The sequence below is a fragment of the Gymnogyps californianus genome, unplaced genomic scaffold (assembly GCF_018139145.2).
Source record: "Gymnogyps californianus isolate 813 unplaced genomic scaffold, ASM1813914v2 HiC_scaffold_33, whole genome shotgun sequence".
Classification (NCBI taxonomy): Eukaryota; Metazoa; Chordata; class Aves; order Accipitriformes; family Cathartidae; genus Gymnogyps; species Gymnogyps californianus.
Window position 1 is genome coordinate 333,506 of NW_026114213.1, and position 72,089 is coordinate 405,594.

General features: G+C 44.5%; 1 protein-coding gene across 1 annotated transcript; it reads left to right on the forward strand.

Moving 5' to 3' along the window:
• Positions 1–33,047: 33,047 nt before the first annotated feature.
• LOC127028491 (hsp90 co-chaperone Cdc37-like 1) lies at positions 33,048–58,519 on the forward strand. Its single transcript, XM_050914254.1, has 7 exons — positions 33,048–33,149; positions 41,913–42,194; positions 42,968–43,061; positions 44,400–44,515; positions 44,823–44,945; positions 57,357–57,515; positions 58,315–58,519. The coding sequence occupies exons 1-7, from the start codon at positions 33,048–33,050 to the stop codon at positions 58,411–58,413; spliced, it is 975 nt and encodes a 324-aa protein (XP_050770211.1). The 3' UTR covers positions 58,414–58,519.
• The last annotated feature ends 13,570 nt before the right edge of the window (positions 58,520–72,089 follow it).

A 72,089-nucleotide genomic window follows, 5' to 3' on the forward strand; every position in this document is an offset into this window, starting at 1 on the left:
GAGAATAAGATGAAAAAAAGCTCATGGGTCAAGATAAAGACAGGAAGATCGCTCACCAATTACCATCATGGGCAAAACAGACTCGACTTGGGGAAGATTAATTTAATTTATTGACAATTAAAAATAGAGTAGGATGGTGAGAAACAAAGACAAAACTGAAAACACCTCCCCCCACCCCTTCTTCCCAAGGTCAACTTCACTCCTTCGTTCCTGACTCTTCTGTCTCCTCCTCCCCATCTTCAAGAACTACTCCAGTGTGGTTACGTTCCATGGGGTGCAGTCTTTCAGGAACAGACTGCTCCAGTGTGGGTCCCCCACGGGCTGCAGTTCCTGCCAGAAAACCTGCTCCTGCGTGGGCTCCTCTCCATGGGCTGCAGTTCCTGCCAGGAGCCTACTCCAGCATGGGCTCTCCACAGGCTGCAGCTTCCTTCAGGGCACATGCACCTGCTCCAGCGTGGGGTCCTCCACGGGCTGCAGTGTGGATATCTGCTCTGAGGTGGTCCTCCAGAGGCTGCAGGGGGACAATCTGCTTCACCATGGTCTTCTCCATGGGCTGCAGGGGAATCTCTGCTCTGGCGCCTGGAGCACCTCCTCCCCCTCCTTCTCTGACCTTGATGTCTTCAGGGTTGTTTCTCTCACATTTTTCTCACTCCTCTCTCACAACTGCTGTGCAGCATTTTTTACCCTTTCTTAAATATGTTTTCACAGAGGCGCCACCAGCTGCACTGATTGGCTCATCTTTGGCCAGCGGTGGGTCTGTTTTGGAGCTGGCTGGAACTGGCTCTGTCCGATATGAGGGCAGCCCCTGGTCTCTTCTCACAGAGGCCGCCCCTGCAGCGCCCCCCCCCCGCTACCAAAACCTTGCCACGTAAACCCAATACACCAACGCTCACCTGAACTTTAGACTTGCAAGGGACATCAAGGGCAAAAAGAAGAGCTTCTACTGTAGGAAATATCGTAGCAACATTGTATCAACAATGTAGCAAATATCAATGTGAGACCTTACAGGAGGGGAAGGTGATTTTATTTAAAATAAAACCTGAAACAAAACAAGTGTCAATCACAGTCTCACACTCACGAGCAGCACAGTAAGTGTCCAAGAAGTCTGTCCAGTAGTCAGGCACCTGTCAGGGTCCTGAGTGCACTAGTAGGCCTTAATGGCCCTGATCAGCCTCAACTGAGGTTTCCACCCACACGCCCTACCCATGGGCCCAGGAGCCCCATTTAAGCTCAGCCATGAGCCATGGGTCTTCTGTCCCTGCCTGAGCTACGTTGTAGAAGTGCCTGTCTCCAGCTCAGCCACAGCCATGGCTGTGCCAGGCTATGGCCCCCCATTGAACTGGACCCTGAGCCGCGGACTGACTTCCTGGCTTGACCTCGGACCTGCCCCATCATCGTGAACTTGTCTGATGATCTAGACTCTTGGTTGACCCTGGCTACCCTTCTCGGGTCTGCCTTGGTTGAGTATTGTGGGACTGGGCCCTGGCTGGCAAGGCCTCTACCCTGCTGGCCTTGTTATCATGCCTAGCTCCTTGCTCCCCATCCCCTTAGGGAGCAGCTAGCCCTCCTTGCTCCCTGACAGCACCAGGGCTATGCATGTTCAAGCCATCCGTCCAGCAGTCAGGCAGCAAGATGTCAGATGTTAGGTGATGACATGGAGGACAAGGGATGCCAGCTGTCAAGTCCTTCTAATGTATCCTGGGTTATTCTTAGGTTAGTGACCATGTGCAGGTTTTGGAGATGCCTTTTTGTACCCTTTTGGAGCTGACAGTGATCAGTGTCTCCACCCTATCCCACCCCTGTGATTGTCACAGGTGAGCAAACAACAACCTGTACTGGATCTGGATGCTGGGGTTTATTTAAGAAACAACAAAATTAGAGCTTTTTACCCTACTTGGTTATCTTACACACTCACTCACTCTCCCCCCCACCCCAGCAGTACATTCACTATGTCTCTACTTCCCTTCCCATCGGGAAGATCACTGCTGGTCCAGGAGAGTTGAGCAGAAAGTCACATTGGTTTTGTGCTGTGCAGCTGCTCCCAGTTACCAGTCTCGGGCATTACTGGCCAAGGTTCCTGCATGTCCCCTTGCATTTGTCTCCACACATCTCCCTGATCTCCCCCACTTCCAGGATCTTTCCTCCAGCCAGGATCTTCACCTTCTTCTTTCCAGGCCCCCTTCTTCTTTTTGGTAACCCAAGCCCCCAGTTTTCCCAATTTAAATAGTCTATGTGCAGAAGCACAACACATGATCAGGCTCCTAATTGGTGGTTCTGTCTCTGAATTGGAGGATTCAGGACGTGACACTTTTGTTTAGTCCAGGTGTTAGTTATCAAAATTTACAACCAGCCTGTACTGGTTGCAGCTAGCAAGTGGCAGGCTTGTGCTTGAAAGTTCTAAAGTTCAGTTTTGGACACTCACCCCCACACAATTATCTGCAGCCTGTCAGCATTCACAATTTAAGCTCACAATTTTTTCTGCCTACTACGATGAGTCATCAGGATATGTTCACTGTTCTTTGTTTCCAGATCTGGATGTCTTCTGTAATGGCTGGTAGATGTGCTGGGGTCTTGATGACCTGCTAATCTGGGTGCCATTAACACATGCAATTCTGAGAGCCCTTGTCCTGCTGCGTGTTCCTTCTGGTGTCTCCACACACAGAGGTTCCCATTCATTCTCTATTCACGCTAATCTTAGCCTTTCTATCAAAACTCTCTATGCTACTCCTACAATAGTAGTAAAAGGCTGACCAAGGAAAAACTGGAACCATTGCTGAATAGGGCAGATGATTTAGTGACAGTGGACACAGATAAGGTTGAGGCACTCGGTGCCTTCTTTGCATCCGTCTTCACTAGCAAGGTCTCCCAGGCCTCTGTGCTTAGTGAAAGGGTTCAAGGAGGAGAACTACCCAGCAGTGGATGAGAATCGAGTCAGGGATTATTTGCGAGAACTCTACCCATACAAGTCCATGAGACATGACGGGATGCATCCAAGGGTGCTGAGAGAGCTGGCTGATGTCCTTGTAAGGCCATTCCATACCATCTCTGAAAAGTCATGGTTGTGTCATTGGAAAGGAGGAGGTTTCTGATGACTAGATGAAGGCAAATGTTGCATCCATCTTCAAAAATGGCCAAAAGGACAATCTGGGGAACTACAGACTGGTCAGCCTCACTTCAGTCCCTGAGAAAATCATGGAGCAAGTCCTCTTGGAAAACAGTTCTGGGCACATGAAGGAGAAGGCTACTGGAAACAGTCATCATGGATTTACCAAAGATAAATCATGACTGACCGACTTGATTGCCTACTTTGATTAAAATAGTTATGGTTGTGGACATTTACCTTGACTTTATCAAGGTTTTTGACACTGTCTCCCACCCTATTCTTGTACGAATTAGTATGTTATGGTCTGGATGGGGGGGAAGGGGGGCAGCTAGATTGGTGAAAAACTAGTTGGATGATCGAGCTCAAAGGATAGCGGTTGATGGGTCATATTCTACCTGGAGGCCAGTGACAAGTGGAGTACTGCCAGGGTCTATCCTGGAACCTGTCCTGTTGAACATCTTTATCAATGACCTGGAGGTGGCAACAGAGTGCACTCTTGTCAAGTTTGCAGATGATGTTCTTAAGGACAGGGCTGCCATTCAGAGAGACCTAGACAGGCTGGAGTCCTTGGCACGTAACACTCCTTACTGGGAACGCTCTGTCAGCTACATTTTCTACAGACTTAGAGCAATGCGAACAGTTCCTTTTGATTTGGAGGAACTACCTGTATTGGGTCTGGCTGGGATGGAGTTAACTTTCCCCATAGCAGCCCTCATAGTGCTGTGCTCTGTATTCGTAGCTAGAAAGGTGTTGAGAATACACCAGTGTTTTGGCTGCTGCTGAGCAGTGCTCCCACAGCATCAAGGCTGTCTCTCCAACCCCCAAAGGCCAGTAGGCTGGGGGTGGGCAAGAGGTTGGGAGGGGACATAGCCAGAACAGCTAACCCAAGCTAACCAAAGAGATATTCCATACCATATGACATCATGCTCAGCAATAAAAGCTAAGAGAAAGGAGGAGGGGAGGGGGCATTCATTATTAAGGCATTTGTCTTCCAGAGCAACCACTACACGTACTGAGGCCCTACTTCCCAGGAAGTGGCTGGACATTGCCTGCTGATGGGAAGTTGAGAATAAATCTTTTGTTTTCCTTTGCTTCAGCGCATGGCCTTTGCTTTTTCTTTATTAACCTGCCTTTATCTCGATTGACAAGTTTTTTTCATCTTATTTTTCTCCCCCTCTGTCCTGCTGAGGAGGGGGAGTGATAGAGTGGCTTGGTGGGCACCTGGCGGCCAGCCAAGGTCAACCCACCACACTACCATTGTGAAATTGTTCTTTAAACACACAATGCTTAAATTTCTGGGTACTCTCAAGAAACATATATGAGTAAGAAGGATGTATTTATACACTCACTTTTCAGAACAGAAAGGCACAGGCTCTCTCTTGATTGAATGGCTTTATTGCCATTTCCCTATATGCTTATTAGATTATGACTATTTTCCCTATGGCACAGAGCAGAACAGATGAAGTATGAGAGAGTGATATAACTTCATACTAAGAAAGGGATTCATCCAACCCACCCTTAAAGTAACAGAACTATCTCTATTCACTTGAATGGACTTTGGATGAGGACCTTTTGAAAAAAGAATTCTTGACTGAAATAATAAGTAATTTGACAAAGACATTTGCCTGTGAAGAACAAAGAAATCAAGAAACCCTTTTCTTCAAAGGAGTTTTCTACTCAAGGGAGTAATCACTTACTGTAAATTCTACATATGTGATCATGTACTGCCTCCCTTATCCAGACATTGCCACTTCTTCATTCTGAATAGTGCTTTCTTCTGTGAACAGTCCTTCTGTATTGGAAATAGCAGAATCTGACACATATTTTGTAAGAAGATTTCTTTGAGATAAATGGTAATATCAGTTGTGGTAGTAGCACCATTCTATTACTAGCAACAAATTATAAGTATCTTGTTTCACATGAAATTTAAGAGAATATCTTGCTGATCTCACATTTTGCTTCATGTTTGTGGTGGGTTGACCATGGCTGGCTGCCAGACCCCACCCAGCTGCTCTCTCACGCCCCCTCCTCAGCAGGACAGGGGAGAAAATACAATGGAAAAGCTCGTGGGTCAAGATAAAGACAGGGAAATCACTTACTATTTACTGTCATGGGCAAAACAGACTTGACTTGGGGAAGATTAATTTAATTTATTGCCAATTAAAATAGAGATGGATGGTGAGAAAGACAAAAACTAAATACACCTTCCCCCCACCTGAACCCCTTCTTCCCAGGCTCAACTTCAACTCCTTCATTCCTGACTCCTCTACCTCTTCCTCCCCCACCCACCCACCCCAAGCAGTGCAAGGGGAATAGGGAATGGGGGGTTGCAGTCAGTTCGTAACAGTTTGTCTCTGCTGCTCCTTCCTCCTCACACTTTTCCCCTGGGTCCTGTGCCCGGGGTTCAGTCCTTCAGAATAAACCTGCTCCAGCGTGGGTCCTCCACTGGCTGCAGTTCCTGTCAGGAAATATCCACATGCTCTGGCATGGGGTTCTCCACTGGCCACAGTGTGGATATCTGCTCCAGTGTGGTCCTCTCCACAGGCTGCAGGGGGAATACCTGCTCCACCGTGGTCTCTTCCACAGGCTGCAGGGGAATCTCTTGGCAAGGACAATGTGCTCATGAAGCTCAGGGAAGAATGTAGGGAGTGACTGACCACAGTTGTTACAAAGGAAGCTGAACTTATCTCAACACAAAGGGGACTGGAGGGTGGCCTTTGTTCTAGATGAACAACCACATCAGCTGAGTGAATCAACTGGCTGTGGAACTGTTTGTCCCTAAGTTAATCAGAAGAATGGAAATATGTCTTCCCTGAGTTAGCAAGACCAGCGGGGGGGGGAGGTATACATGGTTCAACCTAACACAGAGTATAAAAAATGAACAACAAACAAAAATAACTTTGAAGAGAACAGGCTTGAGCTGGTTTCAACCCACATATTTCTTTCCAGCAATTGGGGATGCCCAGCATTGTGACGGTGAGCATATTACAGAGACAAGTCCCAAACTAGAATCAATGGGGGAAAGGGATACCAACAGGATTGCAGTAGGTAAGCCAAGGGTTGGCATGGCATCACCTGAGGGTGGCAATGCTAGTGGGAACATTTACACTGCTCCTGGGAGCACGGAGGGCTTAGGACCGTATCTGAAATGCTTGTACACCAATGCATGCAGTATGAGAAACAAACAGGATGAACTGGAAGCGCTGGTCAGCTCCCAGAGCTACGATATCATTGGTATTAGTGAGACATGGTGGAATGAGTCCCACGATTGGAGTGCTGGGATGAAGGGCTGCAGGCTGTTCAGGAGGGATAGGCAGGGCAGGCGAGGTGGAGGTGTGGCACTATACGCAAGGGAGAGGTTTGATTGCACAGCCCTTACAGTTAGCGGTGATGTGGTTGAGAGCCTCTGGGTGAGGATTAGGGGGATGAAAAACAAAGGAGATGTTGTAGTGGGTGTCTACTATCAATCGCCCAGCCCTTACGGTTAGTGATGATGTGGTTGAGAGCCTCTGGGTGAGGATTAGGGGGATGAAAAACAAAGGAGATGTTGTAGTGGGTGTCTACTACCGATCGCCCAGCCAGGATGTAAGCACTGATGAGTTATTCTATAGGCAATTAGGAGAAATCTCTGGATCGGTAGCCCTTGCCCTTACGGGAGATTCCAACTTCTCAGACATCAACTGGGAATACCATACTGCTGTGATGAGCAGGTCTGGGAAATTCTTGAAGTTTGTGGGAGATGATAACTTCTTGTCACAGGTACTCTGTGAGCCAACTAAGAAAGATGCCCTCCTAGGCTTACTATTTGTGAATAGAGAAGGACTCGTGGGAGATGTGATGGTAGGTGGCTGTCTTGGCCACAGGGATCATGAAATGGTTGAGTTTAAAATTTTCAGTGTAATGAGAAAAAAGGTGAGCAGAGTTGCTACGCTGGACTTCAGGAGAGCAAACTTTAAGCTATTCAGGGAACTATTTAGCAGTGTCCCCTGGGAATCTGCTTTTGAGGGCTTAGGAGTCCACGAGTGCTGGTCAGCTTTTTAAGAACCACCTTTTAGAAGCACAGGAGCAGGCAATTCCAGTGTGTCGAAAGTCAAGCAAGCGGGGCAGAAGACCAGCTTGGCTGAACAGGGAACTCCTCTTGGAGCTCAGGAGGAAAAAGAAATTGCATGATCTCTGGAAGCAAGGTCAGGCTTCGCAGGAAGATTACAGAGCTGTGGTTCATATATGCAGGGAGAAGACACGAAAGGCCAAAGCTCAGCTAGAGTTGAAACTGGCCAGTGTTGTGTCAGACAACAAGAAGGGCTTTTTTAAGTACGTTAATAGCAAGAGGAGGTTTAAAGAAAACATTGGACGGATACTTGTTGAAGATGGTCACCTGACAAATAGGGATGAAGAAAAAGCGGAGGCATTCAATGCTTTTTTTGCCTCAGTCTTTAATAATACTGATAGACCTTGGGCTGCCCGGTCCCCTGAGTCGGAAGACCACGACTGCAGGAACAGTGACTTTCCATTTGTGGACACTGAAATTGTGAGGGACCAGCTGTATCAGCTGAATGTTCACAAGTCCATGGGGCCTGATGGGATTCATCCCAGAGTACTGAAGGAGCTAGAGGATGATACGGCAGGACCCTTCTCTATCATCTACCAAAGGTCTTGGGAGTCTGAGGAGGTCCCTGCTGACTGGAAGCTAGCCAATGTTATTCCAATTTACAAGAAGGGCGTGAGGGAAGACCCAGGGAACTACAGACCTGTTAGTCTAACCTCAGTTCCTGGAAAAATTATGGAGAAGATTATACTGGGTACTATTGAAAGGCATTTAAAGAACAATGCAATCATCAGGCAGGCACAGTCAACATGGATTCACAAAAGGAAAGTCCTGTTTAACTAATTTGATATCCTTCTATGATAAGGTCACCTGCCTAGTGGATGAAGGGAAGGCGGTGGATGTAGTCTTTCTGGATTTTAGTGAGGCTTTTGACACTGTCCCTCACAGTATCCTTCTGGACAAGTTGTCCAACTGTGGGATGAGCGGGTTCACGGTGCGCTGGGTGAAGAACTGGCTGAAGGGCAGAGCTCAAAGGGTTGTAGTGAATGGGGCTACATCTGGCTGGCGACCGGTCACCAGCAGTGTTCCTCAGGTCTCAATTCTAGGGCCAGTTCTGTTTGATATTTTTATCAATGATCTGGATGCAGGAGTTGAATGCACCATTAGCAAGTTTGCTGATGATACTAAACTGGGAGGTGCTGTTGACTCTCTTGAGGGACAAGAGGCCTTGCAGAGGGATCTGGATAGATTGGAGCATTGGGCAATGATTAATGGGATCAAATTTAACAAGTCCAAATGCCGGATTCTGCACCTAGGACAAAGTAATGACGGGCACAAGCATAAATTGGGAGAGGAGTGGCTGGAGAGCAGCCCCGCAGAAAGGGATCTGGGGGTGCTGGTTGACAGCAGGCTCAATATGAGTCAGCAGTGTGCCCTGGCAGCCAAGAGGGCAAACTGCATCCTGGGGTGCATCAAACACAGCATAACCAGCCGGTCAAAAGAGGAGATTATCCCGCTGTATTCAGCGTTGGTGCAGCCTCACCTTGAGTACTGTGTGCAGTTCTGGGCCCCACAATTTAAGAAGGATGTTCAGGTCCTTGAATGCGTCCAGAGGAGGGCAACAAAGCTGGTGACAGGGCTGGAAGGCATGTCCTTTGAGGAGCGACTAAGGACTCTGGGTTTGTCTAGTATGGAGAAAAGGAGGCTGAGGGGCGACCTCATTGCTCTCTACAGCTTCCTGAGGAGGGGAAGTGGAGAGGGAGGTGCTGATCTCTTCTCCCTGGTATCCAGTGACAGGACGCATGGGAATGGTTCAAAGCTGTGCCGGGGGGGTTTAGACTGGACATTAGGAAGCATTTCTTTACCAAGAGGGTGGTCAAACACTGGAACAGGCTTCCTAGAGAGGTGGTCGATGCCCCAAGCCTGTCAGTGTTTAAGAGGCATTTGGACAATGCCCTTAACAACATGCTTTAACTTTTGGTCAGCCCTGAATTGGTCAGGCAATTGGACTAGATGATCGCTGTAGGTCCCTTCCAATTGAAATAGTCTGTTCTAGTCTAAGTAATGAGAATCATGTTTGTATTGTGATTCAGTTGTATATTGCAATTGCTATACACTGCTAAGTGTAATTTTACTGGTATTGCAATTTAAGTATATAAAGTATTAATATATATTAAGATTTAAGTATATTGCTGTATCTCTCTGCTAGACATGAAACCCTCCATCTGTGCAATATCTAAAAGAATCTGATCAGAGAGTATTGGACTCTGACATAATCTGCTATAAGAATATATAGCAGAATATGTCCCAACTGAAGTGCATCTACACCAATGCACGCAGCATGGGCAACAAACAGGAGGAGCTGGAAGCCATTGTGCAGCTGGAAAACTATGATATAGTTGCCATCACAGAAACATGGTGGGATGACTCGCACAACTGGAGTGCTGCAATGGATGGCTATAAACTCTTCAGAAGGGATAGGCAAGGAAGGAGAGGCGGTGGGGTAGCCCTGTATGTTAGGGAGTGTTTTGACTGTCTAGAGCTTGACGATGGTGATGAAAGGGTCGAGTGTTTATGGGTAAGAATCAGAGGGAAGGCCAACAAGGCAGATATCATGGTGGGAGTCTGTTATAGACCACCCAACCAGGATGAAGAGGCAGATGAAATATTCTATAAGCAGCTGGGAGAAGTCTCACGATCGCTAGCCCTTGTTCTCATGGGGACTTCAACTTACCAGATGTCTGCTGGAAATACAATACAGCAGAAAGGAAACAGTCCAGGAGGTTCCTGGAGTGTGCGGAAGATGATAACTTCCTGACACAGCTGGTGAGCGAGCCAACTAGGGAAGGTGCCCCACTGGACCTGTTGTTTGCGAACAGAGAAGGACTTGTGGGTGATGTGATGGTTGGAGGCCGTCTTGGGCATAGCGATCATGAAATGATAGAGTTTTCGATTCTCAGAGAAGTAAGGAGAGGGGTTAGCAGAACTGCTACCTTGGACTTCCGGAGGGCAGACTTTGGCCTGTTTAGGGGCCTGGTTGACAGAGTCCCTTGGGAGGCAGTCCTGCAGGTCAAAGGAGTCCAGGAAGGCTGGACATTCTTCAAGAAGGAAATCTTAAAGGCGCAGGAGCAGGCCGTCCCCATGTGCCGAAAGAGGAGCCAGCGGGGAAGAAGACCGGCCTGGCTGAACAGAGACCTTTGGCTGGAACTCAGGAAAAACAAAAGAGAGTTTCTGACCTTTGGAAGAAGGGGCAGGCAACTCAGGAGGACTACAAGGATGTCGTGAGGTTATGCAGGGCGAAAATTACAAGGGCCAAAGCCCAGCTAGAACTTAATTTGGCTACTGCCGTAAAAGACAATAAAAAATGTTTCTATAAATACATTGACAACAAAAGGAGGGCTAAGGAGAATCTCCATCCTTTATTGGACGCGGGGGGAAACAGTGACAAAGGCTGAGGAAAAGGCTGAGGTACTTAATGCCTTCTTTGCCTCAGTCTTTAATAGTAAGACCAATTGTTCTCGGGGTACCCAGCCCCCTGAGCTGGAAGACAGGGACGGGGAGCAGAATGAAGCCCCCATAATCCAGGGGAAACATAGTGACAAAGGCTGAGGAAAAGGCTGAGGTACTTAATGCCTTCTTTGCCTCAGTCTTTAATAGTAAGACCAATTGTTCTCAGGGTACCCAGCCCCCTGAGCTGGAAGACAGGGACGGGGAGCAGAATGAAGCCCCCATAATCCAAGGGGAAACAGTTAGCGACCTGCTACACCACTTAGACATACACGAGTCTATGGGGCCGGATGGGACCCACCCAAGGGTACTGAGGGAGCTGGCGGAAGTGCTCACCAAGCCACTTTCCATCATTGATCAGCAGTCCTGGCTAACCGGGGAGGTCCCAGTTGACTGGAGGTTAGCAAATGTGATGCCCATCTACAAGAAGGGCCGGAAGGAAGATCCGGGGAACTACAGGCCTGTCAGTCTGACCTCGGTGCCGGGGAAGGTTATGGAGCAGATCATCTTGCGTGCCATCACACGGCATATACAGGACAACCAGGTGATCAGGCCCAGTCAGCATGGGTTTATGAAAGGCAGGTCCTGCTTGACTAACCTGATCTCCTTCTATGACAAGATGACCTGCTTTTAGTGGATGAGGGAGAGGCTGTGGATGTTGTTTACCTGGACTTTAGTAAAGCCTTTGACACTGTTTCCCACAGCATTCTCCTGGAGAAATTGGCTGCTCATGGCTTGGATGGGCATACTCTTCTCTGAGTAAAAAACTGGCTGGATGGCCAGGCCCAAAGAGTCATGGTGAATGGAGTTAAATCCGGTTGGCAGCCAGTCACAATTGGTGTTCCCCAGGGCTCAGTATTGGGGCCAGTTCTGTTTAATATCTTTATCAATGATCTGGACGAGGGGGTGGAGTGCACCCTCAGGAAGTTTGCAGATGACACCAAGTTGGGCGGGAGTGTTGATCTGCTTGAGGGTAGGAAGGCTCTACAGAGGGATCTGGACAGGCTGGATCAATGGGCCGAGGCCAACTGTATGAGATTCAACAAGGCTAAGTGCCGGGTCCTGCACTTGGGTCACAACAACCCCATGCAATGTTACAGGCTTGGGGAAGAGTGGCTGGAAAGCTGCCCGGCGGAAAGGGACCTGGGGGTGTTGGTCGACAGCTGGCTGAATATGAGCTGGCAGTGTGCCCAGGTGGCCAAGAAGGCCAATAGCATCCTGGCTTGTATCAGAAATAGTGCGGCCAGGACTAGGGAAGTGATCGTCCCCCTGTACTCGGCACTGGTGAGGCCGCACCTCGAATACTGTGTTCAGTTTTGGGCCCCTCACTACAAGAAAGACATTGAGTACTGGAGTGTGTCCCAAGAAGAGCAACGAAGCTGGTGAAGGGTCTAGAGAACAAGTCTTATGAGGAGCAGCTGAGGGAACTGGGGTTGTTTAGTCTGGAGAAAAGGAGGCTGAGGGGAGACCTTATCGCTCTCTACAACTACCTGAAAGGAGGTTGTAACGAGGTGGGTGTTGGTCTCTTTTCCCAAGTACCAAGTGATAGGACGAGAGGAAACGGCCTCAAGTTGCACCAGGGGAGGTTTAGATTGGATATTAGGAAAAATGTCTTCACTAAAAGGATTATCAAGCATTGGAACAGGCTGCCCAGGGAAGTGGTTGAGTCACCATCCCTGGAGGTATTTAAAAGATGTGTAGATGTGGCACTTAGGGACATGGTTTAGTGGTGGACTTGGCAGCGTCAGGTTTACGGTTGGACTTGATGATCTTAAGGGTCTTTTCCAACCTAAATCATTCTATGATTCTAAGAGATGCTAGAAACAACCAGAATTGTTACTGTGAGAGACAGGATCTTTCTTCCTCAGAGAAGCATGTCTTTGGCTCCCAGATCCTGTTGACCTCATCTCTACTTCTTAACTGAGAAGCACTGGTTAAAGCTCATAATACCAAACTGATTGTTCTCAGAATCAGTGAAGACTAAATCTAAAGGCACTACACTTTCTCTGCTTTCCCCCCTAAGATGATAAAATGTACTCGGATGATAGTTTCTGTTAGATTTCCATTGACTGTGTAGCAGTCTAACACCAGATATGGGCCAGAACTATTATGTGCCCCCAACAAGTATCCTTGTTCACTTCCTTCTTTAACACATCTAACAGAATGGTGGCAAAGAGTATGAAGATAAAACACAAATCAGCAAATCTAGGAGTCTGCTTCTATTGCTAAAAATGAGGTGGATGTGTCAATAAGGACATGGGATGTTGACATTACTGGTTAATTCAGAGAACGGTATGCAACAGTATGCTATAAAAGAGGCAGTGCAGAGGGAACCTGAAGGTTCAATTTTAACATTCAGGATTAGGATAGTCTTGAAAAATGTTGTTTTCATTCTCATGCAAGGACGTCTTTAATGAAATGTAAACTGCCACAAAGTAAAATATTTGTAGACACTTTTAAAACTATATGTGACGTTAAAAGTAATGTAGGCTTGATGAAAACTATGCATAGATATTGCATAGTGGATTAGGACTGGGGAACACAAACCAGGATCTAATCTAGGTTTCCGTACATAGCTATCACCTTAGCCTGGAAGTACTGATCGCCTGAAAAACTATTTTCCTCTCAACAATCAGTCAGACAAGCACCGTGATACAAAAGTTGTTAATGTCTGTAAAGTGCACCTATTCACCCAATGCAAATCTTGATGAAGCCTATGGAATGCTTTTAAATGACTTCAGTGGCCAATATAGAATTTTGATGACTAGAAAGTAGAATCATGGGGACTGATAACCACTGCCATACCACCAGTCTAGTCAGTTCACAGATCTGTCTCTAAGTACAATCAGTCCCAAAGGTTTCAGAAGGAGGCACAATGAAACTCATCATGAAAAAATATGAAATAAACTGCTCGCGGATATCTAATTAACCAAAGACATGTACTGGCTGGTTTATGTCCTAAAGTGGGTGAGAGAGATAAAAGCTATTATAATTTTAGCTTATCTAAAGATATCTTTGAATATTTTTATTATTAAAAATGTTAATTCATTGACCTGAATCACACCAGGCAACAGTGAGTTCAACAGGCCAATTACATATTGTACAAAAAAGTATTTTTGTTTATATTTTCCAATTTGCTGCTATTAAATATCTTCAGTTTCCTCTTGTTCTAGTATTGTGAGATGGCATGAATAAGAATGCTCAAATCATTATTATCATTACAATAAAAAATCTTGTTAACTTACTACAGCAATTTTAAGACTTCCGTCTGACTAAAAATGGTGGCCTGTTCTCATTTTCTGATTTGCACCCAGGAGATGCCAGGCTTAGCCTAGACAGCTACTGCTGTTTTTCTCTGCAAAGCTCACAGAAGTGCTTTGTAGTGTTTGGAGAAAAGGATCATGATTGTAATGATCTTGGATGACTTTTGCAGTTTTTATCCTTTGTCACTGATATCTCACATCATGTCAGTGAGATGGGCCTTTGGGTGATGCAGATGCTGAGCTTTGATTCATTGTTTTGTTTCAGCCCTGGCAGAGAAATTCATTGCTGCACAATTATCTGAGCAAACACACGTACAAGTTGTTTGCAAACCTCCCCAAAGAAGACAGTAAGCTGAGTAGAATTTGGGTCTTTGTAGGTACAAACTAAAATTGAAGAATATGTGATTCTGTGCTGAGGAGTGTCAAAAAGCCAGTGACAGAAAGAAGTCATTACAGATTCACACATCTCATCTCCATCCATTTTATCTCTGTTGTATAGCTTCTCATCCAGCACTCGATCCTGAAATAGTGCCACTGGCCTCCACTGTATACAGAAAGGGGTTGAGATCTTCAGCCTTTCTCTTTCTTCTAGAAGAGTTCCAGTGAAATCACAGAGCAGTACCTGCAAACTATACTTGCCTCTACCCTTGAGCACTGAGGTGGGGACAACAGAAGCAACAATGATGAGAAAGCATCAGGGAGCTCTCCATCAACTCCTGCCAGGTTGTCTACCCCAAAAGAATAACGCCTGGATAGAAGGATCATCCCTTGTGCAAAACTAAATGAGAGCAAGGGAAACTAATATGTTGGAAAACTGATCTGTGCTTTTTCTCTTGAGATTCAATCACACCTTTTACCTTAACTAAAATTATTTCAACTGGATCTGAACAATAACAAGAAAATAAGTTAATGGCACAATAATCAAACTAACACAATGAGATGGCCCTTTGACTGCGAAATATAGGCTGTCACCCTTATCCTGAGGTTCAGTTTCTCTACAGTGCCAACCTGCTGCTCACTAGCAGCTGAAACTCTTTGGAGCTCCCAAAGGTTTGATGATATTTCTTTGCTACATCAGAAAACTGTCTACTTGAAACAACCTTTGAGGTTCAGTCAGGAGGCCAAAGAAAACACTGCTCATATAGCTTCAATGTTTTTGTTTTGTTTTTTTCTGCACAGTGACTTGATAAAAATAGAACTGGCCATAATAGCAATATACAAACTATCTGCTAGACCATTTTACCCAGGAGCAAGCAAAAGAAAGTCTATGGCAGTAGTTACCTCTAAAATTATATTTAAATGCCATGAAATCCACAACAAATTACAGCCTACAAGCACATTTAACGAAGCTTTTAGCAAACAGACCACCAGTCTTTCAGGGCATATTGCTCTTGATGAAAACATTTGTTGGTTTATAGCATTACTGTGGATTTTAAGTCACTGTGAGACCACTGTGGTCTCACCCTCAGAAAAAGAGGCACACACAGAGAACTGGCTAGGACTCCCCTTGTCCTTCCAGTAGCCAACCTTCCTATGGTCTCGCCCTTAGACACACACACACACCTGGCTCCCAGGCCACTTCACCTATTCACCAGCTAGTCCAGCTTGATCTTTACTAGGGATCATAAGCTCACTCACACATCCTCACTCACTCCAGTTGCTGGCAACATAGACACACAGGTCTTCTGACTCACGGTCTCACTCCGGTTGCTGGCACTAAGACCTCCATACACACACATGCACACAGAATAGAGTCTCTCACCCAGGTGTCCTGGTTTTGGCTGGGACAGAGTTAACTCTCTTCTTAGTAGCTGGTACAGTGCTGGGTTTTGGATTTAGTGTGAGAATACTGTTGATAACACTCTGATGTTTTAGCTGTTGCTAAGTAGCGCTTATCTTAAGCCAAGGACTTTTCAGTTTCCCATGCTCTGCCAGCAAGCAGGTGTGCAAGAAGCTGGGAGGGAGCATAGCTGGGGCAGCTGACCCGAACTAGCCAAAGGGGTATTCCATACCATAGAATGTCATGCCCAGTATATAAACAGGGGGGAGTTGGCCAGGAGGTGCAGATCGTGGCTCTGGCATCGGTCAGTGGGTGGTGAGCAATTGCATTGTGCATCACTGGTTTTTTTCCTTCCCCCCCCCTCCTTTTTTTGTTAGATTCCTTTTCATTACTATTATTATTATTATATTTCATTATTACTATTGTTAGTATTATATTTTACTTTAGTTATTAAACTGTTCTTATCTCAACCCATGAGTTTTACTTTTTTTTCCCTTTCCTCCTCCTCACCCGACTGGGAGGGGGGAGGGGGAAGCGGCTGCATGGTGCTTAGTTGCTGGCTGGGGTTAAACCACGACACCAGGAAAACAGTTAGAAATGGAATAAAATAAGAGACTATCGAGTACAAGGCATGGCCAGACAAGAATACTGACCAGCAAACTGTTTACACGTGACATTTTAATTCCCTTATGCCTCTATTTTCCCAAGCTTGCTCCTCCCCAAATCACCAAGATCCCTCCCTCCCTTTCCCTGCTTTTGTTTCCTCCCCTAAATATCCGATAATAGTTCTTATGCAATCCCAAAATGCTCTTCCCCTGCATCCCATAATGTGTCCCATACCCTGGGCAGTAATCCCCCTCAGTCCAAAAAGGTGCTCAGGAGATTTGCTCCCATTGACTCATCTTGATGAGTTTCACAACTGGACACTGGGGCTGAGGATCTCCTGGGACAGCCCTGGGAGGAGCCCGAAACAGGGTGTCCCTTCCTTAGTCCATACTTTGGGTTCCCCACCTGCCTTTGTGGTTCTGTACCCCTCTGGGCTTGTGGAGATGGGCCTTTGATGGGCTGATGGCTCTTTGATGGGCCTGGGAGTAGCTGAGGCAGAGTATTATTTGGGCTCACCCCCCCAACCATTGTCTCTCTGTTCTCCTTTGTATGTGTGAGGGGAGCTTTTTATCACATAATCTGACAAAATCATGTTCAGGAAATCATAACAACACTTAAACCTATAGGATGCTTACTTTTTTTATAAGCTCAGTTATCAATAAAGCCAAACCTTATGCACCAAGTGAGTTGGGTGTGGTGGGTTAACCTTGGCTGACTGCCAGGTGCCCACCAAGCTGCTCTCTCACTCCCCCTCTTCAGCAGGACAGGAGGAGAAAATAAGATGAAAAGCTCGAGGGTCAAGATAAAGACAGGAAGATCGCTCACCAATTATCGTCACAGGCAGAACTGACTCGACTTGAAGATTAATTTAATTTATTGCCAATTAAAAATAGAGTAGGACAGTGAGAAATAAGAACAAATCTAAACACACCTTCCCCCCACCCCTCCCTTCTTCCCAGGCTCAACTTCACTCCTAACTCTTCTACCTCCTTGCCCCCTAGCAGTGTTGTGAATTAATCTGATAAAATAATGATAAAATAATCAAAATTTGATTCTACATACATAGAAGAGTTATGAAGCATAGGTTTGTTAAGTTTGAAACAATTAACTATAGAAACTTCACTAGAAATTAATGGCTTTTTTGTTTTGTTTTAAGAAACTAAGGAGATTGTCATGGATACCAGTTATGCTGCTTGGAAATCCCCTTACCCTTCCCATCTTGACTTGAATATCAAGGATTCCAATCAGTAGAGTTAAGCGAAATTGACCAATGATTGTTTTAGGGTAAGAATATTGATAAGGTTATATAACTAATAAAACCAATCATAGTAAAGGTTAAATTTAATAGCGAGCATATTATGCATTTTTATGTAAAAGAACTTATGTAACAATGATTTGACACAAAAAGTGTATAAAAAGTGATCAATTTTGATGTGAAGGTGAACATGGTTTGGCGGAGCTATCCCTCGTGTTCCCAGTGCTGAATTAAAGGAGTGCCTGCTTATCTGCATCTCATTGGTGTTGATAAGTTCTTTCCATCTCATTTAGTGACAGTTTTTGGCGACCCAGATGGGACCTCGCTGAGACACCAAAGGAGTCAGGGACCTGATCGGTTCCAGCTGGCACTGAGGGATTCTTGGGGATACCCATCGATCCCCGATCCATAAGGCTCTTTATGACGTCCCCTGGAGAGTGGTAAGGCACTTCTTCTTTAAATCTGGAAAGGGGTTAGAGTCCCTTGGTAAATAGGGGTTAGAGTCCCCCGGTCTGCCTGTCAGATGCGGTGAAAGCTGCACAGGGTTGGACTGAATAGGGTACCTATCAGGAAAGCCTAGGCGTCTGCCTGTAAGACATAAGCGAAAGCTATTGCAGGGTTGGACATACGGAATTGGGAATAAGTAAAACCTATATGCCTATAGGATTTTGCTGCTTGTAAGTAAGTATTTGTGTATAATTATTTGTGTATAGCTTGTATATAATTATTTGTATATAATTATTTGTGTATATTTGGTAGTATTATGGCTAAGAAACTTGGAACAGGATTTAAGAATATGTTTAAGAGTAAGAGTACTGGTAACTTGGTTGATAATGATCAGATTCCTAAAACTTCACCCCTGGGATGCCTTTTAAAACATTGGGCAGAAGCAGGGGGAGATTTGTTAAAGCATAAAATGGTTGAATATTGTAATCATTGGTGGCCACTGTATACGTTGGATGATCAGGAAAAATGGCCAGAAAATGGAACTCTCAATTATAATACAATATTGCAGTTAATGTTGTTTTGTAGAAGAGAAGGAAAATAAAATGAAGTTCCATATGTAGATTTATTCTTTTATTTGAGGAATCGAACAGATTGGCAAAATGATTGCCATTTAATAAGTAGAGATGTTTTGGCTATGAGTTTGATTGCAGAACAAGGGAAAAGAAAAGTGAGGAAGTGTTGTTCTGCTTGTGATATAGGGAAAAGATGTATAAAAGCCAAAGCAATTCAGGAAGAAGAAACTGAATTAGAGGTTTCTCCGAATTTGGATCAAGGAAATCAAGGACAACAACAAAGTGAGAGTTCTAGTTCAGAGGATGAACAAGGAGAGCCAATAGCCTCCCCAGTTTCGCACAGAACCAGACAACAGACAAGGGCAGGACTAGAACAGGGAATCCCTTCAGATTCAGATCCAGTCATGGCTCTTAGAGTCCCTGCAAAATTGTCAGCACCTCTAAGGCAGGGTGTGGGTCCTCAGGGACCAGTATATGTTAAAGTACCTTTTTCTATAACTGATCTGATGGCTTGGAAAGAAGTGGCAGGGATATATCGAGAGGATCTAGAACCCAGGATCCAGATTGGAATGACATACAAGTAATCCTGGATACATTGCTAGATAGTACAGAGAAAGAAATGGTTTTAAGAACAGCTAGAACTCAAACAGAGGCAGCTTACGCGGCAAATGCCATTCAAGGAACTATAGATCAGAATTTTCCCTCTGCCGATCCTCAACGGGATCCAAATAACCCAGCTCATAAGCAAATGCTGGAAAGGTATCAGCATTGGATATTGTTTGGAATAAGACATGCTATGCCAAAAGCGATGAACTGGTCTAAATTATATGAGGTAAAACAAGATAAAATGGAATCACCTTCAAAATTTTTGGAAAGGCTTAAAGCTGCAAGGAAGTATACTAACTTAAATTTGGAAAATGAAGCTGAACGGCAACAATTAGCCTCTTTATTTTTGGGCCAATCAGCTCCAGATATCAGATGGAAATTACAGAAGTTAGAAGGACCAGATTCAAGAGACTTGAGCAGAATGTTGGAAAGTGTAGCATGGAAAGTGTAATAATAGAGAAAAGGAGGAAGAACTAAGGAGGGATAAGAAGGAAAGGAAGAAAGATAACAGATTCATTGCTGTATTGACAGGAAACCCTCAGATGAAAGGACGAGGACATGGAAGAGGCAGAGGGAGAGGTGGTTTTGGAGATCTTGGCAATTCCAGACCTCCTCTTGGAATAAATCAATGTGCTTATTGTAAAGAGGAAGGACATTGGTGGAGAGAATGCCCTAAAATAGGACAAGCTGCTGAAAGAATGATGACTCTTGGGGAATGAAGGGAACCGGAGGCTAAAGCCCCAGCAGAGCCTCTGGTTATAATAAAGCTGGGGACAGAAAAGGTGGAATTTTTAGTAGATACCGGGGCTACATATTCAGTTTTAAATACTTGTAAAGGAAAAATCAGTGATAAAATAGCAAATGTTGTAGGTGCCACAGGAAAAGCTGAAAGCAGGCCATTTTTAGAGCCACTTAATTTGAAATTTGGAAATAAAAATTTAACACACGAATTTTTGTATATGCCAGAATGTCCGGTATCTTTAACAGGGAGAGATTTGTTGAGTAAGTTAAAAGCACAAATTAGCTTTGAAAACAGGGAAATTTTATTAAAAATACCTGAGACAAGAACCGGTCATATTATGATGATACAGGAATCAACAAAAGAATTTAAAATACCAGAAGAGGTAGAAAATGCAGTAATACCCATGGTGTGGGATACCAGTATCCCAGGAAAATCAAAGGCAGCTAGCCCGGTAAAAATTGAATTAAAAGATCATGTTAGGCCAGTAAGACAGAAATAATATCCTTTGAAACCAGAAGCAAAAGAGGGAATCAAGAGATTGATTGATAAATTTTTGGAATATAAAATTTTAGAGGAATGTGAGTCTGAATATAATATACCAATATTACCAGTTAAGAAGCCAACAGGAGATTATAGGTTAGTGCAAGATCTTAGAGCAATAAACTTAATCGTCAAAGATATACATCCTGTCATAGCAAATCCCTATACTTTGTTAACTACTTTGAATGAAAAACATGAAAGATTTACAGTGCTTGATTTAAAGGATGCTTTCTTTTGCATACCTCTTGAAGAAGGGAGCAAGAAACTCTTTGCCTTTGAGTGGGAGAACCCATATACAGGACGAAAGACTCAACTAACATGGACTAGACTTCCACAAGGATTCAAGAACAGTCCGACTATATTTGGAAATCAATTAGCGAAGGAATTGGAAGGATGGAAGACGGACTCAAATTTAGACAAAGAACATTTGTTTTGCAGTATGTGGATGACATCTTAGTGGCTACTCAGACAAAGGACACCTGTTTGCAGGTAACTATAAATCTTTTGAACTTTTTGGGACAAAGCGGATATAAGGTGTCTAAGAACAAGGCACAAATTGCTCAAACGACTGTTACATATTTGGGCTTTGAAGTCTCGAAAGGACAGAGACAGCTGGGGATGAGTCGGAAAGAGGCTATATGTAAAATATCTGAACCCAAAGATATACGGGAGTTGCGTGCCTTTCTGGAATGACCGGCTGGTGCCAGTTATGGATAATGAATTATGGACTGATGGCTAAGCCCTTGCATGAAGCCTTAAAGGGACCACCTTTTGTGTGGGGACCAGAACAAAGAAAAGCGTATCAAGATTTAAAAAGGGCTTTAATGACGGCTCCAGCCCTGGGATTACTGGATTTAAACAAAGACTTTCAGCTCTTTGTACACGAGAGACAACATATAGCCCTCGGAGTACTTACACAGTATCTTGGAAGCTGGAAGAGGCCGGTGGGGTATTTTTCCAAACAACTTGACACAGTAAGTAAAGGATGGCCTAGTTGCCTACGAGCAGTGGCAGCTACGGTTATGTTAATCCAAGAAGTTTGAAAATTGACCTTGGGGCATAAAATGACTGTATATGTACCCCACATGGTTTCTCAAGTTTTGGAACAAAAAGGAGGGCACTGGCTATCCCCGAGTAGAATGATGAAGTATCAGGTTGTGTTGCTAGAACAAGATGATGTTACTTTGAAGACTACTAATATTGTTAATCCTGCTGTCTTTTTGAATGTTCAACAAGCAGAAGGACCGATTGAGCATGACTGTCTGACTACTATTGAGTATGTCTATTCCAGCAGGTCGGATTTAAAAGATATTCCATTAACAGAACCAGATTGGGAACTGTTTACAGACGGCAGCAGCTTTGTGGAAAGTGGAACTCGATATGCGGGATATGCAATTACTGCAGAAATCCAGGTTATAGAGGCTGAAGCTCTCCCCAGTAATACATCAGCCCAGAAGGCAGAAATCATAGCCCTAACAAGAGCTCTGGTAATAAGTCAAGGGAAACGAGTGAATATATGGACAGACTCTAAATATGCTTTTGGAGTGGTACATGCCCATGGAATCTTGTGGAAAGAAAGAGGAGTTTTGTCAGCACAAGGATCACCTATTAAGCATAAAGAAGAAGTAGCAGCTCTATTGAAAGCTGTCCAGCAGCCAAAGGCTGTAGCAATCATGCACTGTAAAGCACATCAAACAGGAACTACTAAGGAAATGGTAGGAAATAGACTAGCAGACAGAACAGCAAAGGCAGTGGCCAAAAGTAAGATGTTGATGGCATTAATACCCCAGAGGGAAGTAAAATTGCCTAGGGAAAGGCCTAAATATTCACCGGAAGATGAGAAATTAGGTCAATTATTAAAAGCAAGAAAGAATTTGGCAGGGTGGCTAGTAAATGAAAAAGGTCAGGTAGTAGTACCTCCACTAGTAATGAGGGAAATGGCTCAAATTAAGCATAGAGAATGTCATTGGGGAGCTGAAGTGTTAATGGCCCTTTTAAAGAAAAGTGTGGTTTCTGTAAAAATGATGGGAATAATCAAAGCAATAACAATGAAGTGTGAGATTTGTTTAAAATATAATCCAATAAATAGAAAGAAACCCCTCTTAGGACATCTAAGATTAGGAACAGAGCCAGGAGATTACTGGCAAATAGATTTTTCAGAATTACCAAAATCAGGAGGATACCGGCATTTACTGGTGTTAGTGGATACCTTTTCTGGGTGGCCTGAAGCATTTCCTTGTCGCACCAACCAAGCCCGAGAAGTAGTAAAGCGACTGTTGCGAGAAATAATACCAAGATTTGGGGTTCCCCTGGGAATGTCATCAGATAGGGGATCATACTTCATAGCCGAGATAATACAGGAAGCGAGTAAAGCATTAGGAATCCAATGGGATTTACATACGCCATGGAGACCACAATCTAGTGGAAAAGTAGAAAGAATGAATCAGAGTATAAAAAGACAAATTGGCAAGGTATGTCAGGAGTCAAACTTAAGATAGCCTCAGGCTTTACCCTTGGCCCTCTTAAGAATACAGGTACAGCCGAGGACAGGTATGGGGGTAAGCCCATATGAAATTCTATATGGAAAACCGTATGAATCTCCAAATTCTGTTGTGGGAATGTGCATAAAAGGGAAACATGATTTGTATCAGTATTTGATTTCTCTAGGACGCACCTTGACAGCCTTAAGGAGTTTTCTGGTGTGGAACCAACCTTTGACTTTGGAAAATCCAGTACATTATTTCCAACTGGGAGATTACGTCTATGTGAAGACCTGGACTTCAGAACCTCTCCAGGAACGTTGGAAGGGACCCTTTCAAGTACTGTTGACTACCTTCACTGCCATCAAGATAGCTGAATCAGAAGCGTGGATACATTATACCAGGGTGAAGAAAGCCCCAACATCATGGAAAGTTGTTAATAGAGATCCTAAGACTTCAAAGTTAACTCTGAAATATGTCTAATCTTGTATATCATTATGAAGTCTGGGGAGAATAGATATTGATTTAGAGATTAATGTTGGTGGGAGCCTGGTTTGCGGTAAAAACTGAACAAGAAGTGTCAGTGAGATGTGGAAATTCATTAGGATTGGGATGTGATTTTGCTGATTTTGCTCAGATTCCAGACTTTAATCCTGACAAATTGCAAGTGAATTGGGAAAAGGATAGAAAAGAAAGGAGAATAAGGAATAAAAGGCAAATCGAGGCAGAACAATTAATATACCTCCCAAGAAAGACCCAAGAAGAAAATTTGATGTTAGGATTAATCAAAGAGTTTGCCAATTTGCAAAATGTGTCACAAATTACCACTTGTCTTCCAATACTGAGAGCAGTAGGTGAGTCAATTCCATGGGGAATTTTAACTATGAATTTGACCATTTTGGAACGTAAAAATGAAACCACACATTGTGAACAGAAACCTGTAATTGGATGGCAGGAACAAGTGAAAAGTATTAGGAAACAATGGAAGTCTCCAGGGAGTAGAGCTGATTGTGAGAAATTATTAAATTACGTTTTCACCAAGATAGGAAGACTTCGGAATGTAGGGTGGTGTTCTTATGATGAGCAGATAAAGAAAAATGTGAGCCAAATGATCATGGAATGGAAATGCGATAAGACTAATCAAACACAGCAGAAGGCAAATTGGGACTCTGTTTGGTCTATGGCCATCTTATCTCAATTTCAGTACATGGCTAAGGCTCCTTGGTGTTTTACTTGGGATGGACTGATTTTTGCAACCTGGCCAAATGTAGATGATAAAGGAAGCTCATTGCGAGAAAAGGAAAATCTGGTGTCATGGTGGAAGTGTAACAAAATATATAATTGTAGTACGGTTGATAAAATATGGATGTCTTTGTAGAGGCCTTAAAAATGACCTCTGATTGACTGAGACATATACACCCAAAAGAGGAACAATGCTAAGTTGTAAAAAGTCGACAATTCGGAGTCCAGGACACTTAGTTTGGGCAATGAGTGATGGAACTTGGACAACGGATTTACCTTTAGATGGCAAAGTAAGGCAAACAACATTAGGCATGCCAACATTGTGTCCAATTTGGAAAAGCGCTCCTTTTAGAGGAACACTAGAAAATTTGAAATTGGAAAGGGTAAAAAGGTCAGAAATAGATGAGGAATGGAACGAACCTTCAGCAGGAGTGAAAATTGGTTGGGCCTTGGAATCTTTATTAACTCCTTTAGCAACATATAGGAATAGAGAATGGATATATCAACTAACAGGACAGGTAGAAAGATTGGCAAATGTGACCAGGAAGGGATTTAAGGATTTGAATTTGCAATTGCAGGCAACCTCGAGGATGACTTTACAAAATAGAATGGCTTTAGATATGCTCTTACTCAAAGAGCATGGGGTCTGTGGATATTTGAAGGATAGAATTGACCATTGTTGCATACATATTCCAAATGTGACTCAAGATGTAGAACATGATTTGGACTTACTTCAGAAGATAGAAGATAATACTCAAAAACTTCAACAGGATATGCAAGAAAGTTGGATAGACAAAATCTTCAGTGGATTAGGATGGAATCTGAGTTCATGGGTAAAATCATTGATTAGCACTGCATTAGTCTTGCTGATAATCTTTTCAACAATCATTTTGATTTACTATTGTCTAAAAAACCAAATAAACAGCAAGACTGCATTTAATCGGATGATTATCCAAGCAGTAGCTAGACAACAGGATGAGAGAGAATCAATCCCGAGGCTCCCACCAGCATACAGTGAACAGATTGTATATCAATGTATTATAAAAATAATCAAATTTTAAAAATTAGGATGAAAGTATTGAAATGATTTTCAAAAACTTTCAAAGGGGGGAAATGTTGCGAATTAATCTGATAAAATAATGATAAAATAATCAAAATTTGATTCTACATACATAGAAGAGTTATGAAGCATAGGTTTGTTAAGTTTGAAACAATTAACTATAGAAACTTCACTAGAAATTAATGGCTTTTTTGTTTTGTTTTAAGAAACTAAGGAGATTGTCATGGATACCAGTTATGCTGCTTGGAAATCCCCTTACCCTTCCCATCTTGACTTGAATATCAAGGATTCCAATCAGTAGAGTTAAGCGAAATTGACCAATGATTGTTTTAGGGTAAGAATATTGATAAGGTTATATAACTAATAAAACCAATCATAGTAAAGGTTAAATTTAATAGCGAGCATATTATGCATTTTTATGTAAAAGAACTTATGTAACAATGATTTGACACAAAAAGTGTATAAAAAGTGATCAATTTTGATGTGAAGGTGAACATGGTTTGGCGGAGCTATCCCTCGTGTTCCCAGTGCTGAATTAAAGGAGTGCCTGCTTATCTGCATCTCATTGATGTTGATAAGTTCTTTCTGTCTCGTTTGGTGACAGCAGTGCAGGGGGAATGGGGAATGGGGGTTGCAGTCAGTTCGTAATACTTCGTCTCTGCTACTCTTTCCTCCTCACACGTTTCCCCTGAGGACCTGGTAGTATGGTTAACCTCGGGAAAAACATCAGGAAAGAATGGGAATTCTGCATACCCCCCTCCTACATGCTGGGACTTACAGATGTTGTTGAAAGAAAAGGAAGAGGATATGACAGAGCAGGATGGAAGGCCCTTTAGAGATCTAGCACTGCAAGCTAAGGAATTGCAAGAACAGGGGAGAAGTCAGAGTTCAGTTAAACCATTGCCTTCTCCTACCTCCATCTCTGGACCGCATACTGTTCTGACAACTGATTTGAATTTACTCCATTGGCGGGGGGCACGCGCTGGCCTGGCAGGGGATGGGGATAACTGAATTTATTGGACTATCTAGGTAGGGTGGCCAAGCACCCCTTTGCCTCAACAATATGGTGCCCTAGTGGATACTGGCACTGAGTGCACCTTATTGCCCTCATTGTGTAGCAGTGATGAAGTGTAGTCATTCATGGAACAACTGGAGGAGAGACATGCCTAGCTCCAGTGGAAGGGAGCCTCAGTTTGAATAGACAGGATTGGTACCCCCTACCTGCTGCCACTGGCCCTACTGCCCCTGCCATCCTCAGGATTGACTTTCTTAACCACTGCAGATGGACAGATGGGACAGGAAAGCTTTGGGTTTTTGGAATAGGAAGAAGCGTGGTTTGCACAGGAGGGAACCAACTACAGCGCTCTCTACTGACCCCAATGTTGTTGCATGTACTCAGATAGACCCAGTTGTCATTCCTCAGCAACCCAAGTAATTTGCTGAAAGAAGCAGTAATTTGCTGTATGTAGGGTACGTAGAGTTTATAATGTATGTATATTAAGATTGTGATGATGTTGAAAGTAGAGTTTATAATGGATGTATGTTCAAACAGTTCTTAAATATGTTTCACAGAGGTAAAGGGTGGAATGTATTGGGCATAAAGTAAAGGGTTTTGGTAGCAGGGGGCTGCAGGGGTGACCTGTGCAGGAAGAGGCCGTGTACTCTTATGTGCCAGTCATAGCCTGTTCCAGCCAGCTCTGAAAATGATGTAAACAATCCATTGCACGCCAAAATTTGGCACACCTGGTGCCTCTGCTCAAACATATTTAAGAAAGAGTGGCAGCTGCTAGCGGGAGGAGAAATGGAAGGAGACAATGTAGGTACCAGCTGGAGATGCAATCTTGAAAGGAATTACTCCACACCAGAGCAGCTATGCCCCGAAGGGACTGCGTCCTGTGGTTAAGCCATGCCGAAGCAGGCACGCTCTCAAAGGGCCTGCAACCCATGGAGGAACCCACGCTAGAGCAGAGGAAAATGAGTAAGAAGCAAGGAGTGGTGAAATAAAATGAGTAAGCAGCAAGGAGCTGCAGAAAGAAAACATTATGCAGATGACCCCAACCTCCCTTGTGCCACCTGTCACCAGATCATAACCCAGCAAAAACAAGGGAAGTTGAGACTAGGAAGCAGGGAGGCGTTTGACTGAAGTTGAACCTGGGGAAGGGGGGAGAAAAGGTGTTTCCCTGTTTAATTGTGGGGGTTTTTTTCCCCTCAATACCAGAATCAGTAATTGAGTTTGTATCAGCTGGCAATAAATTAAATGAAATAAGATTCCCCGAGTTGAGACTGTTTTGCCTGTGACAGTGGGCTGGTGACAAATTCCAATATTACCTATAGCATTACTACGCAAGTCCTTTCTGGCACGTCCAAGGATAGCTAAACAGATCCAGGATAAGCATGCACTTATGCATGCCTGTTTACACCCCCACCCCCAATGCACCAGACTCAGTGATTATTTAAGAAAAAAAAAAAGTTTAATCACTTCTCAGACTCACATCTTTGCACCTCTTCAGTGGTTTCATTTTATATTTTACACTACACAGTGCAAAGAAAGTACACGTGTATGAGCCCAAAACAGATCCGGCTCTCTGTAAATTGATTCTGTAAACTGATAGTCAAAAGCCCTTTCCCGAGAACCCGGAGAGCTGAAACCAGGCACGAGCCCTGCAGGTGCAGGCACTGGCAACGTAGAATGCCCCAGCGGTGGGAGTCACGCGTGCTTCCACCTAAGGTTCGGTCCAGCAACGGAAACCCACGCCACTGGCACGTGCGGCCGAAGACCCCCCCCCCCCCCGCCGGAGGAAGGAAGGAGCACACGGAGCCCCGTACAAACTCAGCAGAACAAGAAAACGGCATGACAAGCGGTACGGGGAGAGATGTACCTGCGTTTCCGACAGGCGCTGGATAGATGCGAGAGTCAATTCCCGTTCCTCATCCTCCTCAACCGAACCAAGACCTTGAAAGGAGGAAGACCACAACGCCATTCTCACCACAAACTACGCAACACCGACTGAGCCTCCCCAACCCTGAACCGGATATTCCTGTTGCTTGAGGTCGTTACAAGCTTCCCCGGAAATGACACTACACACTACCTCCAACGGCAGACGTAAGGCTTATTTCCCCTCCCTCGCCCTGCACGTTACCCCGCCACTGGTCCAGGTCACGTGGGTAGAGCCGGCCTTGCCTCTTCCGAGCTAGGGGAGTCTCAATTCAGTGTGACATGGGAGGTTGGGGTGTGCGTGGTCTGTTTATCATTGAGCCTGTTTTGTTGGATCAGTGACTCTGAAAAGTTTTTTAGGGAAATAGCCTTGCTGAAGTTGTCGCTGGGTGGAACGTGATCGGTTGTGATCTGTTTGCAAGCGGCCAAGGGAAAGCCTTCAGTGCAGAAGTCCCAGGAGCAGCTCAGTCTGCTCCACCTAGTCCTCTGCCTTCTGAGCTGGTTGCTGTATGTGTATCTCAGATCTGCTTCACAGTCACAGGTTTGGATGTTGTTACAGAGCAAGAGGTGATCGTTGCATCAGTGTGGGAAATGGTTCTTTATGCTGAATCAGTTTTGTAACATATGCAGGTCAATGTTTAGCTTTTGCTAAAAAGGAGATGTTTCTGTGTTTTCTTTTTCAGAGTTCCATGGAATTTTTCTGTAAAGATGGAGGGCCAGTTAGCAGTCTTTGCTCCCTCCTCATCTTCATCTAGAGGCTACTCCGGGAATTAATCAAATGTGTATACATGCACAGGTCTGCTCTAGTGTTGTAACATGTGCGTGCAGGTTCTTTGAAGGTATATGCATGTACCCAAAGGATTGCCTGTGCAAACAGCACTGCTAAGCACGTTATACACATCCCGTTGGGCTGGCAGACGTCCGAGTTTACGTCTCTCCCTCTTCTCTGCCACCGCGAGCAGTGCTCAGTGAGAGCTCCCTGCACCGCGCGCCTAGTTACACCGAGCTGCAAAATCCGCGTGCCGGCAGCCATGGCGTTCTGGCATGGAATGTTTGAGTCTCCATAGCAACGCGATGCGTCCGCATGAGATGCCGCAGCGGCTGTAGTGGCAGCTCAGCGAGCTGTGCGCAGGGGCTGGAGAGCTGCCGGGCTGAGAGCGGCCGGGGTCTTTTTTGCGCCCCCTCCTTCTATATCCCGGTCCCCTTGAGTTGCTAGGACCTTCCTCCCTCCTGTGGCTGGCACCGGGACCAAGATGCCTTTGAAGTAGGTAGTGAGCTGCAGATTCACACCATGAAGTGGGAGCCACGTCTGAGAGAAGGAGCAGGGAGAGCATGGACAAAGTTCAGGGACGGGGGAAAGGAGCTGGGGGAACGCCTGGAAATTCTACCTCCGATACAGGTATGGTAAGGTCGTAGAAATCTACCTTCAATACTGCAGATCCCTGAAATGCGACACTCCTGTGACATGCAAGAATATACACACATATCTATGCATTTATAAATAGATGTGTGTACATATATATATATACGTACGTACATACATATATGCACCATTGAAGAATTTCTGTCACCAAGAGCTCCTGGTGGAGTTCTCCATTTTATAACAGCTTGGTTTCTATTTGGGAATGAAAGTTAAGGGAAAACAAAAGTTTAAAGGATACTATGAGGCAGTACATTTGAGGGAATAATAACAACTGTAAATTTTACAGGGGCATATGCTTTTCTGTGCCCTAGGCAGTTTTGAAAGTCCCTTTTCAGAAGATCAATTCTATAACTGCCCCTGGCACAACTGAAGACAGAATTAGATCTTATCTGGCATCCTTGCTGACAGCTTCAATAAAGAAGCTAAGGACCTACTAAACTCCTTTCTGAGAAAGAGGATAGTTTTATAGACTGAGTTTGAGGCATGGGTGTAGGAGAGATTAGAGTAAAATAATTTTGTTTCACTGTAAATGGTTTGGGTTTTTTTTTTTCCTCAAGGTCATGTGTCCTGGTATGTTCCTGCCAGAGAAACATGACATTTATCTCAGTGTTTTATGTGCAACTTGATGAAGAATTAAACCCACTGCTATGAAGGAACAGATTTTAACATGTCTTTAAGATTTTGCAGTCTTGAATTTTTATTGATAGCAGTGGTTATGGGAGGACAGACAATAGTATGTAAGGATACTTGCTCTGGATTTATTCTGTTTCAAATTTATTTTTGTGGGGAAAAAATGTGTTCTAATATAGCTATCATCTGTTCAAGATTTGTATGATATCAGCAGGCATATGACTTAAAGATCCAAATAAATGACTAAGCTAAACAGTCCCAGCTCTCTCAGTATGTGCGTGTCTCTCTTGCACTGGGGAGCCCAGAACTGAACACAGGACTCCAGGTGCGGCCTCACCAGTGCTGAGCAGAGGGGAAGGATCACCTCCCTTTGCCCTTGACGCAAAGAAGGCTAACGGTATCCTGGTCTGCATTAGACAAAGTATTGTCAGCAGATCGCGGGAGGTGATGGTGACATGGACATACGGGAGAGAGTCCAACGAAGGGCCACAAAGATGTTTACGGGACTGGAATACCTCACATATGAGGAAAGGCTGAGAGAGCTGGGACTGTTTAGCTTAGTCATTTATTTGGATCTTTAAGTCATATGCCTGCTGATATCATACAAATCTTGAACAGATGATAGCTATATTAGAACACATTTTTTCCCCACAAAAATAAATTTGAAACAGAATAAATCCAGAGCAAGTATCCTTACATACTATTGTCTGTCCTCCCATAACCACTGCTATCAATAAAAATTCAAGACTGCAAAATCTTAAAGACATGTTAAAATCTGTTCCTTCATAGCAGTGGGTTTAATTCTTCATCAAGTTGCACATAAAACACTGAGATAAATGTCATGTTTCTCTGGCAGGAACATACCAGGACACATGACCTTGAGGAAAAAAAAAAACCCAAACCATTTACAGTGAAACAAAATTATTTTACTCTAATCTCTCCTACACCCATGCCTCAAACTCAGTCTATAAAACTATCCTCTTTCTCAGAAAGGAGTTTAGTAGGTCCTTAGCTTCTTTATTGAAGCTGTCAGCAAGGATGCCAGATAAGATCTAATTCTGTCTTCAGTTGTGCCAGGGGCAGTTATAGAATTGATCTTCTGAAAAGGGACTTTCAAAACTGCCTAGGGCACAGAAAAGCATATGCCCCTGTAAAATTTACAGTTGTTATTATTCCCTCAAATGTACTGCCTCATAGTATCCTTTAAACTTTTGTTTTCCCTTAACTTTCATTCCCAAATAGAAACCAAGCTGTTATAAAATGGAGAACTCCACCAGGAGCTCTTGGTGACAGAAATTCTTCAATGGTGCATATATGTATGTACGTACGTATATATATATATGTACACACATCTATTTATAAATGCATAGATATGTGTGTATATTCTTGCATGTCACAGGAGTGTCGCATTTCAGGGATCTGCAGTATTGAAGGTAGATTTCTACGACCTTACCATACCTGTATCGGAGGTAGAATTTCCAGGCGTTCCCCCAGCTCCTTTCCCCCGTCCCTGAACTTTGTCCATGCTCTCCCTGCTCCTTCTCTCAGACGTGGCTCCCACTTCATGGTGTGAATCTGCAGCTCACTACCTACTTCAAAGGCATCTTGGTCCCGGTGCCAGCCACAGGAGGGAGGAAGGTCCTAGCAACTCAAGGGGACCGGGATATAGAAGGAGGGGCGCAAAAAAAGACCCCGGCCGCTCTCAGCCCGGCAGCTCTCCAGCCCCTGCGCACAGCTCGCTGAGCTGCCACTACAGCCGCTGCGGCATCTCATGCGGACGCATCGCGTTGCTATGGAGACTCAAACATTCCATGCCAGAACGCCATGGCTGCCGGCACGCGGATTTTGCAGCTCGGTGTAACTAGGCGCGCGGTGCAGGGAGCTCTCACTGAGCACTGCTCGCGGTGGCAGAGAAGAGGGAGAGACGTAAACTCGGACGTCTGCCAGCCCAACGGGATGTGTATAACGTGCTTAGCAGTGCTGTTTGCACAGGCAATCCTTTGGGTACATGCATATACCTTCAAAGAACCTGCACGCACATGTTACAACACTAGAGCAGACCTGTGCATGTATACACATTTGATTAATTCCCGGAGTAGCCTCTAGATGAAGATGAGGAGGGAGCAAAGACTGCTAACTGGCCCTCCATCTTTACAGAAAAATTCCATGGAACTCTGAAAAAGAAAACACAGAAACATCTCCTTTTTAGCAAAAGCTAAACATTGACCTGCATATGTTACAAAACTGATTCAGCATAAAGAACCATTTCCCACACTGATGCAACGATCACCTCTTGCTCTGTAACAACATCCAAACCTGTGACTGTGAAGCAGATCTGAGATACACATACAGCAACCAGCTCAGAAGGCAGAGGACTAGGTGGAGCAGACTGAGCTGCTCCTGGGACTTCTGCACTGAAGGCTTTCCCTTGGCCGCTTGCAAACAGATCACAACCGATCACGTTCCACCCAGCGACAACTTCAGCAAGGCTATTTCCCTAAAAAACTTTTCAGAGTCACTGATCCAACAAAACAGGCTCAATGATAAACAGACCACGCACACCCCAACCTCCCATGTCACACTGAATTGAGACTCCCCTAGCTCGGAAGAGGCAAGGCCGGCTCTACCCACGTGACCTGGACCAGTGGCGGGGTAACGTGCAGGGCGAGGGAGGGGAAATAAGCCTTACGTCTGCCGTTGGAGGTAGTGTGTAGTGTCATTTCCGGGGAAGCTTGTAACGACCTCAAGCAACAGGAATATCCGGTTCAGGGTTGGGGAGGCTCAGTCGGTGTTGCGTAGTTTGTGGTGAGAATGGCGTTGTGGTCTTCCTCCTTTCAAGGTCTTGGTTCGGTTGAGGAGGATGAGGAACGGGAATTGACTCTCGCATCTATCCAGCGCCTGTCGGAAACGCAGGTACATCTCTCCCCGTACCGCTTGTCATGCCGTTTTCTTGTTCTGCTGAGTTTGTACGGGGCTCCGTGTGCTCCTTCCTTCCTCCGGCGGGGGGGGGGGGGGTCTTCGGCCGCACGTGCCAGTGGCGTGGGTTTCCGTTGCTGGACCGAACCTTAGGTGGAAGCACGCGTGACTCCCACCGCTGGGGCATTCTACGTCGCCAGTGCCTGCACCTGCAGGGCTCGTGCCTGGTTTCAGCTCTCCGGGTTCTCGGGAAAGGGCTTTTGACTATCAGTTTACAGAATCAATTTACAGAGAGCCGGATCTGTTTTGGGCTCATACACGTGTACTTTCTTTGCACTGTGTAGTGTAAAATATAAAATGAAACCACTGAAGAGGTGCAAAGATGTGAGTCTGAGAAGTGATTAAACTTTTTTTTTTTCTTAAATAATCACTGAGTCTGGTGCATTGGGGGTGGGGGTGTAAACAGGCATGCATAAGTGCATGCTTATCCTGGATCTGTTTAGCTATCCTTGGACGTGCCAGAAAGGACTTGCGTAGTAATGCTATAGGTAATATTGGAATTTGTCACCAGCCCACTGTCACAGGCAAAACAGTCTCAACTCGGGGAATCTTATTTCATTTAATTTATTGCCAGCTGATACAAACTCAATTACTGATTCTGGTATTGAGGGGAAAAAAACCCCCACAATTAAACAGGGAAACACCTTTTCTCCCCCCTTCCCCAGGTTCAACTTCAGTCAAACGCCTCCCTGCTTCCTAGTCTCAACTTCCCTTGTTTTTGCTGGGTTATGATCTGGTGACAGGTGGCACAAGGGAGGTTGGGGTCATCTGCATAATGTTTTCTTTCTGCAGCTCCTTGCTGCTTACTCATTTTATTTCACCACTCCTTGCTTCTTACTCATTTTCCTCTGCTCTAGCGTGGGTTCCTCCATGGGTTGCAGGCCCTTTGAGAGCGTGCCTGCTTCGGCATGGCTTAACCACAGGACGCAGTCCCTTCGGGGCATAGCTGCTCTGGTGTGGAGTAATTCCTTTCAAGATTGCATCTCCAGCTGGTACCTACATTGTCTCCTTCCATTTCTCCTCCCGCTAGCAGCTGCCACTCTTTCTTAAATATGTTTGAGCAGAGGCACCAGGTGTGCCAAATTTTGGCGTGCAATGGATTGTTTACATCATTTTCAGAGCTGGCTGGAACAGGCTATGACTGGCACATAAGAGTACACGGCCTCTTCCTGCACAGGTCACCCCTGCAGCCCCCTGCTACCAAAACCCTTTACTTTATGCCCAATACATTCCACCCTTTACCTCTGTGAAACATATTTAAGAACTGTTTGAACATACATCCATTATAAACTCTACTTTCAACATCATCACAATCTTAATATACATACATTATAAACTCTACGTACCCTACATACAGCAAATTACTGCTTCTTTCAGCAAATTACTTGGGTTGCTGAGGGAATGACAACTGGGTCTATCTGAGTACATGCAACAACATTGGGGTCAGTAGAGAGCGCTGTAGTTGGTTCCCTCCTGTGCAAACCACGCTTCTTCCTATTCCAAAAACCCAAAGCTTTCCTGTCCCATCTGTCCATCTGCAGTGGTTAAGAAAGTCAATCCTGAGGATGGCAGGGGCAGTAGGGCCAGTGGCAGCAGGTAGGGGGTACCAATCCTGTCTATTCAAACTGAGGCTCCCTTCCACTGGAGCTAGGCATGTCTCTCCTCCAGTTGTTCCATGAATGACTACACTTCATCACTGCTACACAATGAGGGCAATAAGGTGCACTCAGTGCCAGTATCCACTAGGGCACCATATTGTTGAGGCAAAGGGGTGCTTGGCCACCCTACCTAGATAGTCCAATAAATTCAGTTATCCCCATCCCCTGCCAGGCCAGCGCGTGCCCCCCGCCAATGGAGTAAATTCAAATCAGTTGTCAGAACAGTATGCGGTCCAGAGATGGAGGTAGGAGAAGGCAATGGTTTAACTGAACTCTGACTTCTCCCCTGTTCTTGCAATTCCTTAGCTTGCAGTGCTAGATCTCTAAAGGGCCTTCCATCCTGCTCTGTCATATCCTCTTCCTTTTCTTTCAACAACATCTGTAAGTCCCAGCATGTAGGAGGGGGGTATGCAGAATTCCCATTCTTTCCTGATGTTTTTCCCGAGGTTAACCATACTACCAGGTCCTCAGTATTATCCTTGGCCATGCTGCTAATCTTGCACCGTTCTTCTGGCATGCTTCCTCCAGTATGGTACATATAGGTTACTCCTTGATCAACAAGGCATCCCACCAGGTTATCAGGTGATACCAGAGGGATGTTAGGAACTTTGTCTAGCCATCAGAGCTTTTGGGCCATGGTGTCAGTGATGACCACCTTTTCAGGGTCCCTCCATTCTTGCCTGTAAATACACTCCAGCAGCCCAAGCAATTGCAGTTGATTACTTCCTTCTTCCCAGGCCCTCCGTGGGGTTATTTCATTTGCAGGATCTGGCCACTGCTCAGCATATCCCTCCATCAGCCGATCTCAAAGCCACCCTCCTTTGCGCAGGGCTGTCAATTCCTTTGATGCAGTGACAGGTGGCACAGAAGGTTGGGGTGGTTGTGTAATAGTTTCTTTCTACTGTTTCTTGCTTCTTACTCTGGGTTCTTCCACAGGCTGCAGTCCCTTTGGGGATGTGCCTGCTTTGGCATGGAGCACCTCCTTCTAAGGGTGCATCTCTAGCCATGTCCCTAGCAATGTCTTTTTCCATGTGTCCCATTCATTTTTCTTCCTCCAGCAGCTGCTGCTCATCTCTTAAATATGCTTGAGCAGAGATACCATGTGCTTCTCTGACTGGCTGAAGTTTTGGCATGCAATGGGTTGTTTACATCAGTTTCAGAGCTGGCTGGAACCGGCTGTGACTGGCACAAGGCAGTTCATGGCCTCCTCCTATATAGGTCGCCCTTGCAACCCACTGCTACTGAAACCCTGCAATTTATACCTAATACACCCACAGTAACAGTTGAGCATTTTACAAGAGCTGGAGTGTAGGAGTGTCCTGGTTTTGGCTGGGACAGAGTTAATTCTCTTCTTAGTAGTAGCTGGTACTGTGCTGGGTTTTGGATTTAGTGTGAGAATACTGTCGATAACATTCTGATGTTTTAGTTGTTGCTAAGTAGCGCTTATCTTAAGCCAAGGACTTTTCAGTTTCCCATGCTCTGCCGGCAAGCAGGTGTGCAAGAAGCTGGGAGGGAGCATAGCCGGGGCAGCTGACTTGAACTAGCCAAAGGGATATTCCATACCATGGAACATCATGCCCAGCATATAAACAGGGGGGAGTTGGCCGGGAGGGGCGGATCGCTGCTCAGGCGTTGGTCAGCGGGTGGTGAGCAATTGCATTGTGCATCGCTTGTCTTTTCTTGGGTGTTATTTCTTTTTTTTTTGTTGTATTCTTTTTCGTTACAGTTATTATTCTTAGTTAGTAGTGTATTTTTATTTTTACTTTAGTTATTAAACTGTTCTTATCTCAACCCATGAGTTTTACTTTTTTTCCTTTCCTCCTCCCCACCCCACTGGGAGAGGGGAGGGGGAAGTGGCTGTGTGGTGCTTAGTTGCTGGCTGGGGTTAAACCACAACAAGGAGTTACTCAAACATTCTCATGATTGAAAAATAAACACTGATACAGTGCGTTTCTCTGTAGGTGCTAACTGGAATTGCCCTTGTTGCAGCTTGTGTCCATTGCTTCTCATCCTGTCCCTGTATACCTCCGAGAAGAGTCTGACTCCATATTCTCCTATTAAGCAGTTGTTGACAACAATTCCTCTTGAGTCTTCTCTTGTGAAGGCTGAACAAACCCAGCTCTCTCAGCCTCTCCTCATATGTCACATGCTCCAGGCCATGACCATCTTAGTAGCCCTCTGCTGGACCTGCTCCAGTATGTCCATGTCTGTCTAGTACTGGGGAACCCAGAAATGGACACAGCACTTCATGTGTGGTCTCACAACTGCCGAACAGAGGGGAAGGATCCCTTTCCTGGAACTGCTGGCTACGCTCTTGCTAATACAGCCCAGGATGCAGTTGGCCTTCCATGTTGTAAGGGCACACTGCTGCCTCATGTTCAACTTGTCCACCAGGACCCCCAGGTCATTTTCTGCAAAGCTGCTTCATAGCCAGTCAGCCTCCAGCCTGTACTGTTGCATGGGGTTATTCCAGATGCAGGACTTTGCATTTACCCTAGTTGAACTTCATGGGGTCGCTCTCGGCTCATTTCTTCAGCCTATCCAGGTCCCTATAAATAGCAGACTGGCCCTTCAGCATATTGACCACTCCCCCCAATTTGGTATAATCCACAAGCTTGTTGTGTGCACTCCATCCCATTCTCTAGCTTCTTAATAAAGATGTTATACAGTATCAACCCCTGAGGGATGCCACTGGAAATCAACCAATGGTTGGACTTTATACCACTAATCACCACCTTGTGAGCCTGGCAATCACTTGCTACAAAAGCCAGGGTCTAAATGAACATAGAGGATAGCCAATGAATGATGGGCAGGGAGAATGACCACTAAAAGAATGGATATGGAGAGTGATTGACAAATTATGGATAGGAAGAATACTGTGGGACTAATGGACAGGGAGAATGGCCAATGAATAATGAACATGAAGAATAGATTCTGACATATAAGTAGGGTAATACTTCACAAACTTGAACAGTATGGAGAGCCTTTCAGTATAATTGCTATACCTGCAGATATAATGTGTATAGAGCCTTTTCTTACCCCAGTACCTTTTGCCAGCACTACGTACTGTTTAAATATTTTTAATTTAATTTAGAACTGGTGAAAGACCATGCAACTTCTGTGTATTGCAGAACTGGAATGCAAACCTCACAACTCTGTCCCCTCAGTGTGGCTCAGTTAAGTTCAGTAGAGTCAGGTGAGACAATTCTATCTCTAGTAATTTCTTCGTCTTTTTGGCTAAAGTTGTTGATTAGGAAACTAGCCACAGCCCAGGCAGAGTTTTTAAATTAATATTGGCCCAGACAAGGGTTGCTCTCTAATTTGATAGAGACTCCTCTTCAAACAGCTGATAGATAGGAATTACTTTCTGCTGCTGCTACTCTAAGATTAGATCCAAATTTATGATATAGAGGAAAACAGTTCTCTATCCCTTTACTATGTTTGTCTTAGCTACAACTGTGCAAAACACTGTACGTTTGTCACAGCTACAAGTTTTGGGGTATATTTGTACAATAGTCAAATGTATGAATACAGCACGTGACAAAATGTTGAACTGGTCTAAAATCAACTTGGGTGTTTTAATGTGCTAGTAGTGGCTTTCCCCAGTAGATGTACAGGGAATCCTGGGACCAGAGGATATACTTCCACAAGTAGCTCCCATTCAATGGCTTCACTACTATTGATAGCCAAGCAAGTTAAACTGGAGCTAGATATGTCTATATTTGCTACAAGCACACCTCCAAGTGCGATGCAGGCAAGGGCCAAGAGCCCCAGTATTTTTCATCTTGACAAACTCACTTATGAGCCAGACCCCAGTTTTTACTGAAATGTGGCTCTGTAGATATCCAGTACACAGGAGTAGGAAAACTTTTATACTGACTGTACCCATTTTTTATTAGGAGAAAAAAAAAAAAGATTTTTGCTGAAAATAATATGACCTAAATTCTTTTTATGTGTTTGTATACTTCATTTTCCCAAAGCCAGAACGTGATCTCTCATAATTCCCCCATGATACATCAAAGAATACTGTAGGTTGGAAGGGACCTCTGGAGACAGGTGTTGACCTGCTAGATGCACCTACTTCTAGCTGTGCCTTCCCCCCTCACTGGAAGGATCAAGGAGAACACCACTTGGGCCCCATGCCTTTTGCCCTTGTCCCCAGAGCTCTGTAGACACTCTTGATACATTCAAGGTCATCCCTTGCAGTATCACTGCTGCCCACGTGGATGAGCAGCAAGAGATAATAGTCCAAGGGCTGGACAAGCCTCAGCAGTTTCTCTGCAGCATCCTGTATTTGATCCCCCATCAAGCAACAAATCTCCTGAGACAGCATGTCTGATCAGTAGATAGGTCCCTCTATCCCCTACAGAAGGGAATCTCCAACCACTATCACCTACTGTTTTCTGTTGGTGCTGTCATTTTGTTCAGGCTCAGCTGTCTCTGAAGCCTTCCTTAACACAGTTTGTTCCTTCTCACCTCTTACTAGGGTACTGTATGTATTCTGTAAATTCAAATCTGTGGGCAGAGAAAGAGCCTTTCTCACATTGCCAGAGGTCAGAAGCTTCCTTTTTTTCCCAGTCTTGGGAGTATCCATCCAGCACTCATTTGAACATTGCCTATAGCTGTCCCTCTTTCTGTATAGCTATAAATAGCATAAGTAGGTCATTAGGAAGACTGCATTGTTTATAAGAACTTGTAATTTTTTTCCAAATTGCAAGTAGTCAATTGTTCTTTAAAAAGAGATTTGCTGTGATTCTGAAACAAAGTTGGCATGAGACCTTTGATTAATCTGCATTGAAGTTTCCTCCAGGTAAGCTCTCGCAACTTAGTGTCCTTCCTATCCCTCTACCAAAGATGGTCACCATCACTAACTTCAGAATATTGCACTGGAAGGCTGAGAAGCTAATACACACATTTTATTTCTCACTTCTGGTGGGAGGGCAGAACAGATCATAGAATTATAGAACAGCCCAGGTTGGAAGGGACCTCGAAAGATCATCTGGTCCAACCTATCGTGGGAAAGGGAGCCTAGATGAGATTATCTAGCACCCTGTCCAATAGCATCTTGAAAACCTCCAGTGATGGGGACTCTACTGCATCCCTGGGGAGGTTGTACCAGTGATTGATTTTTTTCTCACTGTAAAAAATTTTTCTTATATTGAGATGAAACCTCTCCCAGTGTAACTTGTACCCGTTGCCCCTTGTCTTGTCCATGTGGCTCCTTGTGAAGAGAGAGCCTGCATCCTCTTTGTAGCTTGTAGATGGTTTAGAGAAAGAAAAAATTCTTAAATTGCTGAGTTTCTAGTGTACATCTGTAGGCAATATAAATACTGTGGTTTAAGAAATCACTTCTGTCTCCTAGCTGTTAGTGACCCTCTCAATATATTTGGTAGAAGGAAAGGGATGCTTATGTTGTGCCTCAACTAATTCATAGCTTAAATTCCACTTTCACTGATAGTCCAGGCTAAGATGCTAGGACATGCATTGAGTAATTGTATTGGGTTTACGTGGCAAGGTTTTGGTAGTGGGGGGGCTGCAGGAGTGGCCTCTGTGAGAAGAGACCGGGGTTGCCCTCATGTTGGACAGAGCTGGTTCCAGCCAGCTCCAAAACGAACCCACTGCAGGCCAAAGCTGAGCCAATCAGTGAAGCTGGTGGCACCTCTGTGAAAACATATTTAAGAAAGGGCAAAAAAATACTGTGTAGCAGTTGTGAGAGAGAGGAGTGAGGAAAAAATGTGAGAGAAACAACCCTGAAGACACCAAGGTCAGAGAAGAAAGAGGAGGAGGAGGTGCTCCAGTCACTGGAGCAGAGATTCCCCTGCAGCCTGTGGAGAAGACCATGGTGAAGCAGGTTGTCCCCCAGCAACCCATGGAGAGGACCACATGCCAGAGCAGGTATTCCCTGCAGCTCATAGAGAGGACCATGCTGGAGCAGATATCCACACTGCAGCCCATGGAGGACACCACACTGGAGCAGGTGGATGTGCCCTGAAGGAAGTTGCAGCCGGTGGAGAGCCCATGCTGGAGCAGGGTCCTGGCAGGAGCTGCAGCTTGTGGGGGACCCACATTTGAGCAGTCTTTTCCTGAAGGACTGTACCCCATGGAACAGAACCATACTGGAGCAGTTCTTGAAGAAATGCAGCCTGTGGGAAGGATCCCACGCTGGAGCAGGGGAAAAGTGTGAGGAGGAAGGAGCGCCAGAGAGGAACTGTTACAAACTGACCACAACCCCCATTCCCCATCCCTCCAGCACTGCTCAGGACAGGGAGGAGGAGACAGAAGAGTCAGGAACAATGGAGTGAAGTTGAGCTTGGAAGGGGGAGGGGAACATGTTTTCATGTCTTTGTTTCTCACCATCCTACTCTATTTTTAATTGTCAATAAATTAAATTAATCTTCTCCAAGTCGAGTCTGTTTTGCCCATGATGGTAATTGGTGAGCGATCTTCCTGTCTTTATCTTGACCCACGAGCTTTTTTTCATCTTATTTTCTTCCCCTGTCCTGCTGAGGAGGGGGAGTGTGAGAGCAGCTTGGTGGGCACCTGGCAGCCAGCCAAGGTCAACCCACCACAGTAATATTACTCCATGCTGGAAGGTAGGTAGTAATAGTTACTCTATTGTTATGATTTGACATCATAAAGCAGATGCTTTCTTCTCAGAAGTATGTCTTACAAGTATTCTGCTATTTTGGCTACTGTTAATTTTGCAGAATAAAGATAGCCAGAGGGGAGTGAGGAAAATCCTTTAATCTACAAAAGAACTTTATGATATGCAGTCTGGAGATTGTATTACTGGTGGCAATACTTGATCCATGATTCTGTAAATATCTTTCAATTAAGTTTAGAAAGCTTGAAGTAGAAGTTTCCTTTAAAAATCATCTAGCTGCACAGTATCATGTTTAGTCACTGTTGTGAATATAATATTGCTTTTAAGATGCCTTCCATCTCAGTGTTCTATTTGGGAGTCAAAGCCTTCTGTTTCTATATGCTTCATAAATTCTATCAGTTTTCCTTCCATAAACAGCATGTTTTGTTTTCCACACAGACCTATGGTCAAGGGATTGAATTAATCTGTCAAAAACAAAAAGAGTTTGTGAAGAGCTCTGTAGAATCCAAATGGAATCTAGCAGAAGTCCAGCAGAAACTTGGTAGTTTAGCACTGCATAATTCGGAATCCACGGATCAGGAATATGCCAAAGCACAGACTGAAGCTTCAGAACTGAGACAGAGAGAGGAAGAGTGGAGAAGAAAAGAAGAAGCGCTAATACAGAGGGAAAGACAGAATCTATGGAATACAGATTCTTTTAGTAAGGAGGTATTTAATAAGGTAAGACATGTATAAATGTGTATGAAAACAATTATAAGCCTTTTTTATTCCATTTATTTCTCATCTTGAGTGTTTTCTATATCTAGTATAGTGCTTATTGTAATGTGTTGAATGTTTTTCTTTCTTATTTTGCCCTATTAAAGGGGACATGTTGCATTGATATCACAAATGTGTATGACACTTCTCCTTTAATTGGGAATCAGAACTTATATTTGTCCCTTTTAGCAACTGTTGCCAAAAACAAGGATGAGCAATAGTTCTTCACGTGAAGTTTGCTTGTTTGTTATGCCAAATTCTCACATTTGAAACATGCACAGTTTGCCTCTAATAATGTGAATTTCTTAATGCAGATTATTTTAGCACAAACTGTCTTCATAGTAAATGCCAGTTTTGTTTTCAGCACTTAACTTGAATATGAACCGATAATGCATCGTTTTTCGTAATTCCACTGAGTTAGTTTCATCAGGGCTAGATGGTGTAGATGTTTCTCATTGTTTATAGATCAGTAAGTTCCTACTAGTGCATAGAACTTTGAGATAGATTATTGCTCAGAAGAAGAATATGATAAGGCATTTTTCACCCTATTATTAATTAGACAAGCTGTGTTTTGATAAATAATCTTCTTGGGTACATTAAGTGTTGGGTATGTATGTGTTTGCTGGGCTATGCTTAAAACTAGAACATTGCCCTTTAAATAGTAATGAATTAAAATAATCCTATAGTTCAAAAAAGGTATATGTGGAGATTCTATGATAGTTTTTTCTCATCTTTAGAGTTTTATTAGTCAATATAAAAGAAAAGAAGTAGAAGATGAAGATATATCTAAATCATTTATACAGAAGCATGAACAAAAGATTAGATACTTTGGTAAGTATGTTGCTTCCAACATTTTGCAGTTTAACCTCCTGTAGGATTTGTGTAGGTCTATTTCTTTTTTTCATTATTATTATTATTGTACAAAATGGATGCTAACAAATGAAACATCTGGCAAGGAGAGTATATAGATTCTTGTTTCTCAGGACAGGAGATGTGGCATCGTAACAAATAACCATTTCAAAGTAAAGGAAACTGTAAATCACAGAAGCCTGTTGGTTCCTACGATCAATGAGAACTTCTTGAGTCAACATAGAACTGAAAAAGTTTTTCAAGTCATGAAAATTAAAATTCTAGCAACTTTTTCTGTTGTTCCATGGGAAATGATAGGGGCATTAATGGAGATGCAATTCCTGCATGTAAAAGTGCCTGGGACTGTCTGTACCTGCCTCCTATAAATAGCTGGGGTTTTGCTGTCTGTTAATCCATGAGGGGGATGAATGATAAAAGGTAAATATCTGCAAAACAGCTGTTAAGACTATGTAGAGATGGAACCAATCTTTTATTTTTAAAGATATATTTATATGAGTGATAGAAGGGTAAAACTTTGTATCTAGTACTGGCAAGCAGTAAAATATCACTAATATGTATATTAGGGCAATTAACTCGTATGAAGGACAATGGAGGGGGAGGGAAGGTGATGTCACTGCTTGAATTTTGAGTTCTGACTTTCAACCTGCAGCTCTTTCCATGAAGGTAGTTTCATGCTACTTACTACAATTCAGTCTTCTAGTTAACTTTCAACCACTGAGTTGGCTCTCCTGTTTTGACCTTAATGCTTGAACTTGGTTATAAAAATAGCTTTGTATTTCCTAAAACCTAGCAAACCATGTCAGAAGCATATTCATTTTAGACTATGATTATGCTTTCATTTCTGTTTGTCTTACTTGCAAGCACTTAAAGAACTTTTCTATCAAAATCACTGAATGTAAATCTCCATCCATCAACTTAGTTATACTATCAAATTCTTAACAAATAGGTATAGATACTACTTTGTTACAGTGTGTGAAAACCATTTACAGTTAACCTGTTTTTAACACTGTCAGAGATACAATAAAAATAAGATCTTAACAGTAGCAGCTAACTATATTTCAGTATCTTTACAGTCTGAGCATACCTTATTGGTAATGCTCTTTTAGCATTGGGAGGTGTTTTAAAAACAACAAAAAAATTGAGTTCAGTTTTATTTGCATGCTGTTCTTCTGAGGTAACAATGAAGTGTGAAGGAGACTGTAGTAGTATGTAAATTTGAATAACGTCTTCACTGCATTAAATCACTTCTCCATATTGAATGTGTTAATTCATGTTGTTGTTGTTTTTTTTTTTAATCAGGTATGCTGGGCAGATGGGATGACAGTCAAAGATTTTTGTCTGACCACCCGTATATTGTATGTGAAGAAACAGCTAAATATCTCATCTTATGGTGTTTTCATCTAGAAGCTGAACAGGTACTAGGAAGACCTTTAAACTGCTTAAAAGTATGCAGTTTCCCACTTACACTACAGAAAAGCTGTCCAAATTGATGAGCCATTTAATTACTCTTCTCCCTGTCTTCCCATGTCCATGTTATCTTATTGAAGGAAGCCTCCAAAACACATTACTACATTAGATCTAGTCAGCTAATTAACAGTCCCTTTGCTTCTGTCAGCATCAGTTCTTTTCTCTTTAAGAATCAAATGCAAAGATGTTGCTGAATTTTAGATAGAGTTATACTTTTAAAGATATTTTCTGTAATTATGTAATTTCTCTTTTCAGAAAAGAGCTCTGATGGAACAAATAGCACACCAAGCAGTTGTGATGCAGTTTATTATAGAAATGGCCAGAAGCTGTAATGTGGATCCAAGAGGCTGTTTTCGTCTATTTTTCCAAAAAGCCAAAGTAAGTCAGAACTTGTATAACACTGAGAGAAACTCTTGATACCTTTGCAAGGGATCAGTGTTCTGAAGGAGCTTTCCTCCTGACAGTTGGAGGTTAAATATGTTACTGACTGAATCAAGCTTATGGGTAAGTGTTGTTTTATTGGCAGTTCATTCTAGGATGAATGTTTTGTGTAATTCTGATCTTGAGAACGGAAATTCCATGGATTCTTGTTAGGTCAGAGGGAAAGCAGAACATAGCATGGGAACTACAGGAGTGTGGAATAGTGAAGTGCCACCTAAATTACAGCGGCAAACATGAATGTGTCTGAGGACTGAGTGTCCTATTTCACTTATCATAATGCCTCCCTATGCAGTTCATGGCAGGGCCCAATTTGGAGTCTGTTTCTCTTCAGTCAGTCATAGTTAGCTCTGGAATGCTGGGAGAGGGAGAGAGATGTGAGAAGACTGAAGCTGCGGTTTGATGCAGGTTCTATATTAAGTTATACAAGACTGAAGAATCAAGTCATGCTGATCTTAATGCTGCCTTAAGGACTTAAGTTGACACCCACTTTGATTCATGCTTTGCTTTTGAATTGAGTGCTGCCATGAGTACCTTTTCTCTTAAGGGTATTGGCTTCTGAGATGGAATAAAGGAAGGGTTAAAATTATATTTCTTTTGTTCTTACATGTTCTCAGATGAATTAATAACTAAGTTCCTATACTCATCAAATGCTAAAGTCTCTCTTTAAAGCAAAACAAACAAACAAACAAAAACCAGCATACCTGAATCTTCTTTTTAAGCTGACTGGTGCTAATATTGTTATTGACTTGTCCAAACCATTATCCTTCAATGAGTATAATATGCATTACTGCAGGACTTCTTTTTAGCAGTTGTGTGAGCTGACACAGGCAGGACGCAGGAACAACCACAAAACCACGGATGAAATGCAAAGAGTAAATTTATTTTTGTTACCTCGCGAACCGGGGGATCCCCGAAACAGCACCTGGGCAGAGGCACACAAGCGGGGACGCAGGCACCGCGGAGCTCGGTCCTTGCTAGAGGATCGCTGAACCTGCTTTTTTCGCCTGTTTTTCAGGGATTCGCGCAGGCGTAGTTTACCACTGTGTTTTGATCTTTCCCACAGCAGGGCAGGAATCTCAAGCATGTTCGATAGGGCGCCTCTGAGTTTATCACAGGCCTATGTTATCTAAACACAGATGTTCTACTTGTCAAGCACACAAGACTAAACAACGATTAGTATGATATATGTGTTTTTCTACACCCCAGCTGCAAGTCACTTGAGCATGTTTACAGTCCTCCTTGCCATTCTTCTGTTATTTTTCCCACATTCCACCCCCTTGCTCAAGAGACCACTTCCACTGGGGCTGGCAAAGCTGGAGCTGTTCATTTGGGCTTGCGGGGTGTAGGGCAGGGTAATTTACAGAGGCACATAATAAACACATATAGAAAAAGGAATAAACATATCTCCACAATAATGTTTTGAATCAGGTGTCCCACTCATCCTGTCAGGGAATTAAATCACTCAGCCAGCCAGGCACCACCAGTAGATTGTTTCATTTGATGCATTAAGTCCTGGAGGTGTTGAATGTTGTCCTCTATGCTGGCTGATTCATCGGTTATGTTGAAGCAACACATGCCTTCAAAATCAGAGCAGCGTTTGTGGTGTCGAAGAAGGAGATAGTCCACCGCCAATTGATTTTGTAATGTTCCTTGGCGTACAGCCATTACCTACTCGGAAAAAATAGCAATGAGGAACATTAGTATAAAAAACACTTAGCATAGTATAATTTTGTTATACAGCTACTGGGGTTGGCATGCCAATGAAGCACATTGTCAAAAGATCTGCAGCTGTTGATCTTCCCTTAACATAAAAGGCAGATGAGTTAGTTACAGTAGAGGCCAATCAAATCCAAGTATTTACATGTTGATCTTGCGGAGATGTATCCAGGGCATGTGCTTGTAGTAAAAGACTACAAAGCACGATGAGCCAACCTGTGATAGGGGAGGAAAACAGGAGTGTCATCTCCTTCCAGTAATACATACGCCATTGCCCCAGCTCCTTCAGCTAATATCACTGCAGGTTTGATAACCTGATGTGGGGTAATTGCCCACACAGATTGGAGAGCTATGGCTTGTGCTTTTTCAGATTGAACTTCAGTTCGATGTTGGGTTTGCGACACCAATAACACCGTTCCAGTGCTATCTCCTCTAGATAAGGCACAGGTATTCGTCAAAGATACCTGAAATACAAGAACAACAAAGGATGTAAAATAAGAGGAGAAGTTGGGGTACAGAACCATATGGCATTCTCAGGGGTTATTATATGAATCTTCATGTCTAGAGTAATAGGTCACGGTCCCACCATGCAATCCATCGGTGTAAACAATTCCATTTCCCCTGTAGTTAATATTTTGGGAGAGATACCATCTGGAAGAATTTCAATCCTCACCATGTTTTGTACTGGAGGTGTTGTAATATGATGTCGTGGTTTAACCCCAGCCGGCAGCTAAGCACCACGCAGCCGCTCGCTCACTGCCCCCCCCACCCCTGGGATGGGGGAGAGAATCAGGAAAAAAACCTCGTGAGTTGAGATAAAGACAGTTTAATAGGACAGAAAGGAATGAAAAACAATGATAATGATAATAATAATATGACAATAGTAATACTAAAAGAATTAGACTATACAAAGCAAGTGGTGCACAATGCAATTGCTCACCACTCGTTGACCGATGCCCAGTTAGTTCCCGAGCCGTGATCCCCCCTCCCAGCCAACTCCCCCCAGTTTATATACTGGGCATGATGTCATATGGTATGGAATAGCTCTTTGGCCAGTTTGGGTCAGCTGTCCTGGCTGTGTCCCCTCCCAGCTTCTTGTGCCCCTCCAGCCTTCTTGCTGGCTGGGCACGGGAAGCTGAAAAATCCTTGACTTAGTATAAACACTACTTAGCAACAACTAAAAACATCAGTGTGTTATCAACATTCTTTTCCTACTAAATCCAAAACACAGCACTATACCAGCTACTAGGAAGAAAATTAACTCTGTCCTAGCCGAAACCAGGACAGTATCCACCCCTTATTCTATACCATCTACATCATGTCCAGGTCCCACACTTTCCAATGCATTTTCAATTAATCACCACCACTTTTGCTGCCTTTTAATACATATACACACAGATATCATTCCCTTAATGTATAAGCCTTTACAATGTCCATTTAAAATGTTCGTTGAGTTCATTCAGTCCATGACTTTGGACTCCATCTATCATAACAGTCTGTCTGGGCAGGAGGGATGGTGCGAAGTCTGCTCAGTCGGCAAAGCAGGATCAGGCTTTGGTGCAGTGCAGCAGGCAGATGACATTGGGCGCAGCAGGAGGATGGTGTGTAGTGTTGGATTGTTGCATGCTGCAGTCAGTCCTGGTTCCATCACTACTGCACTTCACTTGGTTTTATCAAAGTTCATTCTTTATTAATCTAGATAATTCTTACTGTAATACTGTTGATATAGCATATAACAACTATAGTAATGATGACATACAGTGGCAGGATTATATAGCAATTAACATAATACAATTTAATTCACTGGCTATTCTCACCTAAAATCAAATCCCCTTGAGGCACACATCGGACTTCCCCATCCTTCCGCATCACCCACCAAGTGCATCCAGGTCCTTGAGCAAAAGCAATCCCACGAATGGGTTTGCCTTTGCCTGAGGCAGGAGTAACCCAGACTGTCTTCCCTAGCATATTTTTTGTGTGCACTACAGCGACCTTATCCCCTTCTACAGTACGTAAAAGTTCTGATTGGGCAGGGCCAGCCCGATTGGCAGATCCTCTAGTGTTGCCTAACCAGGTGGCCTTTGCTAAATGTGTATCCCAATGTTTAAAGGTCCCACCACCCATTGCTCTCAATGTAGTCTTTAACAATCCATTGTATCGCTCGATTTTCCCTGAGGCTGGTGCATGATAGGGGATGTGATACACCCACTCAATGCCATGCTCTTTGGCCCAGGTGTCTATGAGGTTGTTCCGGAAATGAGTCCCATTGTCTGACTCAATTCTTTCTGGGGTGCCATGTCGCCATAAGATTTGCTTCTCAAGGCCCAGGATAGTGTTCCGGGCGGTGGCATGGGGCACGGGATATGTTTCCAGCCATCTGGTGGTTGCTTCCACCATTGTAAGCACATAGCGCTTACCTTGATGGGTTTGTGGGAGTGTGAAATAGTCAATCTGCCAGGCCTCCCCATATTTGTATTTCAGCCATCGTCCCCCATACCAAAGAGGCTTTAACCGCTTGGCTTGCTTAATTGCAGCGCATGTTTCACATTCATGGATAACCTGTGCAATAGTGTCCATGGTCAAATCCACCCCTCGATCGCGAGCCCATCTATATGTTGCATCTCTTCCCTGATGACCTGAGGTGTCATGGGCCCACCAAGCCATGAATAATTCACCCTTATGCTGCCAGTCCAGATCCACCTGAGCCACTTCAATCCTAGCAGCCTTGTCTACCTGTTGGTTGTTTTGATGTTCCTCAGTGACCCGACTCTTGGGTACGTGGGCATCTACATGACGTACTTTCACAACCAGGTTCTCTAGCCGGGCAGCAATATCTTGCCACAATGGGGCAGCCCAGATGGGTTTACGTCTGCGTTGCCAGTTACTCCGCTTCCATTGCTGCAACCACCCCCACAGAGCATTTGCCACCATCCATGAGTCAGTATAGAGATAAAGTATTGGCCATTTTTTCTCGTTCAGCAATGTCTAAAGCCAGCTGGATGGCTTTCACCTCTGCAAACTGACTCGATTCACCTTCTCCTTCTGCAGTTTCTGCAACTTGTCGTATAGGACTCCATACAGCTGCCTTCCACCTCCGATGCTTTCCTACAATGCGACAGGACCCATCAGTGAACAGGGCATATTGCCTCTCCTTTTCTGGCAGTTTATTATACAGTGGGGCCTCTTCAGCACGCGTTACCTCCTCCTCTGGTGATATTCCAAAATCTTTGCCTTCTGGCCAGTCTGTGGTCACTTCCAGAATTCCTGGGCGACTAAGGTTTCCTACTCGACTTCGTTGTGTGATCAGTGCAACCCACTTACTCCACGTATCATCAATTGCATGATGTGTAGAAGGGACCTTCCCTTTGAACATCCAGCCCAGCACCGGCAGTCGGGGTGCTAAGAGGAGCTGTGCTTCAGTACCAACCACTTCTGAAGCAGCTCAAACTCCTTCATATGCTGCCAATATCTCCTTTTCAGGTGGAGTATAGCGGGCCTTGGATCCTCGATATCCCCGACTCCAAAACCCTAGGGGTCGACCTCGGGTCTCCCCAGGTGCTTTCTGCCAGAGACTCCAGGTAGGGCCATTCTCCCCGGCTGCGGTGTAGAGCACATTTTTAACATCTGATCCTGCCCGGACTGGCCCAAGGGCTACTGCATGAACTATCTCCCGTTTAATCTGTTCAAAGGCTTGTTGTTGCTCAGGGCCCCATTTAAAATCGTTGCTCTTCCGGGTCACTTGATAGAGAGGGCTTACAATCAGACTATAATTTGGAATATGCATTCTCCAAAAACCCACAACCCCTAAGAAAGCTTGCGTTTCCTGTTTACTAGTTGGTGGAGACATAGCTGCTATTTTGTTGATCACATCCATTGGGATGTGACGACGTCCATCTTGCCATTTTATTCCTAAAAACTGGATCTCCTGTGCGGGTCCCTTCACCTTACTCTGTTTTATGGCAAAACTAGCCTTCAGAAGGATTTGGATTATTTTCTCCCCTTTCTCAAAAACTTCTTCTGCTGTGTTGCCCCATACAATGATGTCATCAATGGTATTGCAGGTGTTCTGGAGCTTCACCCTGTTCCAGTGCATTCTGGATTAATCCATGGCAAATGGTGGGGCTGTGTTTCCACCCCTGGGGCAGTCGATTCCAGGTGTACTGGACGCCCCTCCAAGTGAAAGCAAACTGTGGCCGGCACTCTGCTGCCAAAGGGATTGAGAAAAATGCATTGGCAATATCACTTGTGGTGTACCACTTGGCTGCCTTTGACTCCAGTTCATATTGAAGTTCTAGCATGTCTGGCACAGCAGCACTCAGCGGTGGCGTGACTTCATTCAGGCCACGATAGTCTACTGTTAGTCTCCATTCTCCATTAGACTTTTGCACTGGCCATATGGGGCTGTTAAAGGGTGAGTGAGTCCTGCTGATCACTCCTTGGCTCTCCAGTCGACAAATCAGCATATGGATGGGAATCAGGGAGTCTAGGTTGGTGCGATATTGCCGCCGGTGCACCCTTGTGGTAGCGATTGGCACCTATTGTTCTTCAACCCTCAGCAACCCCACAACCGAAGGGTCCTCAGAGAGACCAGGTAAGGTGGACAGCTGTTCAATTCCCTCTGTCTCCAAGGCAGCTATACCAAAGGCCCACCGATACCCCTTTGGGTCTTTAAAATACCCTCTCCTGAGGTAATCTATGCCAAGAATGCATGGGGCCTCTGGGCCAGTCACAATGGGGTGTTTTTGCCACTCATTCCCAGTTAGGCTTATTTCAGCCTCCAATACAGTTAGCTGTTGAGATCCCCCTGTCACACCAGAGATACAGATGGGTTCTGCCCCTTTATAACTTGATGGCATTGGAGTACACTGTGCCTCGGTGTCCACTATAGCCTTATACTCCTGTGGATCTGATGTGCCAGGCCATCGAATCCACACAGTGCAATAAACCCGGTTGTCCCTCTCCTCCACCTGGCTGGAGGCAGGGCCCCTCTAATCCTGGTCAGAGTACTTGTTACTCACTTCTTGTAAAAATGACTTAGAGGTCCCTTCAAGAGGGTCAGAAGCCCTTCTACTTTGTCTGGAAACCGGAGTGGCATCTTTCCTGGAAGAATCCCCTTTTCTGGTTGTTTTTCCTTTCAATTCACGTACCCGTGCATCTAGGACCGAGGTAGGTTTTCCATCCCACTTCCTCATGTCCTCTCCATGGTCACGCAGGTAAGACCACAGGGTACCCCGTGGTGTATACCTTCTATATTCTCTCTCTTGATCAGAGGAATGCTCACTCCTAATAGCTGAGATATTGGTCCGTACAGGTGGGGAGTAGGACTTTTTGAGCAGTTCGATCAGTTTTTCGGACTTTTCAGACAGTTGTTCCACAGCCGAGACACAGGCTCGTAGGGACGAAGAGAGATTTTCTTCATATTGCCGGAGTTGGCGAGCCATTTCATCCACTGTCGGTGCCTCTTCGTCTTTCCAAGTTAGTACTGCCAATGGGTTGGCATATGATGATGGTGCGCTCCGTACAAACTTCCGCCACATGGGTCGTGTGCATTGAACTTCATCTGGATCTGTGGGTAATTGTGAACTGTCCGGGTCATAAGAAATCATCTCTAGCACGGCTAATTCCCTCAGGTACTGGATACCTCTTTCCATGGTGGTCCACTTGCCTGGTTGACATATAACATCTTCCTTGAAGGGATACCTTTCCTTCACACTTGACAGGAGTCGCCTCCAGAGGCTGAGGGCTTGTGTCCCTTTTCCAATCGCCTTGTCAATGCCACCTTCCCTTGCAAGTGATCCCAGCTGCTTGGCTTCCCTACCCTCTAATTCCAGGCTACTGGCCCCATTGTCCCAGCATCGGAGCAGCCAGGTGATAATGTGCTCACCTGGACGACGGCTGAAATCTTTTCGCATATTTTGCAGCTCACTCAGGGATAGAGATTGGGTGATTACTTCTGGTTCTGCCTCTTCCTCCTGTTCTCGTGATGGCCCTGGTTCATCTTCATCCTTCGCTAAGCGAGCTGATTTTTTTGTATATTTCTTCTTCTGTATAGGGGCAACTGATACTGGCACAGGTTGGTTCTCTGGTTCAGCCGCAGCACCTGTCGCAGGGGTCGGAGTAGCCGCAGCGCCTGTCGCAGGGGTCGGAGTAGCCGCAGTGCCTGTCGCGGGGGTCGGAGTAGCTGCAGTGTCTGTTGTGGGGGTTGGAGTAGCCGCCTTGCCTGTCACCGGGGTTGGAGTAGCCGCTGTGTCTGTTGCAGGGGTTGGAGTAGCTGCAGTATCTGTCGGTCTGTTTTCCCTCCCTTCCCCCTGAGGGTGCTGCACAGTATCGAGCAGTGTTTGGTAGATACTGGCCAGGGCCCAGCACAGTGCGATAAGTTGTGCCTCTTTGGAATCGCCACAGCATTTTCCTTTCAGATAGTCTATCACTTTATCAGGGTCCTGTAGTTGTTCGGGAGTGAAGTTCCAAACCATTGGAGGTGAGAAGTTCTCTAGATACCTGCCCATATTCTCCCACATGCCATGCCACCCATCACTATTAAGCCTCGGGGCAGTTTTCCGAGTGGTATTCTTAAACAGTTGTTTAACCTTAAGCAAGACCTGGAACACATTCAGGAGACATAGCAATAGGAACATGCTGGTTTGAACATCCCAAGGATATTCAAAGTTCTCAAGAGCTACTGTAATTTGCCTGGAGGAGAAGGGGAAGCTGAAGAAATGTGTCTCCCCCGTGGCTTGGCTCTCCGATGAGAAAAGGTACAAGGTGTAATTATTAATAGTTTCTGATAGATGGCTCCCGAAGTACGGAGGTGACGGCAATGCTGAGTACAAATACCGGATTAGTTTCACGACCAGCAATTCTATCGTATCATAAGCCAGTGTTACAAAGTAGAACAACATGATAACTCTGGCCCAGTTCCCACAGCACAACAGGGAGCATATACTGCAAGTAAGGTATTACATAACGCACCTTTAAGAACAAGTGCACCAACTTTGAGAGCAAATACATCAACATTGTGACCAGCAACTATTGAACTAATATAATGTATGTTTATAACAAATTTGTTCTAACACATTCCAGTCAGATTTGTCGTTATCTCAACCCATCGTGCCCCACGTTGGGTGCCAAAAAGGACTGTCATGGTTTAACCCCAGCCGGCAGCTAAGCACCACGCAGCCGCTCGCTCACTCCCCCCCCACCCCTGGGATGGGGGAGAGAATCAGGAAAAAACCTCGTGAGTTGAGATAAAGACAGTTTAATAGGACAGAAAGGAATGAAAAACAATGATAATGATAATAATAATATGACAATAGTAATACTAAAAGAATTAGACTATACAAAGCAAGTGGTGCACAATGCAATTGCTCACCACTCGTTGACCGATGCCCAGTTAGTTCCCGAGCTGCGATCCCCCCCTCAGCCAACTCCCCCCAGTTTATATACTGGGCATGATGTCATATGGTATGGAATATCCCTTTGGCCAGTTTGGGTCAGCTGTCCTGGCTGTGTCCCCTCCCAGCTTCTTGTGCCCCTCCAGCCTTCTTGCTGGCTGGGCATGAGAAGCTGAAAAATCCTTGACTTAGTATAAACACTACTTAGCAACAACTAAAAACATCAGTGTGTTATCAACATTCTTTTCCTACTAAATCCAAAACACAGCACTATACCAGCTACTAGGAAGAAAATTAACTCTATCCTAGCCGAAACCAGGACATATGATCATAGGGTGTTTGATTATGAATATTCTGGCTGTTTAACAAAAAACCCTGCTTTAGTATGATGTGAACTCCAATGTTGTAAAGTTTTAGTACTGGTTAGCTTTTTTAATTGTTCCTTCAACATCCCATTCATTCTTTCAATCAAGCCATTAGCTTGGGGATGGTAGGCAATGTGGAATATCCAATCTATCCCTAGCCCTTGAGCCCAATCTTGGACATTATGTCCACTAAAGTGTGTTCCTTGGTCACTTTGTATTTGATGAGGAGGTCCGTATTGATGAATGAGTTGTTCTAAGGCTTCCATTGTGCTATGTTGATTAGCATATTTGGTGGGTTTAGCAAAAACCAGTCCTGACACTGTATCCACAGCAGTGAATACATATCGCCACCCCCTCGACAGGGGCAGGGGGCCCATGTAATCGACCTGCCAGGTATTCAAGGCCCGCTGACCCCGTTTTATCTTTCCCCATGGCCTATATAATGCCCTTAAATGTAGCTGCATACAAATAGTACAATTATGTGCACATGCTTTATAAATATGTAATGGCTATCGAAAAGAAAGCATTAGCAAGATCTATCACCACCTTCCAGGGTTTTAAATTTTTGCTGATTTTTTCTATAAGAGTAACCATGTCTGGTACCGTAACTGCAAGTGGAGGGGTGACTTTATTCAATTCTCTATAATCTACAGTCATTCTCCAAGTGCCGTCTGGTTTTTGAACAGGCCAAATAGGATTCAGCAATTTTGGGGGACCTGCCAAACCTTCATTTCTGCTGTTTTGGCATTTGCCAGGTAGCATGTTGCCTTGAGATGGCAGGCGAGGGTGGAGGGTAGGTGCAGAGTTGATGGTGGGGCCAGGGGTGGTTGGCTTTTTTGCATAGGCATTAACTTTTGCCATCAGCAAAACATTTCTGATGTTGTAATTGCATTTATTTCTGATTGTGGGACACCAGCTTGTACAAGATCATTCCACATTTGTTTCCTTGTCACCCGTGCTGTAACTCCTTTCAGTTTTGCCAGCTTTCCTTTATCCACCACCTGCACAGATGGTCCCGAAGTTACAGCCCCAATTTCCCTCAAGGTATTTGCTAGGGCGCGTACATTACCCGTAGCATTTGTGACTGCTGGTATAATCAAGTGTTTTAGTGAGGCAGGCGCTCCTCTCAAAAGCTGCATTTTGATACTTCTCGTTAGTGATACCCTGTCCGAATTGAATCCTGTAATCAACACGAGCCATTGCTGTTCTCAGAATGTTCCCAGGCACATCAGAGTAAATTGATAAGCAGTACAGCAAGCAGTGAAAGCAAAAATCAGCCACTAATGAGCACTAGACTCTAACATACAGTAAGACAAGCAAGCACAGAAGCCTGTCAATTAATAGCTAAACAGCAATAACAACTATAAATTCGATCTAGCACATTCCAATCAAATCTTTCGTTATCTTGAACCCTTCATGCCCCACGTTGGGCGCCAAAAAGGACTGTCGTGGTTTAACCCCAGCCAGCAACTAAGCACCACACAGCCGCTCCCTCGCTCCTCCCCGCTCCCAGTGGGATGGGGAGGAGAACTGAAAAAAAGTAAAACTTGTGGGTTGAGATAAGAACAGTTTAATAACTAAAGTAAAATATAATACACTACTAACAATAATAAAAATATAATAATAATAATAATTGTAATGAAAAGGAATATAACAAAAAAAAAGAAAAAAAAGAAATAAAACCCAAGGAAAAAAAACAGTGATGCACAATGCAATTGCTCACCACCTGTGGACCGATGCCCGAGCAGTGATCCACGCCTCCCAGCCAACTCCCCCCTGTTTATATACAGGGCATGGCGTTCTATGGTATGGAATACCCCTTTGGCTAGTTTGGGTCAGCTGTCCTGGCTATGCTCCCTCCCAGCTTCTTGCACACCTGTTTGCTGGCAGAGCATGGGAAACTGAAAATTCCTTGGCTTAAGATAAGCGCTACTTAGCAACAACTAAAACATCAGAGTGTTATCAACATTATTCTCACACTAAATCCAAAACCCAGCACTGTACCAGCTACTAAGAAGAAAATTAACTCTATCCCAGCCAAAACCAGGACAACTGGTAACTAATAACCATTCCAATTTCCCAGCTAAATTGCGAGAACAATCCAATGCTGCTTTCCATGACAATCCACGCATAGCTGTTTCAATTGTCTGGGGGGTAACCATTGCCCCGTCATCTATTTCAGGCCATGCTTCCGGCGGAGCCCATGTAGCCAGGAAAGTGGCCACAGGGGTCCAGCACTAAGAACTGGGCCATCCTGGAATACGGGGAGTCACTGTCGTGGCCTCCCCAGTCCCTGACTTTTTTGCCAGCCATGGCATGGCTGTTCCTGGATCCTGCCGACTACGCCAAGTGTGTGAGTCAGCACAGGCAGGGTGCAGGAACAACCACAAAACCACGGATGAAATGCAAAGAGTAAATTTATTTTTGTTACCTCGCGAACCGGGGGATCCCCAAAGCAGCACCTGGGCAGAGGCACACAAGCGGGGACGCAGGCACCACAGAGCTCGGTCCTTGCTAGAGGATCGCCAAACCTGCTGTTTTTGCCTTTATATCAGGGATTCGTGCAGGCGTAGTTTACCACTGTGTTTTGATCTTTCCCACAGCAGGGCAGGGATCTCAAGCATGTTCGATAGGGTGCCTCTGAGTCTATCACAGGCCTATGTTATCTAAACACAGATGTTCTACTTGTCAAGCACACAAGACTAAACAACGATTAGTATGATATATGTGTTTTTCTACACCCCAGCTGCAAGTCACTTGAGCATGTTTACAGTCCTCCTTGCCATTCTTCTGTTATTTTCCCACAGCAGTATATATGCTTACAACTAGATGTAAATCTGGCTGAGATGAAAAATATTTCACTCTTCTCTTTACAGGCAGGGGAAGAAGGCTATTTGGAAGCTTTTAAAACTGAGCTTGAAGCATTCAAATCAAGAGTGAGAATCTGTTCACCGTCTCAGGGCTTTCAAGCTATGTCAGTACAGAATCCCAGTGTCTATACTGGTATTGTAGAAGGACTGGAGTCTTTGTCACAGGTAGGCTTTTTATTTCCAGAAATTAATATAACAACTCTATTAGGAATAGATTTTTGCTACAGTCTTGAGAAGATGTACTTTTTGAGATCTAGGAATAGGCCTCTCTATACTTGGAGCACTGTCAGTTCTAATGTGCACTATTATCAATATGCAAGAGATTGTTTCTCAAAGCTCTCACAATTTATAGTGTCAAAAGGCATATGTTAGTTCAGTGTCCTTGAATAATTGTGCTAAATGGAAACCTGCATCATTAACCTGTTCAGGTACTAGAATTAAATATGCTTTGTATCACAGGAGGTGAAATGAGCTTTCAACTAAAAATGACTAATCCCGTTAATAGAAACCTACAGGTAGTCAAGGCTAAGGAAAATTTACTCTGTGTTACGATATTCTGCCCTTGTTTTTATCTTTATCTTGGAACACTGGGGTCTTTGGTTTCAGTGTTAGTGATGATCACATCTTGGGCTGAAGAGAAAATTTTAAAGGCTTTTAAAAGCTGGATGTTGGGGAAGGAGACACAATTTAAAGTACTTTGAAATAAATTTGGTCAAGGTACCTGTTTGGTAAGATCTGGTAACTGAACCCTAAGTAAATGCACAATAAGGTGATAGTATGCTAGCTGAATTTAAAGAAGCTTCTTGACATTCACATTATGATAATACTGTCTGGGGGGTTTTTTTAAGAAATTATATTTTATTACGAACTTATCTTAAGACAGACAAAATAAAGAGCTTGACTTAGTTCTCTGTAAGTGTATGTATGTATTGAGATTAAGCTTTCAATTCTTCATTTGTTGCAGAATGCAAATGATCTACAAGGTTGCATAAACAGAAGTGTCTGCAATTTAAACTCAACGCTACAAAAAGATGAAGAACCCAAAATGATGGACACAGTATAGCACTGTTAAGACTGAGGCAAAGTACTCTTTTTTTATTACAAAGAAAAGAATGTGGCTATTTTCTTGACACATTTTTATGGGTATTGCACTTTATTTTTGGTGCTTTGAGCGAGGGGGGATTTGGAGGGAGGGTAATCCAGAAATACTTGTAATAATGTTTGAAAACGTGCTGCTAGGTTTTTTTGTTTTCTATGAAGAATGGGTTTCTCATTGCCAAACGTGAAACTGGATGTGTTTTATGCTACTAAATTTGCCTTTAATGATTTTGGGAATTAAAGTATGAAAAAGAAATTGCACAAATACAATGTTTACAGTAAGTGATAGATTTCTGGTGGAATCTGCTATTGTTATTAGATATGGGTATGTCTTATTCTATGAATATTGGAGATCACAATTATACTGCTATATTGCTGGTATAGCTCTTAAATCTGGTTTTATTGTTAATAGCAATAAATTGGTATGACATCAGTACTGCAGATCTGGATGGCATCAATTAAAACATTGGCTCTCTACCTCTTCTAAGAGGATTTAAATGTTACATTTTGCTTTCATAAAAAAATCTTGTGTGTTGTTCCCCTCTCCCCCATATAACTAAAAATTGCTTACATATGATCTTTGGGTTGTATGGTCACTGAGAAACTTTCTTTTTTGTTTTTAAGACTTCTTTAGTTTAAATTAACTAAATTTTTAAAACTAATTTTTTAAAGCTAGATCTGTAATTGAGTGAAAAGTATTAGATGAAGAGAACAAAAGGGGACCTTCAGGTACAGTGGGTGGGATGAGACTCTGCTTTCAACAAAAAGCTTGATCACAGTTGTCCTGGTTTCAGCTGGGACAGAGTTAACTCTCTTCCTAGTAGCTGGTACAGTGCTGTGTTTTGGATTTAGTGTGAGAATAATGTTGATAACACTCTGATGTTTTAGTTGTTGCTAAGTAGCGCTTATCTTAAGCCAAGGACTTTTCAGTTTCCCATGCTCTGCCAGCAAACAGGTGTGCAAGAAGCTGGGAGGGAGCATAGCCAGGACAGCTGACCTGAACTAGCCAAAGGGGTATTCCATACCATAGAATGTCATGCCCAGTATATAAACAGGGGGGAGTTGGCCGGGAGGGGTGGATCACTGCTTGGGCATCGGTCAGCGGGTGGTGAGCAATTGCATTGTGCATCACTGGGGGTTTTTTCCTTTTTTTTTTTCCCTCTTCTTTTTTTTGTTATATTCCTTTTCATTGCTATTATTATTATTATATTTCATTATTAATTATTATATTTAATTATTATTATTGTTAGTATTTTATTTTACTTTAGTTATTAAACTGTTCTTATCTCAACCCATGAGTTCTACCCTCTTTCCCGATTCTCCTCCCCATCCCACTGGGATCGGGGCAGGGGCGGGGAGTGAGGGAGCGGCTGCGTGGTGCTTGGCTGCTGACTGGGGTTAAACCACGACAGTCCCTTCCTTATACAGAGCAAACTAGCACTAAACATGTTGCCGGACCTTTGTCCAAGGCCACTAGCTCCTTGTGATAACAAATATCTTATGTGTTTTCCCTACATCTGCAAAGGCAGCAGCTGTCTCAGCTGCAAACTGCAGATAACGAAATATATTTCTCTACTATTGAACCCAGTTAAGTATTTCACAGGCATTCCGGAGAGGAAGAGAACACAACAGGACTTAACTTCCCTTAACATAGGATCATAGTAAAATTCCAGTTGGAAGGGACCTCAGGAGGTCTCTAGTCCAACCTCCTGCTCAAAGCAGGGTCAGCTATGGGGTTAGACCAGGTTGCTCAGGACTTTATCCAGTCTGGTCTTGAAAGCCTCCAAGGATGGGGACTGCACAACCTCTCTGGGCACCTTGATCCCATGCTTGACCATCCTCATAGTGAAAAAGTTTCTCCTTCTATCCAGTCAGGGCCTCTCTTGTTTCCACTTATGTCCGTTGTCTCCTGTCCTCCCACCATGCACCACTGTGAAGAGCCTGGCTCTGCCTTCTTGTAGGTACTGGAAGGCTACTGTTAGGTCCCCCCCAAAGCCTTCTCTTCTTCAGGCTGAAAAAGACCAGTTCCCTCAGTCTCTCCTCACAGACCATGTGCTTCAGGCCCCTGATGATCTCAGTGGCCTTCCACTAGACGTACTCCAGTTGATCAATGTCTTTCCTGTATTGTACGGGGCCCAAAACTGGACACAGTATTCCAGATGTGGTCTAATGAGTGCTAAGTAAAGGGGGATAATAACTTTCCTTGATCTAATAGCTACGCTACTGTTAATACAGCACAGGATGCTGTTGGCCACCTTTGCTGCCAGGACACACTGCTGGCTCATGTTCAGCTTGCTGACTATCAAGAGCTCCCAGGTCCTTTTCAGCAGAGCTGCTCCCCAGCCAGGCAGGTTCTGACTTCCCAGGTGCAAGACTAGGTGCTTGTTCTTTTTGAATTATATGAGGTTCCCATGGGCCCATTCCTCCAGCCTGTCTAGGTCTCATTAACAACTTTTGTATCACGGTGCTTGTCTGACTGATTGTTGAGAGGAAAATAGTTTTTCAGGCGATCAGTACTTCCAGGCTAAGGTGATAGCTATGTACAGAAACCTAGATTAGATCCTGGTTTGTGTTCCCCAGTCCTAATCCACTATGCAATATCTATGCATAGTTTTCATCAAGCCTACATTACTTTTAACGTCACATATAGTTTTAAAAGTGTCTACAAATATTTTACTTTGTGGCAGTTTACATTTCATTAAAGACGTCCTTGCATGAGAATGAAAACAACATTTTTCAAGACTATCCTAATCCTGAATGTTAAAATTGAACCTTCAGGTTCCCTCTGCACTACCTCTTTTATAGCATACTGTTGCATACCGTTCTCTGAATTAACCAGTAATGTCAACATCCCCATGTCCTTATTGACACATCCACCTCATTTTTAGCAATAGAAGCAGACTCCTAGATTTGCTGATTTGTGTTTTATCTTCATACTCTTTGCCACCATTCTGTTAGATGTGTTAAAGAAGGAAGTGAACAAGGATACTTGGGGGCACATAATAGTTCTGGCCCATATCTGGTGTTAGACTGCTACACAGTCAATGGAAATCTAACAGAAACTATCATCCGAGTACATTTTATCATCTTAGGGGGGAAAGCAGAGAAAGTGTAGTGCCTTTAGATTTAGTCTTCACTGATTCTGAGAACAATCAGTTTGGTATTATGAGCTTTAACCAGTGCTTCTCAGTTAAGAAGTAGAGATGAGGTCAACAGGATCTGGGAGCCAAAGACATGCTTCTCTGAGGAAGAAAGATCCTGTCTCTCACAGTAACAATTCTGGTTGTTTCTAGCATCTCTTAGAATCATAGAATGATTTAGGTTGGAAAAGACCCTTAAGATCATCAAGTCCAACCGTAAACCTGACGCTGCCAAGTCCACCACTAAACCATGTCCCTAAGTGCCACATCTACACATCTTTTAAATACCTCCAGGGATGGTGACTCAACCACTTCCCTGGGCAGCCTGTTCCAATGCTTGATAATCCTTTTAGTGAAGACATTTTTCCTAATATCCAATCTAAACCTCCCCTGGTGCAACTTGAGGCCGTTTCCTCTCGTCCTATCACTTGGTACTTGGGAAAAGAGACCAACACCCACCTCGTTACAACCTCCTTTCAGGTAGTTGTAGAGAGCGATAAGGTCTCCCCTCAGCCTCCTTTTCTCCACACTAAACAACCCCAGTTCCCTCAGCTGCTCCTCATAGGACTTGTTCTCTAGACCCTTCACCAGCTTCGTTGCTCTTCTTGGGACACACTCCAGTACCTCAATGTCTTTCTTGTAGTGAGGGGCCCAAAACTGAACACAGTATTCGAGGTGCGGCCTCACCAGTGCCGAGTACAGGGGGACGATCACTTCCCTAGTCCTGGCCACTCTATTTCTGATACAAGCCAGGATGCTATTGGCCTTCTTGGCCACCTGGGCACACTGCCAGCTCATATTCAGCCAGCTGTCGACCAACACCCCCAGGTCCCTTTCCGCCGGGCAGCTTTCCAGCCACTCTTCCCCAAGCCTGTAACATTGCATGGGGTTGTTGTGACCCAAGTGCAGGACCCGGCACTTAGCCTTGTTGAATCTCATACAGTTGGCCTCGGCCCATCGATCCAGCCTGTCCAGATCCCTCTGTAGAGCCTTCCTACCCTCAAGCAGATCAACACTCCCACCCAACTTGGTGTCATCTGCAAACTTACTGAGGGTGCACTCCACCCCCTCGTCCAGATCATTGATAAAGATATTAAACAGAACTGGCCCCAATACTGAGCCCTGGGGAACACCAATTGTGACTGGCCGCCAACCGGATTTAACTCCATTCACCATGACTCTTTGGGCCCGGCCATCCAGCCAGTTTTTTACTCAGAGAAGAGTATGCCCATCCAAGCCATGAGCAGCCAATTTCTCCAGGAGAATGCTGTGGGAAACAGTGTCAAAGGCTTTACTAAAGTCCAGGTAAACAACATCCACAGCCTCTCCCTCATCCACTAAAAGCAGGTCATCTTGTCATAGAAGGAGATCAGGTTAGTCAAGCAGAACCTGCCTTTCATAAACCCATGCTGACTGGGCCTGATCACCTGGTTGTCCTGTATGTGCCGTGTGATGGCACGCAAGATGATCTGCTCCATAACCTTCCCCGGCACCGAGGTCAGACTGACAGGCCTGTAGTTCCCCGGATCTTCCTTCCGGCCCTTCTTGTAGATGGGCATCACATTTGCTAACCTCCAGTCAACTGGGACCTCCCCGGTTAGCCAGGACTGCTGATCAATGATGGAAAGTGGCTTGGTGAGCACTTCCGCCAGCTCCCTCAGTACCCTTGGGTGGATCCCATCTGGCCCCATAGACTTGTGTATGTCTAAGTGGTGTAGCAGGTCGCTAACTGTTTCCCCTTGGATTATGGGGGCTTCATTCTGCTCCCCGTCCCTGTCTTCCAGCTCAGGGGGCTGGGTACCCTGAGAACAATTGGTCTTACTATTAAAGACTGAGGCAAAGAAGGCATTAAGTACCTCAGCCTTTTCCTCAGCCTTTGTCACTATGTTTCCCCTGGATTATGGGGGCTTCATTCTGCTCCCCGTCCCTGTCTTCCAGCTCAGGGGGCTGGGTACCCCGAGAACAATTGGTCTTACTATTAAAGACTGAGGCAAAGAAGGCATTAAGTACCTCAGCCTTTTCCTCAGCCTTTGTCACTATGTTTCCCCCCGCGTCCAATAAAGGATGGAGATTCTCCTTAGCCCTCCTTTTGTTGTCAATGTATTTATAGAAACATTTTTTATTGTCTTTTACGGCAGTAGCCAAATTAAGTTCTAGCTGGGCTTTGGCCCTTGTAATTTTCGCCCTGCATAACCTCACGACATCCTTGTAGTCCTCCTGAGTTGCCTGCCCCTTCTTCCAAAGGTCAGAAACTCTCTTTTGTTTTTCCTGAGTTCCAGCCAAAGGTCTCTGTTCAGCCAGGCCGGTCTTCTTCCCCGCTGGCTCCTCTTTCGGCACATGGGGACGGCCTGCTCCTGCGCCTTTAAGATTTCCTTCTTGAAGAATGTCCAGCCTTCCTGGACTCCTTTGACCTGCAGGACTGCCTCCCAAGGGACTCTGTCAACCAGGCCCCTAAACAGGCCAAAGTCTGCCCTCCGGAAGTCCAAGGTAGCAGTTCTGCTAACCCCTCTCCTTACTTCTCTGAGAATCGAAAACTCTATCATTTCATGATCGCTATGCCCAAGACGGCCTCCAACCATCACATCACCCACAAGTCCTTCTCTGTTCGCAAACAACAGGTCCAGTGGGGCACCTTCCCTAGTTGGCTCACTCACCAGCTGTGTCAGGAAGTTATCATCTTCCGCACACTCCAGGAACCTCCTGGACTGTTTCCTTTCTGCTGTATTGTATTTCCAGCAGACATCTGGTAAGTTGAAGTCCCCCATGAGAACAAGGGCTAGCGATCGTGAGACTTCTCCCAGCTGCTTATAGAATATTTCATCTGCCTCTTCATCCTGGTTGGGTGGTCTATAACAGACTCCCACCATGATATCTGCCTTGTTGGCCTTCCCTCTGATTCTTACCCATAAACACTCGACCCTTTCATCACCATCGTCAAGCTCTAGACAGTCAAAACACTCCCTAACATACAGGGCTACCCCACCGCCTCTCCTTCCTTGCCTATCCCTTCTGAAGAGTTTATAGCCATCCATTGCAGCACTCCAGTTGTGCGAGTCATCCCACCATGTTTCCGTGATGGCAACTATATCATAGTTTTCCAGCTGCACAATGGCTTCCAGCTCCTCCTGTTTGTTGCCCATGCTGCGTGCATTGGTGTAGATGCACTTCAGTTGGGACATATTCTGCTATATATTCTTATAGCAGATTATGTCAGAGTCCAATACTCTCTGATCAGATTCTTTTAGATATTGCACAGATGGAGGGTTTCATGTCTAGCAGAGAGATACAGCAATATACTTAAATCTTAATATATATTAATACTTTATATTGCATATATAATATATTTATATTTAAATTGCAATACCAGTAAAATTACACTTAGCAGTGTATAGCAATTGCAATATACAACTGAATCACAATACAAACATGATTCTCATTACTTAGACTAGAACAGACTATTTCAATTGGAAGGGACCTACAGCGATCATCTAGTCCAATTGCCTGACCAATTCAGGGCTGACCAAAAGTTAAAGCATGTTGTTAAGGGCATTGTCCAAATGCCTCTTAAACACTGACAGGCATGGGGCATCGACCACCTCTCTAGGAAGCCTGTTCCAGTGTTTGACCACCCTCTTGGTAAAGAAATGCTTCCTAATGTCCAGTCTAAACCCCCCCGGCACAGCTTTGAACCATTCCCATGCGTCCTGTCACTGGATACCAGGGAGAAGAGATCAGCACCTCCCTCTCCACTTCCCCTCCTCAGGAAGCTGTAGAGAGCAATGAGGTCGCCCCTCAGCCTCCTTTTCTCCATACTAGACAAACCCAGAGTCCTTAGCCGCTCCTCAAAGGACATGCCTTCCAGCCCTTTCACCAGCTTTGTTGCCCTCCTCTGGACGCATTCAAGGACCTGAACATCCTTCTTAAATTGTGGGGCCCAGAACTGCACACAGTACTCAAGGTGAGGCTGCACCAACGCTGAATACAGCGGGATAATCTCCTCTTTTGACCGGCTGGTTATGCTGTGTTTAATGCACCCCAGGATGCAGTTTGCCCTCTTGGCTGCCAGGGCACACTGCTGACTCATATTGAGCCTGCTGTCAACCAGCACCCCCAGATCCCTTTCTGCAGGGCTGCTCTCCAGCCACTCCTCTCCCAATTTATGCTTGTGCCCGTCATTACTTTGTCCTAGGTGCAGAATCCGGCATTTGGACTTGTTAAATTTGATCCCATTAATCATTGCCCAATGCTCCAATCTATCCAGATCCCTCTGCAAGGCCTCTTGTCCCTCAAGAGAGTCAACAGCACCTCCCAGTTTAGTATCATCAGCAAACTTGCTAATGGTGCATTCAACTCCTGCATCCAGATCATTGATAAAAATATCAAACAGAACTGGCCCTAGAATTGAGACCTGAGGAACACTGCTGGTGACCGGTCGCCAGCCAGATGTAGCCCCATTCACTACAACCCTTTGAGCTCTGCCCTTCAGCCAGTTCTTCACCCAGCGCACCGTGAACCCGCTCATCCCACAGTTGGACAACTTGTCCAGAAGGATACTGTGAGGGACAGTGTCAAAAGCCTCACTAAAATCCAGAAAGACTACATCCACCGCCTTCCCTTCATCCACTAGGCAGGTGACATTATGGTAGAAGGATATTAAATTAGTTAAACAGGACTTTCCTTTTGTGAATCCATGTTGACTGTGCCTGCCTGATGATTGCATTGTTCTTTAAATGCCTTTCAATAGTACCCAGTATAATCTTCTCCATAATTTTTCCAGGAACTGAGGTTAGACTAACAGGTCTGTAGTTCCCTGGGTCTTCCCTCACGCCCTTCTTGTAAATTGGAATAACATTGGCTAGCTTCCAGTCAGCAGGGACCTCCTCAGACTCCCAAGACCTTTGGTAGATGATAGAGAAGGGTCCTGCCGTATCATCCTCTAGCTCCTTCAGTACTCTGGGATGAATCCCATCAGGCCCCATGGACTTGTGAACATTCAGCTGATACAGCTGGTCCCTCACAATTTCAGTGTCCACAAATGGAAAGTCACTGTTCCTGCAGTCGTGGTCTTCCGACTCAGGGGACCGGGCAGCCCAAGGTCTATCAGTATTATTAAAGACTGAGGCAAAAAAAGCATTGAATGCCTCCGCTTTTTCTTCATCCCTATTTGTCAGGTGACCATCTTCAACAAGTATCCGTCCAATGTTTTCTTTAAACCTCCTCTTGCTATTAACGTACTTAAAAAAGCCCTTCTTGTTGTCTGACACAACACTGGCCAGTTTCAACTCTAGCTGAGCTTTGGCCTTTCGTGTCTTCTCCCTGCATATATGAACCACAGCTCTGTAATCTTCCTGCGAAGCCTGACCTTGCTTCCAGAGATCATGCAATTTCTTTTTCCTCCTGAGCTCCAAGAGGAGTTCCCTGTTCAGCCAAGCTGGTCTTCTGCCCCGCTTGCTTGACTTTCGACACACTGGAATTGCCTGCTCCTGTGCTTCTAAAAGGTGGTTCTTAAAAAGCTGACCAGCACTCGTGGACTCCTAAGCCCTCAAAAGCAGATTCCCAGGGACACTGCTAAATAGTTCCCTGAATAGCTTAAAGTTTGCTCTCCTGAAGTCCAGCGTAGCAACTCTGCTCACCTTTTTTCTCATTACACTGAAAATTTTAAACTCAACCATTTCATGATCCCTGTGGCCAAGACAGCCACCTACCATCACATCCCCCACGAGTCCTTCTCTATTCACAAATAGTAAGCCTAGGAGGGCATCTTTCTTAGTTGGCTCACAGAGTACCTGTGACAAGAAGTTATCATCTCCCACAAACTTCAAGAATTTCCCAGACCTGCTCGTCACAGCAGTATGGTATTCCCAGTTGATGTCTGAGAAGTTGGAATCTCCCGTAAGGGCAAGGGCTACCGATCCAGAGATTTCTCCTAATTGCCTATAGAATAACTCATCAGTGCTTACATCCTGGCTGGGCGATCGGTAGTAGACACCCACTACAACATCTCCTTTGTTTTTCATCCCCCTAATCCTCACCCAGAGGCTCTCAACCACATCACCGCTAACTGTAAGGGCTGTGCAATCAAACCTCTCCCTTGCGTATAGTGCCACACCTCCACCTCGCCTGCCCTGCCTATCCCTCCTGAACAGCCTGCAGCCCTTCATCCCAGCACTCCAATCGTGGGACTCATTCCACCATGTCTCACTAATACCAATGATATCGTAGCTCTGGGAGCTGACCAGCGCTTCCAGTTCATCCTGTTTGTTTCTCATACTGCATGCATTGGTGTACAAGCATTTCAGATACGGTCCTAAGCCCTCCGTGCTCCCAGGAGCAGTGTAAATGTTCCCACTAGCATTGCCACCCTCAGGTGATGCCATGCCAACCCTTGGCTTACCTACTGCAATCCTGTTGGTATCCCTTTCCCCCATTGATTCTAGTTTGGGACTTGTCTCTGTAATATGCTCACCGTCACAATGCTGGGCATCCCCAATTGCTGGAAAGAAATATGTGGGTTGAAACCAGCTCAAGCCTGTTCTCTTCAAAGTTATTTTTGTTTGTTGTTCATTTTTTATACTCTGTGTTAGGTTGAACCATGTATACCTCCCCCCCCCGCTGGTCTTGCTAACTCAGGGAAGACATATTTCCATTCTTCTGATTAACTTAGGGACAAACAGTTCCACAGCCAGTTGATTCACTCAGCTGATGTGGTTGTTCATCTAGAACAAAGGCCACCCTCCAGTCCCCTTTGTGTTGAGATAAGTTCAGCTTCCTTTGTAACAACTGTGGTCAGTCACTCCCTACATTCTTCCCTGAGCTTCATGAGCACATTGTCCTTGCCAAGAGATTCCCCTGCAGCCTGTGGAAGAGACCACGGTGGAGCAGGTATTCCCCCTGCAGCCTGTGGAGAGGACCACACTGGAGCAGATATCCACACTGTGGCCAGTGGAGAACCCCATGCCAGAGCATGTGGATATTTCCTGACAGGAACTGCAGCCAGTGGAGGACCCACGCTGGAGCAGGTTTATTCTGAAGGACTGAACCCCGGGCACAGGACCCAGGGGAAAAGTGTGAGGAGGAAGGAGCAGCAGAGACAAACTGTTACGAACTGACTGCAACCCCCCATTCCCTATTCCCCCTTGCACTGCTTGGGGTGGGTGGGTGGGGGAGGAAGAGGTAGAGGAGTCAGGAATGAAGGAGTTGAAGTTGAGCCTGGGAAGAAGGGGTTCAGGTGGGGGAAGGTGTATTTAGTTTTTGTCTTTCTCACCATCCATCTCTATTTTAATTGGCAATAAATTAAATTAATCTTCCCCAAGTCAAGTCTGTTTTGCCCATGACAGTAAATAGTAAGTGATTTCCCTGTCTTTATCTTGACCCACGAGCTTTTCCATTGTATTTTCTCCCCCTGTCCTGCTGAGGAGGGGGCGTGAGAGAGCAGCTGGGTGGGGTCTGGCAGCCAGCCATGGTCAACCCACCACAAACATGAAGCAAAATGTGAGATCAGCAAGATATTCTCTTAAATTTCATGTGAAACAAGATACTTATAATTTGTTGCTAGTAATAGAATGGTGCTACTACCACAACTGATATTACCATTTATCTCAAAGAAATCTTCTTACAAAATATGTGTCAGATTCTGCTATTTCCAATACAGAAGGACTGTTCACAGAAGAAAGCACTATTCAGAATGAAGAAGTGGCAATGTCTGGATAAGGGAGGCAGTACATGATCACATATGTAGAATTTACAGTAAGTGATTACTCCCTTGAGTAGAAAACTCCTTTGAAGAAAAGGGTTTCTTGATTTCTTTGTTCTTCACAGGCAAATGTCTTTGTCAAATTACTTATTATTTCAGTCAAGAATTCTTTTTTCAAAAAGGTCCTCATCCAAAGTCCATTCAAGTGAATAGAGATAGTTCTGTTACTTTAAGGGTGGGTTGGATGAATCCCTTTCTTAGTATGAAGTTATATCACTCTCTCATACTTCATCTGTTCTGCTCTGTGCCATAGGGAAAATAGTCATAATCTAATAAGCATATAGGGAAATGGCAATAAAGCCATTCAATCAAGAGAGAGCCTGTGCCTTTCTGTTCTGAAAAGTGAGTGTATAAATACATCCTTCTTACTCATATATGTTTCTTGAGAGTACCCAGAAATTTAAGCATTGTGTGTTTAAAGAACAATTTCACAATGGTAGTGTGGTGGGTTGACCTTGGCTGGCCGCCAGGTGCCCACCAAGCCACTCTATCACTCCCCCTCCTCAGCAGGACAGAGGGGAGAAAAATAAGATGAAAAAAACTTGTCAATCGAGATAAAGGCAGGTTAATAAAGAAAAAGCAAAGGCCATGCGCTGAAGCAAAGGAAAACAAAAGATTTATTCTCAACTTCCCATCAGCAGGCAATGTCCAGCCACTTCCTGGGAAGTAGGGCCTCAGTACGTGTAGTGGTTGCTCTGGAAGACAAATGCCTTAATAATGAATGCCCCCTCCCCTCCTCCTTTCTCTTAGCTTTTATTGCTGAGCATGATGTCATATGGTATGGAATATCTCTTTGGTTAGCTTGGGTTAGCTGTTCTGGCTATGTCCCCTCCCAACCTCTTGCCCACCCCCAGCCTACTGGCCTTTGGGGGTTGGAGAGACAGCCTTGATGCTGTGGGAGCACTGCTCAGCAGCAGCCAAAACACTGGTGTATTCTCAACACCTTTCTAGCTACGAATACAGAGCACAGCACTATGAGGGCTGCTATGGGGAAAGTTAACTCCATCCCAGCCAGACCCAATACAGGTAGTTCCTCCAAATCAAAAGGAACTGTTCGCATTGCTCTAAGTCTGTAGAAAATGTAGCTGACAGAGCGTTCCCAGTAAGGAGTGTTACGTGCCAAGGACTCCAGCCTGTCTAGGTCTCTCTGAATGGCAGCCCTGTCCTTAAGAACATCATCTGCAAACTTGACAAGAGTGCACTCTGTTGCCACCTCCAGGTCATTGATAAAGATGTTCAACAGGACAGGTTCCAGGATAGACCCTGGCAGTACTCCACTTGTCACTGGCCTCCAGGTAGAATATGACCCATCAACCGCTATCCTTTGAGCTCGATCATCCAACTAGTTTTTCACCAATCTAGCTGCCCCCCTTCCCCCCCATCCAGACCATAACATACTAATTCGTACAAGAATAGGGTGGGAGACAGTGTCAAAAACCTTGATAAAGTCAAGGTAAATGTCCACAACCATAACTATTTTAATCAAAGTAGGCAATCAAGTCGGTCAGTCATGATTTATCTTTGGTAAATCCATGATGACTGTTTCCAGTAGCCTTCTCCTTCATGTGCCCAGAACTGTTTTCCAAGAGGACTTGCTCCATGATTTTCTCAGGGACTGAAGTGAGGCTGACCAGTCTGTAGTTCCCCAGATTGTCCTTTTGGCCATTTTTGAAGATGGATGCAACATTTGCCTTCATCTAGTCATCAGAAACCTCCTCCTTTCCAATGACACAACCATGACTTTTCAGAGATGGTATGGAATGGCCTTACAAGGACATCAGCCAGCTCTCTCAGCACCCTTGGATGCATCCCGTCATGTCTCATGGACTTGTATGGGTAGAGTTCTCGCAAATAATCCCTGACTCGATTCTCATCCACTGCTGGGTAGTTCTCCTCCTTGAACCCTTTCACTAAGCACAGAGGCCTGGGAGACCTTGCTAGTGAAGACGGATGCAAAGAAGGCACCGAGTGCCTCAACCTTATCTGTGTCCACTGTCACTAAATCATCTGCCCTATTCAGCAATGGTTCCAGTTTTTCCTTGGTCAGCCTTTTACTACTATTGTAGGAGTAGCATAGAGAGTTTTGATAGAAAGGCTAAGATTAGCGTGAATAGAGAATGAATGGGAACCTCTGTGTGTGGAGACACCAGAAGGAACACGCAGCAGGACAAGGGCTCTCAGAATTGCATGTGTTAATGGCACCCAGATTAGCAGGTCATCAAGACCCCAGCACATCTACCAGCCATTACAGAAGACATCCAGATCTGGAAACAAAGAACAGTGAACATATCCTGATGACTCATCGTAGTAGGCAGAAAAAATTGTGAGCTTAAATTGTGAATGCTGACAGGCTGCAGATAATTGTGTGGGGGTGAGTGTCCAAAACTGAACTTTAGAACTTTCAAGCACAAGCCTGCCACTTGCTAGCTGCAACCAGTACAGGCTGGTTGTAAATTTTGATAACTAACACCTGGACTAAACAAAAGTGTCACGTCCTGAATCCTCCAATTCAGAGACAGAACCACCAATTAGGAGCCTGATCATGTGTTGTGCTTCTGCACATAGACTATTTAAATTGGGAAAACTGGGGGCTTGGGTTACCAAAAAGAAGAAGGGGCCTGGAAAGAAGAAGGTGAAGATCCTGGCTGGAGGAAAGATCCTGGAAGTGGGGGAGATCAGGGAGATGTGTGGAGACAAATGCAAGGGGACATGCAGGAACCTTGGCCAGTAATGCCCGAGACTGGTAAC

Excerpts from the sequence above, each read along its gene's own strand:
- LOC127028491 (XM_050914254.1), top strand. The coding sequence starts at position 33,048 with ATGGCGTTGTGGTCTTCCTCCTTTCAAGGTCTTGGTTCGGTTGAGGAG. Across the intron at positions 43,062-44,399 it reads ACAAAAGATTAGATACTTTG|GTATGCTGGGCAGATGGGAT; the intron begins GTAAGTATGTTG and ends TTTTTTAATCAG. Across the intron at positions 44,516-44,822 it reads TTCATCTAGAAGCTGAACAG|AAAAGAGCTCTGATGGAACA; the intron begins GTACTAGGAAGA and ends TTCTCTTTTCAG.